Here is a 72,089-nt window from a genome sequence, read left to right on the forward strand (position 1 = left end):
AGCTAACACCTGAAACCCCAGTGAGATTTCGAGAGAAAAAGGGAATTTTATATAGAGAGACCCTGAGGAATATCTCAAAAGGGGGAGATGGGATCAGAAGTCAGCTGGTGGTACCTGAAAAGTATCGCCCCATGATCTTACAAAGGGGGCACTCTGACATGTTTGCTGCGCACTTAGGGGTGAACAAAACACAGCAGAGAATCACACAGAATTTTTACTGGCCTGAAATAGGGAAGCAGATCAAGGAGTTCTGTAAACAATGTGATGTGTGTCAGAGGCAGGGGAATAACCGTGACAGGACCAAAGCAAAGTTGTGCCCTTTGCCTGTGATTGACACTCCGTTCAAATGTATAGGGGTGGATATTGTGGGACCTTTGCCCAAGGCCACAAAGAGGGGGAACAGGTTCATTCTCACCATTGTGGACCATGCCACGAGGTACCCTGAAGCCATACCCTTGACTAACATTGAAACTAACACAGTGGCAGATGCCTTGGTGGGGTATATGTCCAGGATGGGATTCGCCTCAGAAATAATCACAGATTTGGGCTCATCGTTTACATCGAAGCTCATGAAACGGTTATGGCAAATCTGTGGAATTAAACACAAGGAAACCACTGCCTATCACCCTGAAAGTAATGGGTTAACTGAGAAGTTCAATGGGACTCTGATGCGCCTGATTAGGGCTTACTTGGCAGAGAATCCAAACAATTGGGACCAGAAGCTGCAATCCCTTTTGTTTGCTTATCGATCAGTGCCACAAGCCAGTACCGGGTTCAGTCCGTTTGAACTTTTGTTTGGGAGAAGGGTGAAAGGGCCACTTGATTTAATCAAGCAAGATTGGGAGCAGATCACCCAGGATGACCCACAAGACGTTGTGACATATATAGACTCTTTAAGGAATGACCTAAAGAGAAACCTAGAGCTAGCAGCAGAGACCCTGCAAGCTCAAAAGGTCAGAAAGAAAGCTTGGGATGACCAGGAAGGCAGGGAGAGGCACTTTAACCCAGGGGAGGAAGTGCTTTGGTCTAGGCTCTGCAAAGAGAACAAACTGCAGCTGGGTAGCCCAGAAATAAAATACTTGGGTCACATAGTAGGGGGAGGAGTGATAAAACCCCTAGAGGCCAAAATAGAAGCCGTTCGTGATTGGCCTAGACCCAACACCAAGAAAAAAGTCAAATCATTTCTTGGGTTGGTGGGCTACTACAGAAAGTTCATCCCGAGGTTTAGCGAGATAGCGGCTCCGCTGACCGATTTGACGAGGAAGAAGACTGATGACCGCATCCCGTGGTCCAGCGACTGTGAGGAGGCGTTCCAGAGGTTGAAGGAGGCCCTCATCAACTATCCAGTGCTGCGTGCTCCAGACTTCGACCGGGAGTTCATCATATACACCGATGCGTCTAACAGCGGGGTAGGAGCAGTTCTTTGCCAGGAGGATGAAAATGGTGACCAGCATCCAGTGTCCTACCTGAGTATGAAACTCCAGAAAGGTGAGAGACATTTGGCAACCGTGGAAAAGGAGTGCCTGGCCATAGTCTACGCGATCCGGAAGGCCAAGCCTTACATCTGGGGAAGACATTTCATTCTGTGCACTGACCATTCACCACTGCAATGGTTAAAGACAATGAAAACCCACAATAGTAAACTTATGAGGTGGGCTTTAAACCTGCAAGACTATGACTTTGAAGTGAAGGTGGTCAGAGGGTCAGTGAACTGTGTTGCTGACGCCTTGTCAAGAAGACCTGAAGAATGAAGACGGCGAAAGAAACATGGACTATGTATATATTTTGGTGACCAAAGGTTAAATGTATCTGTTTATTAAACATGCTCGGTTTGTATGAATAAAGGTAACTTGATGTATTGTAAATGGTAAATGTTTAAATGCCTAATTGATATGTTTATCCTAAAGTAAGTATGGTATTGTATGTTATGGTATAACTGTTTTTGTATATTTTGAATCCAGGTTGTTTTTTGGAGAAAAGCACTTTAGCTTTCCCCCTACAAAACAACTTATAAAGAGGGGAGGTGTTACATACAGCACTGATGTTACCTGTCTGTCATGGGTTTGGAGGGAAAGTTCCATCCTATGGGGAGTGGAAGGCGGGACATCAGGAGGTGGGGCTGTACTGTGTATATATATGTGGAGCCTGTGTGGTGAAGTAGGAAAGTTTGAAGCAGCTGAGAAGAAGAAGCTGGTGTGGGAGTCTGTGTGTCAGACAGGGTACTACTGTGTGTCAGTCAGTACCTACCTGATAGGTTCAGGTGTCTGTATGGGAAGCCAGAACTGATAGGTTCAGGGTCTGTGCTTTATTTAAAGGTGTTCTGTGTGAACCAAACTGGTGTATGTATGATTGAGACTAAGCCACGTTACTGTATCTTATTCACTTGATCATTTTATTTTCCCTGTGTGTTATTTAAATAAACCTTATTCCTTTATTTGTTAAAAATCCATTCCTGGTCTGTGTGACTCCTTACAGGGAATGGTTGGTGGCAGCTTAGTGAAACTGTGGCATATCCCAGTAGGTCTGGGGTTGTCACAAGTACTAATAAAATATAATGTATTATAATATATGTTATATTGTATAAGACAGCAGTATAGTTTTCTCATGTACCATATGTGAACTTTGGCACTATTGCCACATCACACATCTTAAATATTAAAGAATCAGTGCATACATTGTCATTTATATTAAATTTAAAATATCTATCATTCACATTATCTTGGCTGAATAGTTAACATATTTGCCTGTAGATATGGAATTTCAGTTGTTATTCTGCAGTTCATTCATTGCTACCTGGCCTTCTGATTAGACTCCGCTTTCCCCCGGGTGCTCATGCTTTCCATTTGAGTGCCAAGTTTCATTACCTTCACTTCATGTTGCAGCATGTTTTCATCAGTGGTACTTAGGGACGTTGTTGGAAAAGAAATTTGAATGTCCACAAGCAAGTCTTACATGAATATATATTACTTTGTGTGTCTGTACTGTACCGTGTCCATCCATACAAACTTGAAATTGTCCTCCTTGTTCTCTGAACTTTAACAATATGTGTTAGATATATCTTTATGGAAGATACATGACAGGACACCAGCATGGTCATATTAAACTCTGTAAGATTTTCCAGAATATTGGTACATACATTTTGCATAATTTTTGTTAAGTAAAACTTTTTAAATGTGCATTCTTTCTTTCAGGAAAAAACACACATCTCTCATGGTGAGGATCCAAAAAGCTGCTCTGTGGATCTTGAAGGATTTGAGTATGGACTTGCAATGTGTTTCCCTGATAAATGGCATAATGATGATGATGATAGCATTGATAATGTTGATAAGCAACAATCAAACCTGTAGCTTAAAGTAGGCCATATTCAGGTTGAAACTAAGATATGTATATGCCCAATCCGAGACCAATTTATTTGTACTAGTTACTATCATAAATAGTTATAAAGCAAAGTGTAAGTGATATATGTAGGGTCTGTCACGAATTCAAAGAGATAATTCATCATATCACAGCTGGATGTCCTAAGCTAGCATCAGTGGGCTATATGTGCAGTCATAACCAAAAAGCAAAGATTATTTTCAGCAGTTGGCAGTAATCTTATGGATTACTCATATCTTTTCCTCCATGTTATAAAGTCTAGTCATCTCCTGTTTTAAAAAATGAAATCACAATACTATACCAGGACAAGCAAGCTATCACAGAGAAAACAGTTTATTTTAATAAGTCAAATATTATGCTTCTGGATACATACTAAAGAAAAACATACCTGAGTTCTGAGGAAGCGGGGTTGTACACCAAAGCTCACATTAAAATATAGCAATTACTTTTTGAGGTGCCATAATGTTTTTGTCTTGGGGGGGATATTATTATTTTGTTTTATTTTTGCCTGGTATACTTTATATAGTATATACTCGTAGATGGAGTTCCATCAACAAGCAAATGAAAAAATAAAAAGTACAAAATTTTTGCAAAAAGTAGCAAATATTAACACAAGAATTTTTAAGAATGTGGAATCAATATCAAGTCATCCTCATCCACATACTGATTTCAGCAGTTGGAGCCGTTCTTTGCTTACCAATTCGAAACAATTGTCAATAGCTGCCAATTTGCTTCCTGAGGTCATTTTGCAAACATATCATCTCACCCACAAATTGTTGAGACTTGATTTCTAATTTTTAAGCTTCAGTTCACCCTCAAGTACCAGTAATGCTGAGAAACAAGAAGTATAATACTAAGACTTTGGAAACGTTCAAGATTTTTCCAGGTACAGAAAAGAGATGGGCACTTACTGCAGTTCAGCGCTTTCGTGCCATTTGGCCACTTGGGCCCATAGATGTTGTGCAGGCACCCTGGATTCTGTTCCCCATCTCGTCCAGCAGGTGCCCAGTCAGAAGCAGCACCATGAGCTTCCCTGCCATGTTTCCTCCTCTGAGCGGGCACTTGTGGGAGAAGACGGGGCACAGAATCCAGGGCACCTGCCCAATACATGTGAGCCCTGTCCACTTAATGGCACCAAAGTGCCAAACTGCAGTAAGTGTCCATCTCTAGTACAGAATATTCAGAAATGGTTTACCATTTCCTTTATCTGTTGGTGCTTCTGGGACTGTGCACCTTGCCCAATGTCCCATAGACTAGCTCTTCTCCCACAATGCACAGTGGGGAATCAAATTCACAACCTCTGGCTCTACTATCAGATACCCAAATTAATGAAATATCCAAACACAGGTCTTGTCAAATTGCTTTTAAAAATATCCTCCAAGCCTCTTGGGAGTTATAGTCCCAAATGAAATATTTCAACCCTCTACTGGAGCGATGCTGTTTATTATTATATTTTCATTTGTTTTGTAAAGCATGAAATAAACACATCTGTCACAGTTTGCCATTTTCTTGAGCCATCTCTTTAAGTAAAATGAATGGCTAGAATCCCTCAAATAGCAAGGATCAAGCTCTCTGTACAGAAGTCACAGGCAAAGATGTAGGGAGACACTTGCTGTTCCAATGAGACCACCGGCAAGGAATTTTCAAGCCCCACAAGATTCCACAAGATAAGTTCCTTTCGCAAGTCAAAGCAAAATTTTGCTGCTGGAGCTGGTTGTAACTCAAATTGGTCATAAGTCTGGACGTTCATAAGTCAAGGCACCACTGTAAATAAATAAATGAATAAATTAGCCCTGGACACCCATAGCTCACCTGTTCTAATTTAATGTTGTCCACACTGGCTAGTTTAGACTCTCCACACCATCCTGGGTATTCCAGGGATTCTGCCCAAGATCATCCACATGTGAAGCATATGCTTTACCACTGGGCTTCAGCATTCCTATTAGCTCCTTTAAGAGTGCCTTGTATTCATCACAGAATGTCACATGTGGAGCAATACAATCCTGTGGCATCCAGCTGCTTTCACTGGCATTTTAGTATGCAATTCCGTGCTCAGGATATCAGAGTAACTGACACTGTAGTAGCTCTTCTGCTATTAAGTCAGCTTTTCCAAACAGTGAAAATGGAAGGCAAATCTTTCTAAGGCAGAGTGAGCTTTACAACACAAGAAATCTGATAAACATGCAATTTTATGCAATTTAGAGCACATTCAGGAAGCAACACCCTACCGTTTCAGAAGAATGGATTGTGCTGTAGGAAAACAGAACAAAGAGTTCTGGGAAAGGGACATGCCACTTTTCATATGTATGTTGGAATTTCTTTTCTTTTGCTGTTGGCAGAAGCACATCCCTCCAGTTTCTTCGCCCATTGTGATATACATGGTCCAGGACAAAAGCCACACAATGAACTGAGATTGCAGGTAGTGTAGAATATAGAGTTCTTTGGCTGTATGCCGAATGGACACTGTCCCTCTTCAAATCTGTTATGTGAGTGCCTTGGTGTTGATATGAATTAACACAAATGTCTCTGACTTATCAGACCCAGTATCAGCATTCAGCCCTTCTGAGGTACTTTCCAGGGCTCCAGCATCATCATCAGCTTTCTGGCCACCCTCTGCTGCTGCCAGGAAGTTCATGTCTGGAGAAGGGAGCAGAACTCACCAATGTAGGTGAGGACCCACAGGTAGCAGTTAGCCAGAAGCCTCTTCAGCCTGAAGCTGACTCTGTCTCACCATTGCTCTGAAAAAGGACACATCCTTGAGGCCCTTCAGAGTGTCTTTACTGCACCATCCAATAAAGTATCTTAGTGAACTGAATTAGATGGTTTACTAGTTATCACAGCTGAATGGCAGGGAGTAAATTCACTTTCAAACCTATAAAAAAATCAATATCTACCACCACCTACACTACTAAAAAACACTATTAGGACTTACAATTTAACATTGGAATTGAATGAAATTCATCTAACTTCCAGTCTCATAACCGTCCAATTTTCTTTAGGGTTACTTTACAGCCAGGAAGTACAATGGTAGTAATTTAGAGCTAGATATGTTTCTTTTAAATCCCCCATATCAGGTTTTCAGCAAACACAAAGAACACAGAACTGCAGTCAAGAATTTTTAGCAAGGAAGTAGGTAAGTTGGAAGATGGATAGGTAAAAGTAGGTAGGTGGATGAATGGATGGAGTTCTTGTTTTCATGTCTAATGGCCTTATAGGTGGGTGGTAGGAGAAAGACAAAGGCCTCCCCTCATGATCTACATCAGTAGGTTATGTCCTTTGTCCCCAGGGATATGAATACAAATATGTCATCTCTAGTTGCAATCTTGTATAAATGTGCCAGGGAGTAAGTCTCATTGAGCTCTATCAAATCACTCTTGAGTAGATACAGGTGGATTTGCAGTATCGGGCCAGGATCTCTCGGCCGAAGTATATTCACTGACTGGGTGAAACAAACAACCAGCCATGATGACAGCTCTAGGCACAAACCTTGCCCCATGGGAATGAAAACAACTGTGGCTGATTAGCAGAGCCTGTGCTTCTATGTGTGCTCACTTGTGCTCCTAGGAAAAAAGAAAGAAACAGCAGTCACAAAACTGCAGGGACCTAGAACTAGGACAAGGACAAGATGACAATAATGATTATTACCGTAACCTCAGAGTGCTCGTACATGGCAGGGTAAAGTGCTCTTGAAAGAATTATACAATAGACAGCATCTTTGTTTGAAGTGCTGTTGGTCCCTAGGAATGAGCGTGATAAAAGTGGCAAAAGGTGTACTGTTGACATTTTTATTGGATCAATATTTGTTGACAGTTCCCTGTTTGCTGCACGAAGAATATCAATACCAAATTTTTTAAAAAATGAAACAGCAAAAAAGACCATTTCCTTTCAGTTAGAAGTACACCTTAATTCTAGGAGGTATTATTTTCTCCCTCCTCATTTAATAGGCCAACTTCTTTGTAATTCAGTCCCTCACTTCTGTTGTAACTAAAGCTGTTCTTCTTTGTAGAGCTAACAGTGAACTTCACAGTTGCTGTAATGTGCTGTCAAGTTAATTCCAACCTATGGCGACCCTATGAATTAATGACTTCCAGAAGGTCTTATCATTCACAGCCCTGCTGAGCTCCCACAAACTCCTGTGGGTTGTGGCTTCCTTTACTGAGCCACAACTACACACAGTTGAGAAGGAAACTGACCATTTTGCTTTTTTCTTCACACAGATTTCTAAACCTTAGTTTTTTCCCCATCTCAAATATGAATAAAATACTTTCAAAACAAACTGAAACAAAATTCTCTCCCCAACCAGCCAAATTTCCTAGGCACTTGTTCTATTGTTAATCCATTCTCCTTAACAAATAGGCTCTAGGATCAGGTGAGGGAACTTATGTCCTTCTCCCAAATATTGTCTGGTTCCAGTTCCATCAGCCCCAGCCACGATGGCCAGTACTGAGGGACAAAGACAGATATCAGTCACAGCAAACTCTCAGAGACCTGTAGTTTCCTCAGCCCTGGTCCAGCATGTAAGAAACAGGTGAAGACAAAATGCTTGCAACAAAATTCAAGAATTGGCCTTTGTCAAAAGAAATGTTCACAGAAGACAGTATCGGTGTATGAGGGACTAACTTCATTGTTTCCATGCCCAGGTTCAATAGGTAACATCAGTTTACATATCCAGGCTAAGCATTTTTAATTTTCTAAAGAATTATACCAGCCTCATGTCTCATCATTTATCCTGGTGTAAGACACATTGTCATTATTGAATATGACTATAGGGTATGCTATAAAATTCTCTTTAACCATAGAACCTGCATCATTGATCATACGCCAGAGATTTTGCATAGGTTTTTCCACCCTGCTCTGTTCAGTAAGATTTCAAACGCAGCAGGCATTCTGAAAAGGAGATACTATAGATCTTACACCTCATATACATTTCTTTGATGTGTTTTAGGAGTGCTCATGTGTGGCTGTCAACTCAGAGGTCCTTGTATTCAAGAACACAAAGCACCCTAGGATCGCCACACCAGTCTCCCTGCCAAACAAGTAATCAGTACTGTTAGCTTTTATACTGCAGGTCACTGTTGTGGGAAGTTGAACGAGGCTGCTTGGATTTTACCATTTATTTTGTCCTGAAAAGAAGAATAAATCTAGAGCTTTCAGTGTGACATCTTTCAATGCTGGGTATATGGTACTAGATCAACTTAGAGGATCCCTGAATGCCAGAACTGGAACTTTTTTTAAACATAGAACACTGTTACATGCTCAAGACCAAGCTGAAAAGTGACTTCTGTGTGTGTAATGCAGTTTGCTTGTTTTTCACCCATACATTGTTCTTTTTGAAGTAAGGAGACAGAAATGGATAGCATATCTATGTTTAGTAGCAGTTATTCATATATTTGAACACAGACATATGTTGCAACAAGCAACAGGGGAGGAGAGTTACCTATATGCCTATTTATTTATTTATTTTTGCAAGATTCTAATTGTGAGATGTATGGATGGCCACTTTGGGGAGAAAGGTTTGGAATCTGAAGGAACTTTCATCTGATCCAGCAAGAATCTGTTCATCTTCTGTTTGGAAGTGGAGGAGCTGAATCAACTAAAAAAAAAGGAAGTAGCCTTTTGCAGTGACCATGTCCACCATTTCACAGAAAAAAGCACACACCAGTTTAGAATTTACCTTCATTTCCTATCCGCAACTTGTTCCAATTTTTAAAAATCTGGCTGACTGTATCATTATATGATACCTAAAACTGCTACAACAATTTTAGCAAAAATAGATGGTAAAAATAGAAACTCATTTTATTTATTTATTTATTTATTTATTTATTTATTTATTTATTTATTTATTTATTTATTTATTTATTTATTTATTTATTTATTTATTTATTTATTTATTTATTTATTTATTTATTTAGCCTCTGGCCAATGAGGCCAGTGATATGGATTGGGTAACTCTGGAAACTGTTTCGTCCAGAGTTGGGGGTTGGAATTGTTATCTGAGAACCACAAAATTCTCAATCAGCTCCTTCCTTCCTTCCTTCCTTCCCATAGTGTGAAAGCTTCATGCCACCTGCGATTCATTCTCCAGTGAAGGGTAGAGGTCCAATAATGGAGCGAGCAAGGCAAAAACAGTCGGAAACAGTTTATTTTTACTGGTAAACAGACACCTTGTGTAAGGGCGTACAATCATATGATGCACATGCAACCATTTTATACTTGTTCAGAGAAACTAGATGTTACCAAAGTAACAAGCAGGATTAAATAGTAACCTAATAAGGAAAAAAGGAAACCATGTGTACCTTCAGTCATATACTAATAAGATCAAGACACTGGGTAATGCTTAACTGTGCATGTCATCCTTAAATGCTGAACAATAATAACTTATTGCTGAACAGACAAGATTCATAGCTAGGTAGGCATGAACTACTGAACTATTGCTGAGCAGGCATAAATTAATCAGTTACAAGGCAAACACAGATACAGCAGATTAGTAAGTATTAAGAAAGAACCTTAAAACAATATATTAAAGTATATAAAACATTCTTTTGATTTCCAACACTTTCCCCTGGCCTTCTGAGTACTCCTGCAAACTTCTGTCTCTGTTGTTGTCACATTAAAGTCAAAGCTATGTGCTCAGCATGTGTGTGAAAGAAATTTAGTACAACACTAAACATTGCAGAACAGATAGGTTTTTGCACTTAAAAGAAAAGGTATTTAGGCCAAGAAATGGTACCAGTGTGGTCCTTCCAACAGAAATGCATAGGTCATAAAATGTTTTTCAATGCAGAGAAAAGAAAATCATTTGTGAAAGCCAGTTGATTATACTCCCCTCCAAGGACGGTCCTTTCTTCTGAGTCTCTTGAGTCATGTCATTAATCCTGGTCTGCAGAAGCTAAAATGAAGCTGTCAGTCATAACTAGAATGTGCCTGTCATGTGTGGATGCATATGATTATCACAGAATTTTCCATCTGCAGGGAACTCTGCCCATGAACAAAGAAGGGAAGGAAATGGTTGAGTGATAACTGAGAGAACCCAAAACAAATATCTGTGAATTTTGAGAACTAATAATTTTATCATCTGGCCCATCCCTATCCACCATTTACACATACACACATTGTATGCCAAACTGTGGCATGTACCATAGCATTAACTATACAGATGACCAACCTTGGTCAAACTACTACTACTCACAGAATTATGCTGACATATGGGGTAGGGGAGTGGCTGTGAAATTACTTGGCTTCCTTTCTAACAACCCCCCCCCCCAATCTCCATAAAAGGTAAAGGTTCCTCTTGACATTTTTAGTCCAGTCATGTCCAACTCTAGGGGGCGGTGCTCACCCTGTTTTTCAAGCCGTAGAGCCAGCACTTGTCCAAAGACAGTTTCCGTTGTCACATGGCCAGCATGACTACAGAACGCAATTTTTACCTTCCCATCTCCATAGCACCCCTTAACTCCCTTCAGTGCCAAACTGTCTCCCATTTCCCTGAGGGCTTTCTGGCTGAATGCAGAGGTGGCACATGAGCGACACAGGGCCCAGGCACTTTTACTGACATACAATGCACTTGGACTCAGGAGAAAAGCAGTAATGTACACACCAAAATGCTATGGTGATAGCATAGCAAGCATGCTCTCTTTCAGTTATTTTAGTCAGACTTAAACTAGCTTAAATTCATCCGTATCCACCAAAGTCTATCACATATCAGGTTGTTTCTGTCTGTAATCAAAGATCTGCCATCATAGATCTGTACCCACTCTTCTCTGAGCCTGAAGCTTTGAGTGGTAGGACATGTTATCTAAAGATATATATTGTACTGCCTGAAGTTCTCTTAGAGATACTGGTTTTATTATAGTATCGCCACATGGATGGAAAGGCAGGATTTATCTCCCAAGTAAAATGGAATTGTCAAAAACAAATTCAAATCTTGCTGATGCAATGTTTATTAAGAAAATAAATGCATAAACAGTGGCTTAAGAAGACGTATACATTTCTAGTGGTAATAGGTATTTTCTCTATTTAGCAAAGGGATTTTCACTGGAACTTTAAGAGGCTTTCATCATTACTTTTTCCTCCTATCTGCCTTTCCAGCCATCATAACATATTTGATTTTTCATAGTAACCATGGAAAGCAGGAATGTTAATATTCCCACATCCCTGCTACTAAGATGGGCTACTGCAGAGTTTCATTTACAAAGAGCATAAAAATAGCAGCCTAGTAGGAAACATTATTTTCCTATCATCTCTTAAATGGTCACACTGCTGGAATAACATTAAGAAATGCATCCCCTCCCACTGAAAAAGACATTTTAAAAAAGCATGCCACAGAGAGCAGAAGTCTCAGTAATGCTTAAATCAGAAATGAAAAGTCAGTTGACCTACATCTAAATATTTATACAGTGATTAAGACTAGTGAGAGACTCGACAGTCTCCTAATGTGACTAATATAGGAATGGAGGGAAATTTAAATGATGGGCAGCTTCTCAGAATCAGCTGGTACCATAACTTAAACCCAAGGCTGGAAGAACAGGTGAGATCTCTTCCATAGCAGGGATCCACAGCTGGATATTTTGCCAGAAGCACCTTCACAATACAACTAATCATAGGATGGCCACCTATCTTCTTTGGGCAGTCCTTCATCTGAAGGGCTCTGCAGTCTATGTCTGACTTAAATATAAAGAGCCTGGGAAAGGAGATCAGGGTCTTTGACATTGCCCATCCACTGATGGTTGCACCTGGACAAGCAGACTTAGCAGGCAGGGTCAGACTAGACGTCAGCCACACTGAGGTGGTTGACTTAAGAAGCAGAGTGTTGGCAAGATGGCCAACCCTACTCTTAGGCAGAGGGAGGCTTCCACCTGGAAGTGACAGATTCTAGAGCTGAAGAAGCAGCAGAGCAATGTAGGAGGACAGTGTCAGCTCCGCCGGGGTGCTCTCCTGCTGTGGTGTCCCACTTTGCCCTCCCACTTGGAAAGCGGCATCACACAGGTGACGCTGCCTTGGGAGGGGAGGGAAGATGGAGTCGTTTAAAAGGCTGCGTTTCCCCGGCTCAGCCTCTTTTGCCAGTTGAGCCAGCAATCCCTCCCGCCACCCTTGGTATAAGAGTGAGACTAGCTGGCTGCCCCTGGAGCCAGATGGCAATTTTTGACCTGCATCCTAAGGTTGTGAGTGCGTTTTTGCCCATCCTATTCTTAACTACAGGGTGTGGCTTTATAAATATGCTTGTAAATAGAGTTTAGTTAATGTCATTTCCAGTCACAGCCTTGGGTAGTGCGGGGGGGAAAGTAGGCATGAGTAAACGTTGGCATGAGGTTGCCAAAAATTTGGACATCTCGCTGGCAGGTCGAGCCTATTGACTACCAGGTGTTTTATATGGAAGGACCCCCCTGCCAGCTGCCAATTTAGGGTCTTGAGGCTCAATGGGAAGAGCTGGTTGGAGGGTACCATTTCATAGATCAACTGAAGGCATGCTGTTCAAAGGACAGCACGATTCAGTAATAGGAGCTCACCCTGCTCTAGGAAGCCTCTAGAGATCTATGATTATCCAGACATAAAAGGAACTCACACTACGGTAGGCCCCCTTGTATTTGGGGGGAAACAAGTTCAATCAGTTAATAAAGTTGTGTCCCAAGTTTTAATCCAACAATCTGTGTCTCACCTTGTTATTTCCCAGCTGGGAGGGCAAAGCTATATGTAGTGCACAGCCTACACCGTGACTTAAAAGCAAGACTCCTGCTTTCAGGCATGGTGCTGCGATATTATTCCATTACTGTTACTGAAGTAAGTTCAATCAGCATCTATACATAGAACAATATAGCTGACTTCCGGCTTGACGTTGCGACGAGACAGCAGCAGGAGGACAGAGCTCTGTCCCCTGGGCTGAATCCTGACCTTGTTCGGGACACCGTAGGGTGTCGGAACCACCCTGGAGGGGTGGTGAACTGGGGGGGAAGCCTGTTGATCACGGGGGGGCGGTGACCACCCCGTTCGATCCAGGAAACTCCCAAATCAGCGAACGGGCAGAAACAAGCAGCTTCGGCTTGCTTGCAAGTCGCTGGCAGCCGGCCAAAGAAGCAAGAACCAGCCTTTTGACATCGCTGTTTACCATCGGGTGAGACTTTTATAACTAATTGCTTATACCCCTGAAAAATTCCTATACAGTATTTGGAAAAAGAAATGCTGTCCCTCAGAAACTAAAAAGCGGCAGAAGATCTGGTGAGAGGGATAGCTGATGGAAAGGAAATAACTTTAAAATATACTTTGAGAATATTACAGTTTGATGCTATGAAGCTTGAGAAATTTTCCTGCAACCTATATTTGACAATCTGAATTTTATTTTGACTATTTGGAATCTCTTGGTGTGGAGCCCAGGAGCTGTGACCTTGACTACTTTGCTGTTATTCCCTTTTGACTTCCTCTGAGCTTGGCTGGGAAATTAACCCTAAGGTGGACTTTTAAGGCCATCAGCCGTGGATACAATATTGCAATGGCACAACAAGGAGAATTCTGGAACGGAATAAAACTTGCACTTGAAAGAATATTGGACACCGTGAAATCTCACTATGAAGAAGCGAAATTAGCTAATCAACATCAGATGGATTGTGGTCTGCAGGCAGCAGGGAGCGGCAAGGAAGGAGATGGGAATATCTCAGATGAGGCATCCCAATTAAAACAGCAGCTTGAGGAAATTGTTCCAAGAGAGGCACCGGTTTTGGATCAGAGAGGAGTGCCAGGGAGGGACAAGGGGAAAAAGACAGCAAAATTAACCAGAAGATGCCTGGAGGACTCACTGAGGATGGACTGGGTGCATAGAGAGTTGGTGGGCATAGATCAGACCTATAAAATGGCTTCAGAGGACATGAGGGATGACAGAAAACTTGAAAACACAGTAATATTAAATGAGAAAGAAATTAGAGAGGGAATTACCTAGAAAGATGAAAAAAGGGAAAACAAGGAAGGGCCCCTTAATATTGAAAACAGGTTTATATTCACCATTTGGATTTGTAAAAGGGTATATTCTGTATATTAAAAAGGAGAATTAAATTGAAATAAGGGAGGCCTAATTAGAGTAAAGATGTAATATGGTGATTTTTTATTTTAGGTAAACTAAATTAGATATAAAGCTGTGTTATGGATCTGGAACCACCTTTAATAAAAATGTTACTAGAAGACTGTTGATAGAAGAATTATTAGAAGAATTTTATATAATATGAGAGTAATATTATGATAGTGGTCATATTGTGTACTAAAATCTGTATGTGAATGGTTTGAATGCTTGAAAGATGTTTGGAATTGGGGGGGACAACCAGGAAAACACTGAGATGTAAAAAAATAATAATTGTAAGCAAAATATGTAACACGATGTCTGATAAGCACAAAACAATGTACAGTGGTGCCTCGCATAGCGAGGTTAATCCATTCCGGATTAACCTTCGCTATGCTGAAGCATCGTTAAACGGTACAGAAAAGCCCATTAGAACGCATTAAACATGGTTTAATGCGTTCCAAATGGGCCAAATACTCACCGTTTAACGAAGCTTCGTAATGGCCGGCAGCCATTTTCGCGCCCTCGCCTCGAGGGCGCGAAAACGCTGCGGGCGGCCATTTTAGGCCATTTCCCGGCTTCCGGCGGCCATTTTGGCCGCCGAACAGCTGATCGGCGAGGGTTGTTTTGCGAAGATCGGTAAGCGAAACGCTTACCGGTCTTCGCAAAGCGAATTTTTCCCTATGGGAAAAACGTTGTGCGATCGCATTAGCGATCCGAAAAAACGGATCGCTATGCGATTTAATCGTTATACGGTGCGCTCGTTAAGCGAGGCACCACTGTAGATAGACCGGAAAACTAATAAAATGTTTAAAACATAGAACAATATAGCTCTTGTCAATTAATTGTATGTAATAAGACACAGTTATTCTTTTCATGTTCAGGACTAAAACTCTTATATGTACAGCCACTGCTGTTGTTTCTGTAGGAGAATGATCCAGCCGCGGGAGGGTCCATGACCTCGACCGGCGAGGCTGGCCTTGCCCTCCACCCGGGATAGCGCGAGAGGGGCCCACGTGACTTCCGGGTGGGAGGGGAAGGCCCGGGTATTTAAAGGGCCTTCCCCTTCCGGAACGCCCTCTTCTTTTCGGGCACCCACCCGCCCTCCCTACTCCAGTGTGAGTTATTCTGGTTGCCGTTACGGGGCCGGATAGGAATTTTGGCCCCCATCCTGATTGGCCTGTGGATGGGGGAATTTTTGCCTATCCCACACTGGACAGGGTTGCCTGGGGCATGTAGGTAGAGCTAGCTCCGGTCACACTAGGGCGGGTAGTGCGGAAAAGTAGGCATCTATGGTGGGTCCCGCAGTAATTTCAAGTAAGCCAACAGTACATCCTACCGCCTGGCGCTGCGGATCGTGCGATTACAGTGTCTGTGGTGGGAAGATGCGCTGGGCCACTCCCAGACTAACAACCCTCAAACAAAGGGGGATAAAGGTCTGGGGGTGTTTGGTTAGCGGCCGGCCAGGTTCCTGCTATCCTTTACGGTCGCGGGAGCCTGAGGGGCCGGGGACTCGCCCTTACGTTAATCCCTTTAAATGTTTCCGCACTACAGCAGGCCCCTCCTTCATAATAAAATGTTGGTATATGATTGTATGATTAATAAAGTGTGGCCCATATTTTAAACCCATATTATTGTCTCGCGCATTATTCCGGGGTTGGGGGGGCAAAGGAAATTGCTATGATTCCTCCAATGCAATATTGCAGTAATTTAGCTGACCAAGCACATATATTTTACATCAAATATTTCTCCCTTCTTTTCTCTTAAGCACTATGCTAAGCATACAGCGTTCCTTGTCTCTTTTCCTTTTCACATACAGTATATAGGGAAACTACAGCACTTGAATTGCTTTATTTCTAAAATATGATAACCAATTTGCATTATTCTATTATATTTTATATTAAATTTGACACTGTGTTATTCAGCAAGCTCTTTTAGGTCCCCTAGAGGCCTCTGATTTTTGCAAAGTTGCAATAAACCACCTGACACCACCATAAACAGAATGATGCTTTGAAAACTATTGACAGTGAAGCTAACTGCATGAACAAGGTGGTTATTAGTAGCAGAAGATACTGGATTTTCAGGATGATTATCCAAGATGAATCGTTCAAGAACAAGCTTGGTATAGTGGTTAGGGCATTGGTTCCCAATCTTGGGTCCCCAGATGTTCTTGGACTACAACTGCCATAAATCCTGGCCAGCACAGCTAGTGGTGAACACATCTGGAAGATTTAGTCCAAGAACATCTGGATTTAGTCCAAGAACATCTGGGAACCCAAGATGGGGAACTGCTGGGTTAGGATATTTGAATGAAGAGACTTGGGTTCAAATCCTCACTCAGCCATGAAACTCACTAGGTCACCTTGGGGCTGACCTACCTCTCAGACTGACCTATATCACAGGGTTGTTATAGTGAGAATAAAGGGGGGGGGGAGAAGGCCCATGTACATTGCACTGAGCTCCTAGGAGGTAAGGCAAAACAAAAATGTAGTAAATGATACAAGTAAAAGATAAGTAAGATATCTTGTGATGACCGCATGGATATCACTGGTAATGGTGCTGAAAGGGTTACTTCCCTCTCATTTCCACCACAGTTGCAATGCATAATTACAAGATCTGGCAAAGAGAATGATTCTTTTTTGCACTCTTAAATTAATATGCAAAATGAGATTTGGCTATCCATTAAAACTCTCACATCTCAAGATTTTGATAATGAAATGTTCAATTTTTTAAATGTGTACAAAATGTATATACTTGAGGGAAGTGCAAGCAAACTTGCATGTATTAAAATCAGATTTTAAAAGCATGTATTAAAATAATATTTTTAAATGTGTTTATTAAATCAGGCTACAGACCACTTGCTTCATCCTAAAATCGGTGCATAAATTGAACATTTTTCTCAATTCTGCCACATCACGAATACCACCAAGAACTCTCCCTGCATGAGCAAGACTTCTGAGTTTCCCATGAACATGAGATCCGGGTCTTGTCCCCACCTCTCTTTTTCCTGCCATTGTTCATCCATTGTTCTGCCCAGAAAGCTGCCAAATTCTGCACAACACAATGCTGCTTTTGGTTAATCATGTGCAGGAAAGTTGTCCTTTCTGCCCAGAAATTCTAATAATACTGTGCAGCCTGGCATTTCTTCTGCTCTTTCTATGTTAATACTCCATGCACAAAAATGCCATTCTGCATGGGAATTGTAATAATCCTGCACAGAATGCCACTTTTTCCAGGGGGAAAAATGACCATGAAATGTCCGGGAAAGTTCACAAGGTTTCCTGAGAGATTTCTCAGGGAACAGGGGTGTCCAGTGCAGAGAAGCCTTTTTGCCAAGTGAAAAAAGTGTGGCTTTGTTCCTCTCAAGGTATGTTCACACTGGCAGAATAGCTCATTAATTGGTTTGCTTTTGGTGCTATTTGATTTACAGTATCCACATATATTTTACCTTAAGCATCTTCACACTTGCATATAGTTATGGTATATGGTCCCCTGATAGCATTATCTGGCATGAGAAAAAAAGACCTTATCTGCTAGTGTTTTGCCTTAAAACAATCTATCCTCCCTCTTTAAGGACCGGCCCATATCTTTCTGGCACAGTGCTAGGGCATGCAATCTTTTGGGGATAATTTGTTAAGATGCAGATCAGCTCTTTGTACTCCCCTTGCATATAGGTTCCAAGAGTTAAAATAGATTTTACTGAAGATAAGGACCACACCAAATTTCACAGCATGGACAGGCCCTTAGAACAATCCACCCCATTCATCCTTTTTAGAGATGTCCCACCCCTTTTTGGCACAGCAGTCGGGCTACAGGGTTTTTTTGGTGCACTTCGGAGCACTCCTAATTAGCTTGTGCTGTAGCCTGTGCAGATGGTTAGTCCACACCAAAACAGAACTATGGGCAGTGGTATCTGAGGTGACAATCCTGTGATGTTTTGGGTGGGTTGTGGCATTGAAAGGGACAATGGCAAACTGCCCCCCCCCCTATATTTTCAGAAGACGTAGTCATGTTAAGGAGTCGTGTTGTGTTTCTACTTAAAACAACCCACCCTTTCCCTTTAAGAGCATTCCTGCACTGAGCAGGGGGTTAGACCTGCTCAGTACAGGCCCCTTCCAACTTCACTATTCTATGACTCTCTGATAGGCAAAATATAGCTGTCAGTCTTTAAGCTGCTACAACATTTTTATCTTCTTTATTTATTTTTTGTTCTCTACTTTCATCTACCCTACAGTTTTAAATTATACTTTCCTATTGGTGCAGTGCTATTCTAGATAAACAATATACATTGGTGGTATTATGTGTACCATGCTAGGCATGTGCACCATGTCACTCACTTCAATTTTTTTTAAAAAGGCAAGTTATCACAATCTGCTACATGACAGCTGCAGGAAAGGGGCAGAAAGGGGAGTATAATAAATTGAAAAGGGGGAAATTGGCATGATCCAAAGACCTGTCTGGACCCTTCTCATGGGAGAAAAAAACATCAACCAGTGTGAAAAGAAAAAAAACTGCTCAAGTAAGGGACAAAATATATTGCATTTAAGATAAGAACCATTTAAGTGCAAACCAAACCACTCCAACTTCCCCTATCTGGACATGCCCACAGCTTCTGTCTCAGAGCAAGAGGCTACAAGATTAAATCCCTTTAGGAATGGTTGTTACTCATGTCCACTACATACTACTGAATTCCCAGCAGCTGTGTGAGAATAATTAGCTTCCTGTTCTGCTTTTGGGCTTAGGAGGGGCATCTAGCTAGCATGACAACTACTGGAAACAGGATGTTCATCTAGAAGGAACATTCTTTTGGATCAACATGGTTCTTCATACCATTGTCATGTCAGCTAGAAAAAGTTATCAGATATAAACTCTTGGCAACCTGGCACCAGAACACTCAATACTATTTTGTTTCAGTGGGGTAAGGTAAAGTTAAAGGTTCCCCTTGACATTTAGTCCAGTTGTGTCCAACTCTAGGGCATGGTGCTCATCCCCGTTTCCAAGCTGTAGAGCCAGCGTTTGTCTGTAGACAGTTTCCATGGTCACGTGGCCAGTGCAACTAGACACGGAACGCCGTTAACTTCATACCATGGTGGGACCTATTTATCTACTCACATTTACATGCTTTCAAACTGCTAGGTCGGCAGGAGCTGGGACAAGTGACAGAAGCTCACTCTGTCACATGGATTCGATCTTACGACTGCTTGGTCTTCTGACTTTGCAGCACAGAGGCTTCTGCAGTTTAACCCGCAACACCACCATGTCCCTCTTTGGAGTGGTGTAAAGTCCATCAGACCTTGGAAAAGTTAATTTTCTGGACAACAGGTCACAAAATACCCTAGTCAGTGTGGGTAGGGGATCTTTTGATTAGTAGCATGGGCGTTGGCTAGGCTGGCTGGGGGGTTCTGGAAATTATAGACTAAAGTATCTGAAGATTTCTTATTTCTGCCCCACTATGCAATGTATTTTCCCGCCAACCTAGCGGTTCGAAAGCATGCAAATGCAAGTAGATAAATTGGGACCACCTCGGTGGGAAGGTAACAGCATTCCGTGTCTAAGTTGCACTGGCCATGTGACCATGGAAGACTGTCTTCGGACAAACGCTGGCTCTATGGCCTGGAAACGGGGATGAGCACTGCCCCCTAGAGTCGAACACGACTGGACAAAAATGGTCAAGGGGAACCTTTACCTTATGCAATGTATTTGCATTGAGCTGCATGCCAATCTAAAACACACCAAAAACAAAATGCCTCTAGTCAGTCAGGTGGAATGTCACTCCGTTTACTTTTCGACACCTTACTAGGTTTTCTGTATTTAACAAAAATTGTACCTTTGACATTTCAACCTAAAATTAAAATCCACAGTAGTGAGGAAAACCCTTGAAAAACAAGCTGCCCTATGGACACATGCTTAACTCTTGCACAAATCTCAGGAGCAGATAATAAGCACTTCCTCTCTACTTTCTCACATCAGGAACATAGAAGAACTCCTTCCTCCCCCTTCAATTGCCAAGAGATTAGGGAAGCCTTCATTAAGTGCTGGATTTCAGCTCCTCCAGGTACAGAAGGTGTCATCAGTTCAGCAGTGGTTATGCTGACTCCTCAGAAAGGAGGGGGGAAAGCACAGAACTAAAAGCATTAATTTCCTTTTTAAAATGTACTTGAAAGCAATGCTGTTTCAGGCAGAGGTGCTAACTCAGCTGAAAAACTGAAGCCAGACTCTATTTTAAAGGGAAATAAGGAATCAATTTCTTATAAATTGTTGTTATTTATAGTCATTTAAAGCCTCGTGCCACAGTCCTGCTGCCATTTTCCTTGGAGAACGAATGGGCCAATCTAGTTTAGACTGCAGTGTTAGACCATGCTCAACCTAGTTAACCCTGCAGTATTAAGATTTTACTATCCCCTGAGGCAATAAGGCTGCATCAGCTAAACTCAAATACTTGGATAAAATTGGCAATGGATTGGTTTGGGTTTTTAAAGAAATACCTGCCTTAACCTTCAGTACCTTTCATATGGACATATTGGGTAGCCAACTGTGCTTTTCTGCCAAAACCTTTCAAGTTTCATCTCTTCTCTTCTGGTGATTGAGTGATGTAGCACATAACTTCAACCTGAAGCTGCCTTGCAAATACCCAGGGAGGAAAAATGAACAGTAAGTGAACTGGAAGCATTTATTGCTCTATCTCAAAAAGTTCCAGCAAGGTGCTCTACTGGTATGTTTTTACAAGGTAAGGTGACTTTAATGATATACAATGTGCTCTGGAAGCAACGTCATGTAGTTTTAAAAAACTTTTTTAATGCTTACAAAATGATGTGAATGCAAGAGAAATTTTGCACACTCAGCTTTTTGTCTTTTAACTCAAACTATGTGCAGATCACTGCTTTGCACTCTTTGCTATCAATAATTTAAATGCAAAGTCTGGAAAGGAACACATTTCAGAATATGAACAAAATGCAAGTCAACTGATGCCTTAATCTGAGGTTCTTTCCGCCTCTGGGAATAGCTTCTTTCCTCACCTCAGTCATTGTTTTCCTCAGAAACCCCACTCCTTATTCTGTATATACCCAGATCTATACTCTGCCCTGCAGTGCTAGGGACTGGCTTCACATCCCATTAATCACAGTGTTGGGACACGCTGTTGTGAACATTCCCACACAAAATGCAGCCTGAATGATATCTAGGACATTAGTCTACTGTTCTTGTTTTTCTTTCTTTTTTCACATTTCTAAATTTTAAAAAGTTGTGAAATGTGTACAGCTGCAAAATATGGTAAAGGACACATGGGGTCAAGTGAGGGAGCTAGCTTAACTTAAAGTAAGATAAAGGTAGCTAGTGGTCCTATCTGAGCAAATGATTGACAGCTTGCTCAGCCAAACAGAACATGTTTATTTTCCCTTCCGTGCCCTAACAAAAGTGTTCCATAGCAAACCCGTCAATTCACATGAGAGACTGGCAAATGATTTGATTTAAATATCCATCTTTTGTCTTTTAAATTCACATTGTTGCTGTTTTATTTCTGAATGGGGAAACCGGTTCTAAGTTCTGAAATGCATACCGTTTTGCCTTTTGTTTTCAGCAAATTTCTCTTAACTTCTTTTCTTCCCCTCCGAAAAAGTGGGTCCACAGATTTAACAACAACCATGTGTGTTGTAAATGATGAAGCAATAAGGCAATGGAAGGGGCACTGTAATTAACTTGCACTTTGTGTGTTTGTTTCAATTGTTCTGCCTCACACCAACACCACACACAAGTATGAATCCTATATTGCTGGGACTGTAAATTAAAAGGAACTTCTTTAATGAAGTAACATATTTTTAAAGCATTCAAATGCATGCTTCCAATCCAAAGAAACACTCTTAAGCATGCAAAAGTATTCTTAAATTTTGATTTCCATCCTATCAGTAATTGTTATTCTTTACAAAATAAGTGTTCCAAGCTGAACATGTCTGAAATGAGGATGGAAATACCCATTACTTTGCTTTATCCTGAACATATTTTTTAAAAGCTCAAGTTTTTTTCCTCTTTTCTAAATATGAAGACGTCTGTAAACTTTTGTAAGTGCTTACCAAAAACAAAATGAAATGACCTCTACACTAACTTTAATTGAGGAGGTACCTCTAGTACAGAGAGGGCCATGTTGTATCCGTCCACACTATAGGTACTGAAAATAAAAAGCCTACCAAAAAGAAAAGAAAGAGGTAGACATCCTAATTCAGCAAGAAGAAGTCCAAACACAGATTTCTAAAGTTGGAGCAATTTGACATCTGTCCTGCTCATAATTTTTAGAGGCATAAAAAACTATGCAGACCATCAACCAAATGTTGCAACCCAGATTGTATATAGAGACATGTACCACATGTACCAGAGCTCTCCCACATTGAATGATGTTTCCATCTAGACATGGGCACTTTGTCTTCATTTCCCAGGAGAAATTGTCAGTTGCACAGGGAGGTGGGGAAGAGCCATTAGCATGACAACAACACTGACAGAGCCAAGTGCCACGTGGAGCCTGGTAAGTGGCCTGACCAATTATGGAGGTTGGGATTGGGTGGGATTGGGCCACTGCAGCATCTGTGGTGCCATGGTTCATATTAGATTCTCAGCTGTTCCGGTTCCGGTTTGGTGAGACAACATTGTTTGTTTGTGCTGCGTCCTCTGGTCTAATCTTTTAAAGTTTTCTTCAAACAATTATCCTGTTCAAGACAGCCTGTACTTATTAGTATTCTTGCTGTGCTTGACACCGAACTAAGAGACGGAAATAGATTTGAAAACAAACAACTTGTAAGCTAGACTTTGCGGTTTGTTGTGCATACCTTCGGTGATAGGACAAGTGTAATCAACCAAAATATAACTGCTGCTTTGGGAAGTTGACATCAACAACATCTGGGGACCGAAGCTGGCAACATTGTCTAAGTTCTCTGTTTAAAGAGCTTGTGTACACTCCTGCTACTCTAAGGACGGGCCGTCGCCAAGGCCTTGAAGTTTGGAAGAGAAGGTTCACCTGAGGCAGGGAACAAATGCTTTGTTGGATGGCAGTCCCTTTGTTCCCACTTCCTCTACACTGCTCAGCTGTTGATTAATCGGTGAGAACCTCCAAACCCACAGAAAGCCAGCTGAAGCTCCCACTTTCTATAACTTTGATTGAAAAGCTTTGCAACTTCTGTTTCAAGCAGGCACTCATTATCAAGTACTCACTATCAAGTAGAGATTCACGGAGTAAGAACGGCAGGTGCGGTAAGCCATTTGAGATTACTTCTCTGCCTTGAGAATGAAACTCCCTACAAACTTTGATATTTGTTGCCGCAAAGTCTAAAGATATTAGATTCTCAATGGAAATGAATATGAAGGGTCCAAGTCTTTTCCCATCTTTTCATTCGTAGCACCCAATTTGCATAGGTGGTAAAATATGTTGCCAGATTAGTTGCCTCCACTAAATCAGGATACCCATGCAGTCAGTAATTGAATGCAAATTATTGGGGTGCCCATGCTGATGTGTGCATCTGATATTGCATTGCTATTCAGATTGGGGCATATTTCCTTAAGAATCATTCATGTTTCTCTCATAAAGCTTCTCATAACCACTCAAACTGCTAAAGTTTTATTTAGTTTTAAATAAATAGTGCCTTTTCAACGATAACTCACTTCCCCACTAAAGTTATGTTTAGCAGCTGTGCATAGGATTTATGCCCCGTTTGCAACAATATTTTTGAAAGATCGCATCACTGCAGGACACTCAGATGAATCATAGATGTTTACACACTTCTGATAGTCTGTGAAAATTGCTGAAGAATACAGTAGGAAAAAGAAGTTATTGACAAAATTGTCAAGTCTAAATCTTTACACATTCTCTGGGAATATATGTTGTCTCCTGCAGCGATTCACCAATTATCCATCTCCAGCCATTCTGTTATTTCTTCATTAACTCTTCGTATTTTCAATCTCACCTAATAACTATTAATTTTTATAGGTCACTGGATTCATGAGTTAGTGAAATCTGAGACACATCAGAAAAACGTATGTTGAGCTCTCTTTCTCTACTTCTACAGCTGACTCATGTAGACCTCAGACTGTATCTTATGCACGTAGTATTTCTAGTCTGTTTCTCACTGATTTGGGACATAATTTCCCAGGCTAATGTGTAGCTGTCTCCCTGTTTTTCTCATTTCAATTTCATTATATCATCATTTCTCCATCTACTATCATTTTCTTTTTGTTGACAGTCATTTTTCTAGCCCTCATCCCCCCAGAGCTTGGCAATATGTGTTCATTTCCTATTTCAAATGGGGTGGGGGCTCAATTTCATGCGTCTTCCCATCAGGTCAGCCAATGTTCCTGTGTCCCTCTCCCTTTACCCAATGGAGGGACATCAATCCTCATTTGTGTTATGCATTCCACACAAGGGTGAAGGACGGTTAAGTTATTAATTTTTCCCACATAAGAGGAAGCATTTTGTGGTATTATCAATCCAAGAATGTGAACAAGGCCTTCTCTCTTTCTTCCCATAAATGAATCAACCATATGGAATATGTACAAAATGACGGTGGCGGCTGTTTTAAATGCTGCATGTACATTATAGAATTAGATCCATTGGAGGGGGTTACCTGTATATTGTTTTTCTGAGCAGGTAGTCACTCTGTGTTTGCAGAGTGTTTTATTTTTGCAGATGTTTGTTTGTTTGTGTGTTCAGGCTTCCCCTTTGCCATGTCTGGATGCAAAATGGCTGAATAGCCAGGTGGATGGGAATATATAGAATTTGGTGAGATGGGTCTGAGATTTTCTCTGAGGATTAGAGATTGGAGTGTTCACTGGAGCTTTTGGCTTTCATTGGGGCTTCAGCTGCCAATCTATTCTGACACTTCCTTCTTTTGCTACAGCAACTGGTGCCACATTTTTGGTGTGGGTGCATGTGTGCATTCCAGAGCAAATGTTAGTTATTTGTACGGGTGCACAAACTGACCTGGAGACCACTGGGAGCTTCTTGAAAAGGGTGTTGTAGCTCATGCAGGAATGCACAATTATCTCCGTAGCATCCCTTATATCCATAGCTGGTGCATATCTCTAGTTCAAACATTGTTTACTATTTCACAAACAAAGTACAATGGAGCTCAGAGTGTTCAATAGCAGACTTCTGTTACTTCAGCATTTTCTGTCAGGCCAGACTAGTGGGAAGCTGTACTGAAGAGATTGATTAACTTAAACAAATCTCTACCATGCTTGAAGCAACCATTTGTCACTTCACTTGGTGTCAGTCATTCATTTACTATATAACAAGGAACACTGAAATATAAATGAAGAAAATTATAGAAAACTGATCAGTGGCCAAACAACAAGCTAAAACAAATTGTATCAAGAAAGACAGGAAAAGGAATCACTTTTGTATATCAACGTATCTCGATGATAGGTACAAAAGATCATGATTAATACCCTCTTTTCTTTCTTTTTCCTTCTTCTCATGTTCAGAAAGACAGACACTATATACCAGGCTGGATGTCCAAACCTCACAGAAACCATTGCAGGCCTGCACTGCTATACAGGGACTGATTAGCAACTTATTTAAAGCTCAGAAAAGCTCCAGAGTTATTAGACGAAGTTGAAACTAAAGGCAATTTGCGTTAATTAAAAGGCGAGGATATAAACCATTGGCCAGCTGGCAAACACCCTCATTATCTGCAAATACCCGCAAAATATACATCCTTTGGGAAGGCATGATTCTGAGTTCCCATAATGGGTAAGAGAACTTTTCTTTTTTTAGATTACCAGGTCAATTCTAGCTCATGTTGCTAATGAGCAACTTTATACAGATTTAGATAGAGACAGAGGCACAGATACAGAGAGAGATGTGTGTTTGTTCTGAGGCAGAACAGGATTGTCAGCCTGTAAATAGGAATCTCAGACTCCAAGATTCTCCTCCTAACCCTGAAAAGGGCTTACCTCAGATACTGTTCCGGCTTCTGCAATCTTTGCTTCCTGCTCTTAATTTTAAAAGAAAAAAAAATACCACAGTGCTTCCTAGGAGCTATAGTAAGTGAGACTACACATAGTATCATCATCTGGGCCCAGAGGATGCTGGGAGTCATAGTCTTGCAGCCCATTAAGCTCTACAGAGGCAATGCCTAAAGAATGGCATGATTTGAGATTGCTGAGGTTTGTGTTTGCGAGCAAAAAATCTCAGACTTCTGCCTGTTGTTGGAGAATTTTGGCAGTAGGAATCCAAAAAAAGAGCACACGCCCAGTGAAAGTACATATGCAAATACCATTGTCTTCCACTTTTATGTGTATTTTTGATGGCCCATTGCTTCCCCAGTCTCCTCATTTCATTTTTTTAAAACTTGAAATGGTCTCTCCACTGAATCTTCTAAGACAAACGGAGATCACATATCTAGCATCATGGCACTAGAATACTAGGCAATCAATCGACTTAGCTTCTCATTGACTTCATTCTGAAATTATGCTATGCTATAACATCATCCTAGAGATGTAAGCAATGTACAGCACAATTTCTACTCCAAACCAGCTTTAGTCATATGTAGTTACACACAACTAATTGTCAAGGGAAATCGCACTTGAAAGTAAGGCATGGATAACATCTGCATTTGAATCGATATCCATATGGTACTAGATCAAATTTAGCTCTGCCTGAAGCAAGTATTTGCATTCAACATGTTGCTGACTTCCTAGAATTCTGTAAGTCATTCTGTATTATTTCTGGTTCCTGAGAAGAGGTGTACATGTGTTGAGTTCAATGTGCATTCGGCATCTATGTAAAACACTTGAAGATTTTCAGGATACCTAGACAAGGTAGGGTGGGAAAATATGGGTAGGGCTTACTGTCTTCTCCATGTCACCATCATCCTTTAAGCCCTTCATACATTCAAACTGAATGCCTGAATAGGGCTGGAGTCATTCAGCTGTATTCTGGATAAAACAGGGTAAATATACTCAAAATAACACTAATGAACATCACCTAAAATTGTCACGATTTGGGGAAGAAGAGGACTTGCTCCTTCCCCCCTTCCCCTTTCTTTATATTGCTGCCCCATGAATCAGCTGACCAGAACTGCAAACCCTGATAAAAAGTTGGATTATAAACAACAGCTTGCAAAGCCTCCATTAATCCATATCTATTAGTTTAAGCATACCCCCATTTTTTATTTACAAAATAGCTAATTGCTTACCATGATCTACTACAGTTTCTTCTACATATCTCTAGGCAGCTACTTCTGTGGTTGTGTGTTGTGGGATTGTATTGTTTGGGATAAATTATTGTTTATGTTTGTGAAAATCTTTGCTCAATAAAAATGGGCATTAGACCTGTGATTTAATTCAAATTTAATCCTCCTTTCCCTTTCAGAAATAAACCCTCTTGTTGTTTAGTTGCTTGTTCAGTGTTAGTTTTATGTATCACTTAAGTCACAAGTACAATACTATGGTTAATTAACTTAATTAAAGTAAATTAGAAAGAGGATCTCTTTGAATATCTGCAAGACAGATGTGTTCATTAAGTCTTTCTTTTTGTCCTGAGAATACTTCACTTTCATATCATAGCTTGTCAGCTTTAATTTAGCCTGCTCCCCTCTGTTAATGCACTGTTTTTATAGACATAATGCATCTCTCTTCTTTTGTTTGCAGTTTTAAGCCAAAAAGGAAGATAGCATTTATCCAAAGGTTGATGACAAATCTCACCAGAGTTTGGGCTGTGGGGAGAACTATCAATTACAGGTAGCATAGTGTTAGAGGCTGAAATCCATTAGTGATCCAGAGCCATTATTCTGCAGACCTTCATAATTTAGCATACTTATAAATGAAATTCATCCTTATTTCCAGTTCCAAACTAATTTGCAAAGTACAAGAGATGTGAAAAGCTCCTACCATTGACTATCAGAAATATTCTGTACTTAAAGAGTCTCATGGTCGAGTAGTTAAACTGCAATACTGTAATCAAAACCTTGTTGACAAGCCGGGTTCAATCTCAGGTAGCTGGCTCAAGCTTCACTCAGCCTTCCATCCTTCCAAGGTCAGTGAATTGAGTATGTAGTTTGGTGGGGATGGGGTGGCAATATGTAGCTTGCATAATTAAATTGTAAACTGCCCAGAGAGTGCTTTAAACACTACAGGGTGGTATATAAGCAGCACACTTCATTTTTTTGCTTTTTGTTTTTTTTTATATAGTGAGTTCTTTCTTCTGTGACCTCACCCAAGGCAGTTGGACAATCCATGGAAAACCAAGCAAGGTAATATGGAGAGCCCAACCACTTGCACCTTTCTCACCTTGGTTGCTTTCATAATAGTTTTACTCCATGACCCATGGACGTAACGTCTGGTTCAATATTTGGACTCTATGCTGGAACTCCAAGTTTTACATAATGTTTACCTGATGCAGACTGGTGGAGGTCTCAAAACCTCATCTTATTTTTTAAAAATAGTAGTGTTCCAATAAAATTATTGCCTAACCCCAAACTTTGCCTTTTCTAACAATGTCCTACCTATGATGTATGCAGGACTATATATATCCCAGTGAAAGATTATTAGACACCTGTGCTGAGACGGCTACTGGGATTACAGGAGGCTGCTGTGGACATAGGAACCAAGTGGCACCTGCAGGTTGCATGATCGCTATAGCCTGTTGCAGGAAAGATGTACAAAAAAGACTTAAGTGGAACAGAAAACTTGTAAGAGGACATAATGATGGGACTCATGAGGGGCTAGCAGGTGAACGAGAGGACAGGGTATCTTTGATAGTTATATAGCAGAAATTTCAGCTGGTATACGTTAGCATACCAGCTACACTTGATGAAATATTGCCTTCAAGCAACTATTGAAGCTAGAAGTACCCTCTCCTCCTCTTTTGTATCTAGCCTTCCTTGACTCAGGGCAGAGAGATGATAGAAAAACTGATCATTCTAGTTCAGCCAAAAGAATAGACAGAACCTTGTGTCTAATACATAATCTGAAAAATGGAGGTAATGGAGGTGTGGTGGTCATGTCTTACGGATTTTTTTTCTTTTAAAATGAGTCAGAGTATTTCACAATGAAAATACACAAACATTATAAGCAATCAAAACAATATCTACATAAAGTAAGCCAACATGCCCCCTCTTTCCAAGTTACAGGTATAATCAGTTGGACTATGATCTATTTTAAAAACTAGCTTATTACATGACTTCTCTGAGAAGAGAAATAAGAGTGGGTTGTCTTTTCCTGACAGCAAGCTTTGCTTCTTTCCACCACCACCTAGCCACAACATTCTTTCTTTCAGTGGTTCCTCCCTCCAGAGTGACAGTGTACATTCACCCTAATCTAGTGGTGGCTGGTGATTCCAATCCCAGGAATGTCACAAATTCCCTCTGGGTTTTTGCCTATATTTTACATGATTTATCCAAGATCCTGAACTTATTTGGGAGATAGGCTTCAGCTCCCAGCTATAAAGTGGGAGCTAAAACGTGGGGTGGATTCATAGCATCCCTGAAACTGGAGTTACCATCCACCACTGCCCTGATTTACCCTACATTCCTGAAATAAAAATAGGTAAGCTTTTTTCATCTGTCTACATCAATAAAACAGTGTAGTAGCTGGTATGTAAAAGGAAGCCAATGGAAATGTTGGCAATGTTCAGACAGATTTGACACAAAAGTGGTGACAATATAGCTCCTCTACCTAATAAATAAGTACAGTGAGACAGAATTAGGTAGACAATTCACATGTTCTTTTTTTTGCTGAGCTCAGTACACGTTCATCATGCCCACTAGAAGGGACTGCAAACAAATGACATCTATAACATGACATAAATTGTGAAACCGGTGGGTTTGTTTTAAATTAGGCTTTGTCTGTTTCAGCACATTTCTTTTAAGTCGTCTGATGACATGCTTTGAGAAAGTGAAAGTAAGTGGCTCAGATCAGATTAGATTTGGTGCCATCCATCATCTGACATTCTAGGATGCTAGTCTGATATCAGAGCTGCCACTCTAACATCTGGCCAGAAAATTTGAAATAACAGCTGAATTACACTTGTGTGTATTACACTGCCCATCAAAAATGACATCCTGGTTTTTCTCGAGCTCTCCTTTCATCTGAGGTAGGGAGATGACCCCTCATCAAAGGCATGTTCACCAGCCCACCTGCCTACCCTTGCTGTTGACCCAATCACCACAGGTGCACACCCTCTGACTTACTCTGCCCATCACAGAGCCTGCCAGCTGTATATGACAGGATTTGACTAGTCCTTCTTTAGACCCAAGGACAGTGTGTGAGGTACCCAGGGAAGTCATATTTTCACCAACAGCAATTTTCGGCTTCTGGCACTCTATAGCCCAAGGTAGCTGCTTTACTTTGCCTAATAGATGGGCTGGCTCTACTTATGCCAAATCACCTTCCTCTCTGCAGTAACAGGAATGCTATTACAGTGGTATTATCACCATATTGTAGCTTTCTTTATTCCTCTTCTAAGTCACTTGTTCCTTCTGGCAAGGCAGGAAAAATTTGCAGCATGGCAGCACGTGAACCTAAAAGGAGTGAAATGCTATTGTTTCCTGGCAATCCTTTCTGCTTTTGTCCATTGGAAAAAAATGATGAAATTGGGTTATATTGTTCCTATGGTTACCAAGTGTCATGGACACGATGGGGTCAGTATCCAGAGCCATAGGTCACATTACTGCTATTCCCAAAGCATTTTCCACCCTCTTTTTAGAAAAGAGGGAATTTGCAGCAAATCCTGTGACTAAAATGGATTGGCTTGAAGCTGATGGGATGTGAATCCAATCCAACATGAATCTGGGGATCAGGCATGTGAAAGTCTGTATTTCCAATGGCCAGCTCCATCCCATTCCTGCTTTTAATGCCTTGCAATAATTGGGAACGGAACTGCAGTAAAATGGGTTATTTGAGGACTATGGCACCTTGTCTACTTTCAGTCCAGTTTTTGAGATTTTACAATCTGCATCTCAAAAGGCTACTGTACCATGTATTTGCCTTCCTTTTGCATGGCTGCACTGGAAAACAGGTGTACAGAATGTGTTCAGCTGCTGCTTGTCATATCTGGATCTATGCAAGCCCAAGTATTGAAATTTTTTTTCTTCCATCACACAACCCATGTTTGTCAGAAAACCTCATTTTGTATGTATATAATGGAAATGTCCACAGTTTTATTTCCTAATTCACTTAGAAACTAGGGCACTGCCTCTATTATTTTTGCCTCTCATCATTTTTTCTCTCTTATGCATGCTGTTTTGCATCTAATCCATCTTACTGCAGCTCCATCAGTGATCTATGAGCCAAATGATTCTGGCTGTCAGTTTGCAGAGTTTCAGACCCACTAAAAATGAACTCATCCAAGGCTGTTCTCAAATGGCTCTCACACCTGATTGGTTCATTTTATGCACTGCACTACTTCTCTATTCTCATGATCTGTAATTTTGTCATGTGATCCAATAAAACACAATTCCATGTATAAATTTACTGTTGCTGCGTATATTGCACTGCTGCAAATAAGAAGCATAAAAGCAAAATCTCTTGTACATATTTTATGTTTATGGCATGGGTATTGTGCTACAGAAAGCTAAAACTTAGAAGCCCATGCTTCACAGACTTAACCAGATCTTGAGAAAGGTACTTGTTCAGAGTGCACACAGCTTCCAAAATGCCTTATTCAGAATAGCCTCTGGTCAAGATGACTGTGGGATTCTGAGAGCTATAGTCCTAAAGAGTAACTTTCTAAAGTTTGGATTTAATCATAATGCAGCAGACAGAGGCTGGAATACAGATTATGTAGGTAGATTGTCCCCCTGTTGTCCAGCATGATCAGAAAGTCACACTTCTAGAACAGAATTCATTTTTTCTATTCATTTTCCAGCCTTGTGCAAGGAACTATGCAGTATCTGATCTCTGGCTTGTGCAACAGCATACTGGAAATCATGTAGAACTCCATGGATGGTATATTACATTCTCCCAAATCTCAGAAGAATTTTGGCCATATTCTATATCAGTGCTGGCTGTACCCTTAGGTATAGTGAGGCAATGGCCTCAGTGGATAGATGCTAGAGCTTCAAGTCCTAAATGTGTGACTTTAATCACACATTTTGTTCCCCAGGAAAAGAGGTTTTCAAGGTTGGCAGCTCAGCATGATCCCATTCCCTGCCTTCAGCACCAAAATCTGAGTCCAAGGAATGGATGTTGTGGTACCAATCAAGAAACAGTTGTGAGTTGTTTTTCTGTCAGTTAATCACCAAAAATGGGCTCAAGGGAAATTTAGGTATATGGGCCCAGATATCTGTGTAAAACCACATTAGACAGATAATACTGTATGATAATAGAACCAGATAATATATGGTGGCCAGGCAGGCAACAAAATGTGATCAGCAGCTTCAGCAGTCACTGCCATTCAAACTACAGTGGGGTCTTGACTTAAGAACGGCTTGAGTTAAGAACATTTTGACTTAAGAACCACTCTCATAGGAAAATATTGACTTGACTTAAGTACTTAGATTTGAGTTCAGAACTGAAAAAAAAACCACGTGGGAGGCAGGGAAAGCGCAAAATGTGAACTTTCAGTTAACTGTTGGCCAGTGAAAAGAGTGCCTGTCTGCTTCCTCACTCCTCCCAGCGTTTAGAGAGTGGATTGGGAGACAGTCTTCAGACTGCCTGGTACTGCCTGGACTGTATTTTCCCTGCCTTCCCTGAACCTTTCTTGACCTAAGAAAAAAAGAAACAAAATATCCCCCTCTAGTGGTCGAAGGCGGAATAGCAGCTTCCCATTAGTTTCTATGGACGGAAAAGAGCAAATACGGATCAAATGGTTTTCAATGCATTCCTATGGGAAATGCAGATTTGACCTGAGAACTTTTTGACTTGAGAACCGCCTTCCAATACGGATTAAGTTCTCAAGTCAAGACCCCACTGTAGAGCTCCCACCCTGCAAAACCTTACCTATATGCATGAATGCATGGAGAGCTCTTCCAGGCCCTATCCAGCTGCTGGGGAGTTTGGAAGCTCACCACCAGCCCACAAAGAGGTCTCCCTCCAAGACTATGCACCACTCTCGCCAGGAGTCGTACAAAAAAAAGGCTTGTGAATCACAGCACACCACTCTCTGCTTTGCTCCAGGTAGAGCACTGGGCCCAAATGCTGGGGCTCACCAATTCTCTCCCCTCCCCTCCTGGATAATTTTTTTAATTGTATGATTATTGTGCATGCACAATACACATGCAGGAAAGCCTGGTAGTTCCCTGAAACTTCAGACACATGTTTTTTGTATAGCTTAGAAAAATATCACTCCAATAAAACATAGGGGCTTAAAACCTCTTGGGGAAACTACACATGAGATTTTAAATAATGTCATTAACCAGAATGTTTGCAGACCGTGTTTTCAATGTTGTAATCTATTCAGAATCGTTGCATTTGAGGCCCTGTCCCGCTCACCCTTGCACTGGCTGCCTCCCGCAGCCACTTAGTGCTACTGTTGTGCAGTTGTTTTTAATTTTTTTTAAAAAAATTATTTCCAAGTGGAATAGCAATAGTCTGACATGAAATTTAGGAGCCAGCAGAGAAAGACAGGGGTAAAGCACTTTCTCTTTCACAAAGTGAAACTGACCAGAAAAAGTTACAATATTTTATTTGTTTGTTTGTTTGTTTCTTTGTTTGTTTATAGTTTCTAGGCTTGTGAAGGTGAAGGGAGTGCTTTTCTCTCTTTCTCTCTTTGCTGCCTTGTAAATTTCCACTGTCATGTCAGACTATTGTTATCTCACTTGATACCTGCACCTTGTACAGTACCTGCACAAAATGGCTAGTGGAACATTTGCAAGGAGATACACAGCATGCAGATGCCTCCATCCGAGTTCTCCGTAGTACTACAGCAATTGGAAGGCCTTGCATTTTGTGGGGAGTTTCAGCTGTCGTTCACCTTCTCACTTTGGAGCCAACAGCTCAGTCTTTTCAAATTCCATTTCTTCAGTTCAGATTGCTCGACATCTTTGAGTAAAAAATTGATTAATCCTGTGAACACCAAAAGGAACATAAAGGATCTGTTCTGGTTGCTCCACCCTGTGGGTGACCCATATTTGCTCTGCATTATTTTTACCCTGGAATTGCATTTTGTTTTGGTAGGTCTTGTTTTTATTTTTTGTTTGTTTCTTTGTGTCATTGTTTGTTCTGTTCTGGTTTGGTTTTTGCACATTTATCTGAAGACACTGCACATCTTATTTAGAAGGGAATGCATTTGGAGAAGAAGCCTTGCTGAGAATTATATTTCCAATCGTGTAATGATAACTCAACTAGTTTATTCAGCTGGATAATAAACTCAGTGAAAATGCATGATATATTATGGAGCAGCATCAGCTAAATGTCAGCATAAATCTGTCTTTAAGAATGAGGTGTATTCATCTAACCCAAGCGAAGCACAAAAAAGGAAGTGAAATAATGTTCTAATATACAATACGGTGAGGAATTATTTTCAAAGCGAAGTTATCACATTTGCTTTTCCCAAACCTAAATATGGACTAGAAGACATTTTGCCTATGCATAGATATCTTTCCAAAGTTTTAGATGCAATACAGATAAAGTTAATACATATAGAAAATGCACATGTTTGAAGAAGCGCAACAAAAACCTGAACATTTGATAAAAACATGCATATTTTTCTCAATGCACCTAAAAGCACTTTACTTAACTGGATGGAAAAATGCATACATTTGGAAAAGTTAACACAAAAATACACACTTTTAAAATACTGTATGTACAAGTCACATATATTTATAAATGTGCACAAAAACACATTTTAAAAAATGTATATGCGGAGGAAAAATGTGCAGTCTGACAGAGACTAGAATGGAATTAGCTTAGTGGGCGGTGGGGAAGAACCTAGGTGAACTGAGCTTGACAGATTCTCCCATCTCTAATTCCATCAAATTATTTATTGCATTCATATCTCTCCATTCTTCCAAAGAGCTCTGTGCAGAATATTTTGTCCTCACAATTTCTCATGGCAACCCTGCGAGGTAGGCTGAGCTGAGGCCTAGTGGCTAGCTGAAGATCACTCACTACTTATCATGGATGAGTATGGGTCTGAACCTAGTCATAGTCAAATACTCTACTCATTACACCACCCTGAATATCCAGCTCCAGACAATATGTATGCCTTACATATTCTATTCATCAAGTGGCTTAACCAATTTATTTTACAGTCCTCATCCGCTTCAACAAGCAACTAAGCAGCCAGAACTAGCAGTTACTCAGAATTGTATTTTTAAATGACTAGGAAAATCATGACATATGTATATAAAAATCCTGAACTAATAAATCAAGTGAACATGCTGATGAGTTGTTTACAAATGCTAATAGCAGAATGATACCAATATCTTCTCTCATTTTAACTGATGAGCAGTGTCTAGCATCTTGGTCGAGATAATGACCATCAGAAAGTAGAATTATATACTAGGAACCAGATAACAAATACCAATTGCTGCATTGTACCTAAAAGAATAATAATCATCACATGCCTTCAAGTTAATTCTGATTTATGGTTATCTTTTTTCAGGGTTTTCCAGGTACAGAGAACTCAGAAGTGGTTTACCACTCCTGTCTTCTGGGGGCATACTGGAACTGTGCAGTTTTCTGAAGGGCACACAAGCTTCCTCTATTTACAGGAAGCACAATCAGGAACTGAACTCCCAACATCTGGCTCTGCAGCCAGACACCTAAACCACTGAGCAATCCAGCTGTAAATTACACAACTGAATAATAACTGATTTTCTTGGGCCTGTAGAGAACCATTGACCAGTATCTTGTTAACTTGTGACATTACCAATTTAATTTTCAGTGCTAGGTTGAGACAAATTAAGAAGTTAGTATAGACATTTCTTGTTACATACCAGTTAGGTGACTCAGTGTGTGAGATGAAATGTCACTATTAACATCTTGTGGCAATTTGGAACTCAAGGTTATTCCGATGGAGTTATATTGTCAAAAATGTACAATAGGATTCAAAGCCAAGAACTACCCTGTTTTACATTGGTCAGAATCCTTTTGTCAATTTATGCTTGCATAAGAGAAGTTCTGGTGGCAAATTGTGACTCATTAATGAGGTGCTGGCTGTTTCCCTGACCATGTGTTCAATTTATCGAATTTTCCTTATGTAAGTGAAAACCGCAAATAGGATTCTGGCTGTTACATAAAGCAACTAATACAGCCTGATGTTTGCACTGAGGTGATATCCTGGCAAAGCAGTAAAGCAACTGCTTTTCAGGACTATATGACAGCAACCACATTTAAGAAATAATTCATTTTGTTGTTGGCCGGACCCAGATCCCAAAATTTATGAGATTTCCTCAGAGAAGAAAATTTTGAATCCCACTACTTGGTGTCTGTCTAAATCGTCATCATGGGGGAATCCAAAGTAAAATTTAAAAGTCTGCTAGGCCTTGATAGTTGCCAGCACGACACTTCCTCAAGGACAGTGCCTCAGCCAAGCTCCTTGTTCAATTCTGCAGCTCTCTTCCTGACCCAAATTTACTTTCTTCCTCCCAGTGCTGCTCATGTTGTACCCATCTTTCTGGACAGTTACCTCTTGAGCCTTACCTGTATGACAGAAACCTAAACCAAACTGCTCTGGAGTAGCAGAAATGGGACAGTCGTTGCTCGTTAATTAATTTTATTAATTATTATTTCATTGGGTTTGAATAAAAATCTTGGTGGATCTAAACATGCCAGTCTGGAAGTGGGGTTAAGAAAGCAAAACTGTTCATTGAAGCTGTAGTCATGCCAATCAGCAACAAGAGGGAACAGGGGATAGTGAAGCCTGATCCCTGCTTCCCTTAACTCAAAATCTGAAAAGTTTTTATATTTATCTGCAACTTTTTCATCAGTGAGCTCAATACAACATATTCAACTATCCCGTCTTTATGTTTATCTTTACATTTCATGGAAAGCCTGAATGGGATTCAAGTCCCAGTCGAATATTCTAACCACTACATCATACCAGTTCCTGCTCCTCCTCCTCCTCCTCCATCCCTTCCTTTCTGGGTTACATCCATGTAATTCCAGAGATGTGGAAGCAGATGTAGAACATCCATTAAAATGGGTAATTACCCATAAAACAAAGGATATTTGCACAAACCCGCTTCTAATCACAGATAGCCTCTAACCACGTCAGGATATTTCTAAACTAGAAGTCATAAAAACATATTTTAATAATTCTTACATTCTTGTCAGTCTGTAACTTGAGTCTTCATACATTTACTGGTAGCAATCTAATTAACTTTTGGATAAAACCCCTTAAGGAACAATTACTATGGTGATTCTTGTATGGATAATCTAATGTACTGTGAATGCCCCTTAATGGGAAGTATCTTAATAGACAGGATATGCATGCTTTAATCATCTTCACGCCAGTGATATTTTCTAGACAGGCACCAAATGAATTCTTTGGGGGCTCCACACATTTGCAGGAATTATAACACATTCACACATTGCCAACAACCATTCCAGCTGAGGCCAAAGTCCTGCAGACACACGAACAGATTAATAGATCTGCTTGTAAAGATGACTGAAGAGTTGGTTTGATTAAGAACCTAGAAAACATTTTTAATGCTTTAAAAAATATACACTGATTATATTTCTATCAACTCTGCCTACAGTTTATGAAGATTGTTGGGGAGGGATTTTTAGATTTCATGCCTCACTTGAAATAGGGTATGAGACATTGTACTGAATTAGATTTCTGCAAACTTGTGGCAGTCATAGCACGCTGGGAATTCAGTCTTAGTAAGTCTGTAAATTTATTCAGCAGCTAATTGCTATGAAATCGCCTGTGTATTTCTTTCTAATAAAACATTAATTTTAGAAGAGGTCCATGTTGAAATACATAGACTTAACTGTGTGTGTATTTAAGGAAGAGCTATAAACCAATTTTACCATGGGGGGGGGGTTGGTACAGGAAAGCTTCTTCAATAGATGCCAGTCATCAGCATCTAAATTTGACAATAAAATCAACGTATGGCTCACCAGATTCACTTTGGAAGCATCTCAGTCACGGCTAACATGAGTGTAAGAGATTTATCTCTGAAATAACACTTGTGCTCTGCATCCTATCTAGACAAGCCAAAAAAAAAATCAGATACGTGTTTGAAAATGTCATGTCTCTGTTAAAATGGGCAAGATTTCCTAGTAAAAAAATCCTTCTACATTCCACTTGCCAAGATTGATAAATCTGTCAAATGAATTAATTTAATCCACAGGATAGGCGGAGGGTGGGGGGGAATGAAGAGACATAAGAATGTATTACTTTGGAGAACAGTTACTGAGGACTAAAGCTAAAAATTGTTAACCTATTACAATCATGGAATAAAGTTGTCTGTAATTAGGGTATGGGTGAGAATATGAGTTTCATTCATCTTTTCTAATTATCAAAATGTGAAAAAAATCATAGTTTGGATGGAAAGAACTTGCTATTTCACAGGGAAGGGAAGGGAAGGAAGAGGGAGAAATTAAAAATAGTTGATTCCTTTCTGAAAACCCTGAATTTTGATTACTTTAATGTTTTCATGTTTTCTGAGACACTCATTATATGGTAGAATGATACTACAGAATTTTATTTGCAACCTTGCATGCTGCCTTTGGTTTATGTGATTGGGAGCATTAATCAATTGTTCCTTCCAGCTTTTGAATTCAAAGAGAGTCTTGCCTCTCTCCTGAGTATTTTCCCCCCTCTTTCTATTGTTGCTGGCAGTTGTTTGTTTGCTGTTGATCTGTTTGTTTGGTTCCTAAGTATATGAGCAATAAAAAAAGCAGTACACACAAGTCTTAAGTTCAAGCAACTGTAAGTAAAGAAATGTCTTTTATTCTTTCTCCTACCAATGTCTCAGAGTGAGTGATTGAGACATTAAATGCCAATTAATGAAAAAGGGTGGATTCTGGGAAACTTGTAGCTCTTCTCCTCTGTGAATCTGTATTCTACTGCATAGCTTGGAGGGGGTAGAAATTTTTCAATTACCAAAAAGTACAACGTGGGTTATTGCTGTCCTAGGAATAGCTGTAGTTGTTAATTTGCCTTGTACAAACAGGGAAAAAATTAATGGAAATCATTTTTGAAGAATTTATCAAAACATACTCAAATATAAAATGCAAAGAATCTCAGGTTGAAAAAAAAATCCAAGAAAAAGCTGAGAATTTCCTCAGAAATTTCCTACAGAAGAATCACAAAGAAATTCCTTTTTTGGAGCCATAGCCAGTAGGGTCAACAGCCCTTCTGCTGAGGTTTCTGGAATTTGCAGTCCAAAATGATGACTTTCCTTAACACTTGACAGAGGTGCTGCGTTACCAGACTACGCCAGGGGGCGTAATGGTGAAGTGAACTGCTCAGAGATGAAACCAAACAGACACTTATTGTAGTGTTGATAGTATTATTTACATTAAAGTCCATATATACAGGGGTAAATACAACTTCTCTTGGTCTTTATACAGTCCTGGTCATTCACAATAGTTCTTCAGTTAGCAATAGTAAATTACAGTTTTCAGTAACCAAAGATTGTTACCAATATAAATAGTCCAGCATCCACGAAGTCTTCTCCTCTCACCACGGAGATAGTCTTCCTCCAGGACCTTCTTCTTGCAATATGGCAAGTCTTCATCTAGCGATGCAGTATATACAACTCTCAACAACACAACCACCAGCAACACAACAATACAACCATCCCAACTACCCAACAGTTTGTGTCTGTAAGCTTGGCTAGTTTTATCCTTGGTTTCTCCAATCAAATTGGTTGTCCCACAGCTGCCTCAATTAACTCAGCTGTGTTCCTTTGTTACATGTTGCTTGGCTAAATTCTGATTCTGTAACAACTTATACACTGAATTGCAATGAACAATTCCTTAGGTTGACTTTGAGACCTGTCAACACTCAACTATAGTAAGAAAATGCTGCCAATCATTCCACTTGGTACATGACCTTCCCATTCTGCTGGGCTAACAGCCATTAGTATCAGAACCAGAATTCCAAATACCAGGGATGACAAAGATAATGATCCTTAGAGACTTTTCTGTGGACTGTTGAAACAGCTTATGTAATTTAAGATAATTCATAAGGTTTTCAAGAAAAGTTTGGACAGCTATCTGTCCGGGATGGTATGAGGTCCAGGATAGTCTGAGGTCTCCCGCCTTGGGCAGGTGGTTGAACTAGAAGACCTCCAAGGTTCCTTCCAACCCTATGATGATTCTATGATTCTTGGGTTGCTGTTTTCTTTCTTTGATAGCAATAGGTCTAAATAAACATTAATGCTTGTACAAGCACAACAACAGTCTCTGAGCAGCAGGAAAAATGTTTTGATCGACCTACTTGTTCACACATTTTTCGGCAGGGATTGAAAAAGGTTACATTTATTTTCTTGATGATAACTAAAGTATGGAGAAAGCATTTGATTATTTTCAACAGGAAATCACTCAGTAATAATGGAGGTTTTTCTGGTCTGTGCATATTGGGATATATCTGCCCAGGAGACAGCAATCTTTCTGAAAAGCTGTTTCTTATGTTCTTTTATGTGCTTTGATCTACACCATTTTGTGCTGCATAGAGAATGGCAATTTGCCCTTTAGCTATGCCTGCCTTTTTGAGCTTTCACAATTTGTTTTCACACCTAGGCACAGTTTGTTGTGTATATGTCAAAATTGAAGATATTTATGAAAATCTCAGCTTTGGAGATTTCATTGTTCTTGAAGCAGTTCAAGTGACTGACATTTTCAAACCCTTAAGAGCCAATTTGTATACTGTATCTGATTTTGCCCACTCTGATCCAAACAATAGCCTTGAAGCCAGTGAGTCAGGCCAGGAAGACAGGACTGTTTTAATTGGACAGAAGCATTTCGCCAACATTTGTATCTAAACATTAATGAATAGAATTATTGGCTCCTATCATGTTGCATCCTAAATCAAAAAAGAGATTTAATTAGAGGCAATCTGCTGCTGACTGTGATTTCCCTCCCATTATTAAGGAGATGCTACGCAACAGGAAAACAGCCACCAAGGGGTTGCAAGTAAGATGTAGTGCTTTGTTTTATTGTAAAATATAAAGACGAGTTAATAAAAAGGTGTTTCAGTGATGCAGAGCACAGCTCGGTGAAAGGTGCATGTACTGTAGTCTTAAAGGGCTCCCAGATTCACATACCAGGGCTCCCCTGATACCCTCCATAAAAAAAATAGCATAGGCATCCTTCAGTCTCGAGAGACTATGGTAACATGCTCTGAATTGAGGAGTGTCCTCTCCAGAGCATGAAGCCCGGGTAAGATAGTATGGAGGATAGGCTGTTACCCAAGCAGCAGATCCCCCCTCTCCACATTGCTGAAATGGTCCAATGGAAAGGCAAGAGCCAATACAACTGGTTCCAGCAACGTCGCAGGAGTTGGCAGAACGACACATGCTGCCTTCGGGACTCCAGCTCCGGATTTTGCCTCGAGGTTAACTCCTGAAGCCTTTTCCATGAGTGGATATAGCCACAAGGCAGTGGAGGTTTGAAATCGGAGCTTTCCTTCTCCTAGATGGGCTGCCTTCCATGGCTGACGAGCCCCACCTACCTGGCAGGAAAAAAATAAATCAATATAAAAAGCCAACTGCACCTCCAGATAATTGTGTGTAGATTTTTTTAAAAAGCTATTTCATGCCAATAACTGGGCTGGGGGCAGGAGCAAAACTGACTTTGTTTCTATTGCCTGCTTAGAGAAGCAACTGCTTCCTTTAAGTGGGCAGTCACAATTTCCAAATGTTTCAGGGTACAATTGGCCACCACCCTTTTTTCCTGAGAAAAATAGTGAGGTACAGCCAAGGTCCAAGGAAGGGTGAAATCAGCCCGGACCTGCAAATCTGACTATTCACATTTCCATCCCCAGAGTTGGGGGCGGAAAGGAGAATGAGGGCACTGCTTCCTTAGATCTGTGCTTTATCTCCCCACTTTTTTCTTTAAAATTACAGTTTTTATCTGTGACATGTCAAACATTGACAATTTACCTTTAAAGAATGGCAGCATTTTTAAAGACAAAAAGCACTTTACAAGTAGGCCCTTCTGAAAAAAGGTCTGGCAATGTTTCTGGGTAAGTACACAATCTGGGAAAGCGCCATTTCCTTACTGAGAGTGGATTTTTCATGATTGCCATTGTCCTAGCTGCATAAATGAACCAACGGTGGGATGGGGGTGGGGGACACACATAATAATAGGATGCCTGGACAGTCAAATATTGGACCTGTGTATTATCTTCTAGAGTTAGACTCTGCACTGTGGTCTTTCTTTGCTCAACTTTTCCATTTCATTCGTGTTTTCTGCCCAGCCAGAAATAATGTTTGCTTGCTTACAGTGGGAAGAGGTTATTCAATCTGCAGCTATTATGATGAGGACTGCAGGGCTGAATGTGCATTGTTAAAAGACAGGATAAAGAGATGAGTTTAAATGATGGAAGGCAGGAATTTCCGCAGTGTTAAACTTTTCTCATTCAAAGCCCACACTCTATTCTCAATTATAGCCCCTGACTATCATGTACTGTATGTATATAATTGTAGCCTGATTATTACCATCTATGGGTCTGGGAAAGTGGGTTGTAATCCATGAAATTTCGCATTGAAATATAATGTATCAGTTAGTCCATGAGGTATTGCAACATTTTTGTTATTATTGTTTTGTTTTTGCTATACATTAGAAAGAAAAATGGGGGACGCCAAACATGTTTCAGGAAATTTACCAAAAGAGTGCACATATCACAGGTGCATTTGGCAGGGTCAGGAGAGAGGGCCTTCTCTGTTGCTGCTCCCAGACTCTGGAACTCCCTCCCACAGGAAGCTCAGCTGGGCCCCATCTTTACCGCCCTTCCGCAAGCAGCCAAAGACCTTTTTCTTCAGTCAGGCTTTCCCAACTGGTGTTTCTAAATGAATTTGATATGCCTTACTTCACTGAGAGTGTTTTGTTGTTCCTTATGTTTTCTAGTCTTGTATTCATTTTATCCTTTTAGTATTGTATACTCACCGTTGTTAGCTTAAATACTGTCTCTTAACTGCTGTAAGCCACCTTGGGTCCTTTTTAAGGAAAAAGGTCAGAACCCTTTATTTCTCCCATGTTCATGTTTTGTTTTGTTTTCCCCCACTCTTTGGACAAGTATAAATGCTTCCAGTATTAATGCATTGAAATGTTTACTTAGCATTTGAATACATTTAAAGAAGGAAGCCTATTTTGTGGTAAATATTTTACAGAGGTAAGTATTCAAAGACAACGAGAAATATAAGAATATTGTTCTTAGCACCACTCTCACTAAATGCTCAAGTATGTTTGCACTGTAACATGATATTTGAGTCTAAACCTGTCCAATTTTTGTTGAATTACTGTTTTGAAATATTAAAAGTGATAATTTTCTTAGAAAACAAGCTGCACATGAGTTTTTAGCTTCTTATTCATCACATTAACTATTTTGTTTGATTTACACCTTCCAATACAACATTATTCACTATATTCTTAATATCATTTTTCTTATGAATAAAATAAAACAGTCATTTAATTCCTACTGTTTATATTGAATTGTCTATAAATTGGCCCATTACACAGTCAATTATAAAATTAACATTGATAAAAGAACAAGGAGAAGATCGCTGTTTTTCCTCTTCCTTGGCTTGGATTCTTACACCCTGTCCACTCATAGGGGGAATTGACTCTGCATCCCTCATGAAGTGGGGCTGCCCCAACTAAAAAATGGGAACTGGCTATAAAGCTGCCTGTTCCACAGTCTGAAAAAGTTGGTATTAATTTACACATATATGAGATTCCGAAATTTTTTGCATGACTAAAAGAACACATTGCAAAGTGCAATACCTTTAAAATGCAGTAGAATTTGTAACTTTGGTATGACTTTGAATCAGGTAACTTGGAAGACTGCATTCTCTCATGTAACCCTGGCAAAGTTGGAAGAACTTATTGGCAGATACCTATTCTGTCCCACCAACAGTTTGAAGAAACTCAAAACGGGCCCTCTCAATGTTTCCTCCTAGGATCTGGGAAATCATTACCAAAGGAGGCCCATCTGTCTACTTCCTTCTATCTTGGCCCAGCAGGCCAAGATATTTTTAATTTTGAAAAGTCTACCTATACACAAAGATTTTCCTCAAAAGTCCTTCAGAAGCCTTCCTCTGGGTGATCCTACTGTATGAGGTTTGGTGGGAAGTAACAAAAGAGGAGATTTTTAAACTTGTGGTTCCTCATTTGTCAATTTTTTTTCTCACAATGGGCAAGTAACTTTTTTCTAGATAAATTCTCCAGGCTTTTTTTGTCTGTGTGTATCAAATGTACGCCTTGACTCTGTTTGAGTCTTTTACTGTTATCCACAATTTTATTTAATACAGTTTATATACATTGCTCAATAATAGTTCACAAAATCATAAGTATCTCCTTTTGGAGAGATTTTCTATTCTGCAAGCTGGCTGGACACCACAAGAGTTTGATTGCCTGTATGCTTCCCAGCAGAAGAGCCATCTTGTGTGGCCTTGAGCAAGCTGTACAGTTCCAGAGCATCACCAGAAGGAGGGAACAATAAAGCTCTTTTGAGAAGTTTAATCGTAGAAAATCCTGGGAAGGGTCATCACAACTCAGAATCATCTTGATGGCATATACCTTTAACTAATAATCCATTCAAGAAGTATTTTCCAGTGAGAGGGAAGAAGGAATGTTGAAAGAAACTTCTAGCTGAAAGGATCAGTGGGGTTCATTTCTACAGGACTGAAGTCAAGTTATCTTGCACAATGGAAAAAGATGTTAAGCAGCAGGCATCAAAGATGGAGCTCCGTGTACTGGGGATGCTAGGTGGGAAATTTTAATTTCTGTTTAAAGGGCTATGACTACAGATGTATTGATGGCTCAATTGTCCAGGTACGACTCAGCCTTGGGCCCAGGGGAAACAAATTAAAATTAAATCAGATTTTCAAGCCAAATGTTCATCTGAGTAAATTTTGTTTGTCCAAGCTAGTCCAACATGTATTTATAGACAGCAAGCAAACATATTTTTATATAACCTGTAATGGTGTTTCAAATATTGTCATGTGCACCTCATCTATTTTTAAGAAGTCAGAAAATGCTAGATTATTCTTTGGGTTTTCTGGACTATAAAACGGGAAGTAAAATTAAAGTTATTTTGGCAGTTCTCTAGCAGCCCCCTTGTGTGTGGGCTTTTTCATTCCAAGTGTGTTTTTATGCATTTGTGTTGTATGTGTGCAAACAAAATGGAGAATTACTGTCCTGAACAGAATATACATAGTTGAGAAATGAGACTATTTTACAGACAGAATTTGAAGATATTTGAGAGGAAGGGCTTTGGATTTAATCATATTATGTTATGACCTGTTAAGTATATGTCAAGATTATCTTAAAAACAAGTTTGGTCCATGCAGAATTAAAGTTTTTGAAACTCACCAGCAAATCCTTTGCTGGAACTTTTACAGCCATTAATTCATTCCATTAAAATATAAAAAATAAACATATTTTAATGTATTCATCCTTTTAACCCAAGATATTATGTGCCTATCTTATGTGCATTCAAATAGCTAGCCTCTCCAGCACTCAGCCCTCCTTTTAATCAGAAAGTATTTAAATGTTACAAAAATATTTCAAAGAAAACGTCTGGGAGCAGCTTATCATTTCTCATCCTATACTCTGGGTGAACAATTTAGGAAGATGGTGCTGTTGTGAAGAATTTGGATTTTGGGATCATGGGCTATGCTTCCTGGAAGATGGACTGCCAGCAAGTGATGGTTTGGTCCTCCCAAGGACTGGGAAGACTGTGTGTTGACCACAGCATGAAGAACTTCATCAAGAGGGCTTTAAACTGAATTTGAACAGAGAAGGATACAAAGGAAAGCAGCCACATATCACTCTCCGGTGTCTATATTTTGTCAAACTGGGAGGAGGTAACAAGTGGGTTACCACAAGGCTCAGTCTTGGGCCCAGTGCTCTTAAACATTTCTATTAATGACTTGGATGAGGGTGTGCAGGAAATGCTTATCAAATTTGTGGATGACACACATTAGGTGGAATAGCTAATACCCTGGAAGATGGAAACAAAATTCAAAAAGAGTTTGATAGGCTCAAGCACTGGACTGAAAACAAAATTAAATTTAACAGGATAACTGCTATAGTTCTACACCTAGAAGGGGGGAAAAAACCAAACACACAGTTATAAGATGGACGATACTTAGCTTAGTAATACTACAAGAGAAAAGGCTCTTGGGATTGTTTTACACCACTAGTAGAATATGAGCCAAAAGTGCAATGTGGCTGCAAAAAAGACAAATGCTATTTAAGCTGTATTAACAGAAGTATAAGTGTGCTGCTCAGAAGGTGGTGAGTGCTACTGGAGGCATTCAATAGAAAATCAGATCGCCATCTATCAGATACACTTTGATTTGGATTCCTGCATTGAGTAGGGGGTTAGACTTGATGGCCTTAAAGGCCTCTTCCAACTCCATTATTTTATGCTTCTGTGATCTTAATTAAATGGAACACCCAGATTAAGCTACTGGCCTGCACCAGTGAGCTGATGAAATAATAGACTAGTTCAAAGCACAAGCTAAAATAGACACTCTGAGCTGAAATACAGTATGAACTCACTGAGCAGCATAAGGTAAAGCCGCTGTCTGTCAGACTCCCTACCCCCCATCTCACAGTGTTTGCAATATGGGAATGACAGCAGTCACATATTTCAGTTTCAAAAGCACTGAGTAACAGAGGTGGAGCAAGATTTCCCTCTGTCTTAAAGAGAAGTGCCACTGCTCATGGAGAAGGCTGCAACTACAGTAATGACCACCCACACCCACAAGAGAGAGGGAGGGAGGGAGGGAGGGAGAGACTTATACAGATGGAGGAAGGGAAGATGAAGATGAGCAAAATGCAGCAAGATGGCAGCTGACAGACCCCTACAGACACATCAAAAGACAAAAAACAAAAAAGTAGCAGGGGGCATTACAGGACCTCCATGTCATTTCCCTAGTCTAACTGTCTCTCTCTCTCTCTCTCTCTCTCTCTCTCTCTCTCTCTCTCTCTCTCTCTCTCTCTCTCTCAATTACTACTTTGGGCCACCCTGCCACAGTGTTTGAGCCCTGAGAGCCCTTTTAGAACCAGCTATAAATAGTCCTTTGTTAATGGTGTCATGCTGTTATTTGCTGGGTTCCCCAGGGTGGAATTTTGAAAATTGTGGCCTAATGCAGGTATGACAAAGCCCTAGATCAAGTAATGACCCACATTTGGAGAGCAGGGGAGCTGTCACTGATTGTTAAGATAGGCTTACCAGTTGTGGCGGGGGAGGGGGCATAATTCAACTCACCTACTCTTTTAGCAATCATCGGATAAATCCTGAGGGAAACGTCTGCTTATACGAAGCTTTCAGTTTTTATAAGAACATTTGAATTCAGGTTCCCAAGGTGTCATGTTAAACCATTTGAAAGGAAAGATGAAAAAGATCACAAAACTAGAAAGGCCCAGCGATGCCTTTTAATGTTGCTCAGTTATGGTCTTTAGCACTTGAATGGATTTCTCCCAAAGAGTCCATGCAAGAACACAGACGAGTGTAAGGAAACCATTAGAGGTAAGCATTAGGGAAGAACAAACAGAATTAGTAATGATTTCCATTTTTTTCAGGAAAAGACCAACAGTAAGCTTTTGCAAGATGTCAAATAAAACTATGGAGAAAGGCAGTGAGAAGTATTTTAAAGATGGTGTGAGAGATAGCTTCAATCTCTCTCCCCTCTTTGGCTCTTTAGCTCAGCCAGTTGTGGTCCTTGGAGGTTGTGGGGACTGGAAAGTGAAGAAGTGAAACAGTATTAAAGTTCAGAAGTGTGTGTCTAAATACAAATGTCACCACATAGAATGTTATAACTGACAGTTCAATTCCACATGGTTTATGTTCCTATTACAGCCTTACGATAAACTGCTATGTGTTGGTGTTAACAGCAGACTCTTTGTGAACAGATTTAGGAACTGAGGATTCCTGCTACTCTAAATGCCTCTAGATATAGGCAGAGGGGCATCTCCTGAAATTTTCAGGAGAGGCTTCCCCCCATTCCCATCAACAAGCTGATGCTGCCTCCTACACTACCATATAAACCCTTAATGATGCAATCCATATCTCTGGTGATAATCCTTTATTCTTTTTCTGATATCTTGTGGTGAATTTTAGGCAGAGAAATAAAGGGGCATAGGAGTCCAAGCGAATAAGAAGGTGGCCATACCAAAGAATTAAGCTCAGCTGTGTTTGCCTGTGCCAAAGATAGTTTTCCCCCCAGTGCACATGTATTTCCCGGACAATAAATCCATCCAATTTCACTAGCTATAGCATGCATTCCGAAGCCAAACTGTATCTGTTGAAAGAGGCATGGTTTTCTAGTGGAAACACAGCAGTTCATTCAATTAACACATTTTTCAAACACCAATATTCATATTCTGACTTGAGCTTCCTGTGACATAAATAAACACATTAGCTTGTGGAACAGAAAAGATAATAATACTGTATTCGATAATTTCTCAGAAATAACCTATCTCAGTTACTGTTTAATCTGCCTGACTAGCAAAAGAACCATCCAACAGATGTGTGGTTTGGACTATAATGAAATCTAAATACCTTCTGGGAGAAATGTTGATCTCTCTGATTGATAAGTTTCCATAAATTTCGAGTAGCCCAGTATTATATACACAACTGTGTAAGAGATGGGCATTCAATAGTATATATGCAAGTATTAATCCTCCAGTACTGAAATAGTAACAGATGGGGGTGAGGGGGCTCATGGGCAAAGAAAGAGGAAAATGTCTCATCCTACTCTGGTCACAAACCTATTGCCATAACCTATAATAATAGAAAACGGTTAAAAGACAAAAGTTAAAAGAAAAAGGTTTTAAGTAACATTATGACTATATACTATATTCTAAGAGTTTAAAAAAAAAACACCTCTCTGTTCCTGCATTCATTCCAGTTCAACTACTGGGCCATAACATCCACAAGCCTTTCCTTCAGATTTCACGCTGAAGTTCAAGAGATTTACTCTGTGTGGTGTTATTCCCCTCCAAACTTCTTGAACTGTATCATATTAGAAGGTTAAAAGAAATTAGGTCTGACTTCTCATCCTTCTCATTAGAAATATTCTACATTGTTTTCCTCTGGATTTTAACTCAAATTAAATCAACCCTACCATGGACCCTATAACATCTTATCCATGTTACAGTATATGGAGAGAAAGACCCCACTTCCAAAAGAAACTCTCTAAAACACCCAGTGTTTGTTTAATGTCCAATTAATATACTTACCTTGGAAATTTACCTTTTGTTTACATAATTTGGGTTTTGGTTATAATTCAGAATAATTACATTAGTGGAATACTATAAACAATACTGTAGTGTCTTTAAAAGAGGTAGTAAAATGTGTCTTTTCCTTGCTTTTGCCCTGGGCAAATTGTCCATCCTTGTTTAATATTCTAAGAAGTCACTGGGACACCAGCTGTTCTGACAAAGTGAGGTCTCTGCTTCAGAAGACAACAGAATGGAAAAATACTCTGAAGCTACGAAAATACAGCAGCAGACATCATGATTGGATTCCTTGAAAGAAATTCTGCTTCATAAAAGGTATTGAGGTGTAAGAAGCATTGGCTGCTAGAAAATTGTTCCCAATGGCAAACTCTGTTGGCCCCTGAAATGGCAGTAAGGGGATTGTGGATAGTTAGATGAGGAAGGCTTCCAGATTTCCACCAAGGACATTGTTCTGATGCTCCATGTCTCCGACAGCAGGACAAACACTACTGCCACAGAGTCAATTGTTTGGGCTCTTTCCATCTCTATCTGCTTTTCTAATACAGTGGTGCTTTGCTAGACGATTGCCTCACAGGACAGAAAACCCGCAAGACAATTGGTTTTGGGGATCACTGTGGTGCCTTGCAAGACATTTTTTTCTATGACCATGCTTCGCATGACTTTTCTTTTAGACCAATGCTTCGCAAGACTTTTTTTTAGATGTAGTAGCTGTGCTCAGGAGAGTGGACAGATAAAACAGACATTAAATTGCTGAATAGTATACCCCTTGCTTTCAGAGTCAACCCAAGCATTAACCCTTACACTGCTATCATCATACAGAAAGGCTAGAAATGTCTTGGTGTTTATGTAAGGTTTGCATCAAGGTTAACTCATGAAGTACCAGCATGCACCTGTAGCACAATTTGGTGTGTGACCAGACATCCGACTAGACACACCACAGCAGCTCATCAATTAGCCAAAATTAGGCAAACTTTTGAACTTCAAGAAGATTCTGACAAATTAAATAAATCCTATGCCTATGTGCTAATAACAACTAAAAACAGACTGCTGTGTAAGGGCAGCATAGATTTCTGAATAGGTTTTCTTCTAGTTTTCCTTGAGATCCAATGCACTCAGTACAGTACTACACAGAAGGAAGTTTAAGTTGACGCAGGATAAAGTAGTTCCTGAACTCAGGGCACTGTAATAGGAACTGACAAGGTCATCTTATTTCTTTACATGTAATGTCACTTACTTCACATGTAACTCATAAGTAATAGCCTCTTGTAATGAATCTTAGTTATTGTAAGAGTTTCAGCTGGCAAGGATCTTTGATAGGTGTAATTGCTTTAGTATTTCAGGTATAGATGTGTTTTTGAGCAACATGACACAACTTAAACTTGCCCAGCAAAGCCTTTTTACTAGTTCATCATCCTGCAGAGTCACAGTCATAGCAATTTACAATACCTAATTAAAATAGGCCTTACATCTCATTGACTAACGAAAACACTGGCAGTTACCCAGCAAAATTACATTGCCTGTTGTTCTCCAACTAGTTCCAACATAAAGCTTGTGAGGTGGGGAATGTAAACTGTATAGCACAATTTACTCCAGTTTCCATGGAACTGTTAGGGGAATGTAGCAAGTTGTTGCTGAAATGCAAATACATTACATGAAATGTTTTTCACATTCAATCTATGCTGTGTGTAACGGGGTTGTCCATTCACATCTGCATAATGGAGACTTCAGGAAGCAGCCTTAAAGTCAAACCATTTGTTCACACCTTCCAGTGTTATCTATATTCTGGTTTATGAATGAGAGATATTGTGCTTTCCTATCCATGATTCAAAATGCTAAGAAATGACTCAGCATGGCTGTGCAGTATCATGCCCACAACGCTATCAGAAAAAATACCAAGCTTTACATAGCAAAGAGCAGACTGGACAATACCAGTGGCAGCAGTCAAGATGGTCTATAGTAATGGTTCCCAACCTTGGGTAATTCAGTTGTTCTTAGACTGCAATTCCCAGAAGCCTTCACCACCAGGTGCTGGCCAGGGTTTCTGGGAGTTACAATTCAAGAACACTGGAATTACACGATCTTGGAAACCATCAGTCTGTGTGTGCTCACTACTATTCACAAGAATAGTAGTGAAAATCCCAGAACCTGACTCTTGTTGGGGTGGGGTGGGGGCTATCAACAATGGCATGGTATTGTGCAGCAATATTGGGGTATTTGGGTGAAAAAAAAAACTAAATTTGGCACATGTAAAAATAGGGTGAAACAAGAAGCGAAACAGACTGTGGGCATTATTATTCAGTATAGCATTAAATAAGACTCCTTATTTAATAAATTACATACCCTGACACAATATACCTTGAGGTATGTTTCTCACAGAAATTGTTTATACAGTAAAGCCATATAACACCAAAAAATGCTTCTAATTTCTGAAGATTAACCAAAGGAATGTTTTTCAGTCTTGATACATCTTAGAATACACCAGGGAACAGAAAATGTGCAAAATAAACAGTCAAAGCCGTAGTGTACAAAAGACTTTCCAAGGATATTTTGAACATAGTGATATCTCCACATAAGTTAAATAAATAAATAAATAAATAAATAAATAAATAAATAAATAAATAAATAAATAAATAAATAAATAAATAAATAAATAAATATGAATATGAATATGAATATGAATATGAATATGAATATGAGAATGCCACTTTAAATTCAGCAAGAAATGCACCAAGGAATATGTGTTTTCTCCCAGAGGTATTCTGGAAAATACAACAGTCTTTTGATGCTTGGAGTCTTCTGTTTCAGAGCCCAGCAATCAGTTTATGTTTTTAATTTGTTCTGTTTGACAGAAATGTAAATGTAATTTAATGCAATGCAATTTCATGTAAAGATAATTTAATTCAATGGACAGAAAAAAAAACCCGCTCTCCTTTTCTGAAAGAAATTGAGTCCCTCATTAAAAACAAACTTATTAATTTCATTTTCAATTTACACTTTCTCAGTTTAGAGAACTTCTTTTGCAAATTATTTATCAGCCATTATTATTTTCTGGAAGGACTCTTAATATAAAACAAGACAGAACCTGTATAATGTTTATTTACAGAAGTGAGAAATAAATCATATGGTAAAGTACAAGAAAAAAAATATTCTTCTCACAAGCATCAGATTAGATGACAAACTTCTGCCTCAGCTGTCAAAAGATATATGATGGCAAGTGTTGCTATGGCTAACACTTGGTCACATGTGTAATTCACTTGTAAATAAGGTGTTCAGGGCCCTGGACAGCAACAGGTTTTGCTAATTCAAGCACGAAAAGCTCTCCAACCCTACCCTTTCCTCATGCCTGTAATAGCCATAAAGAAGACACAGAGAAAGAAAAGATAAAAGCATACAGATAGAACCTTCATTTGTTGTTGCTGTTCCTGTGTACATGTTCTATGTTTCATGCATGCGCACAGAAAGAGGGAGGGAGGCTGAGAAGAAAGGATTCTCTTGTTCTGAGCATCCACTCTGTTCTGCTCTGCACTCATCCTCAAACAGAAAATAGGACTCCTAGTCAGGCATCCATTGCCATGGAAAGTAAAGACCTGTGCTAACAAGAACTATTGAGAAATCTTGTTAATTCTCTCTGTTTCATCAAAACGGAACAACTTAATGCATTCACATTAGCCTGCTAAATATTTGCTAATCTTCCCAACATTTCTTGCTTCTAGTATATGAATGAGACAACACACTCGTTTATTTTCCCCCATTTTGCCCAAAAGGCCTCTGCACAAAACCAGTGCATTTTCCCTTATTGAAATCAAACACACATTCACAAATGAAAGTACATGCCTCTAATCATTTTTATAATGATGGGAAGATCAGGGGCATAAAGGGTGGGCACAAAGCACACACCCTCGTTACTGTTTATATTTTACAAATTCTCAACACCTGTATGGGGCTCTTGTTTTCAAGAAACCCCTCTGTATTGCACAATAACATTCTGATTTATAGTGTTCCCTGACATAGTAAAACATAATAGCCTAACACAACATATGAATGCCTGTAGCATATTTAATGTAGGATTTACAATCCTGGGGAAGATAAGCCATTTCATTACCATCAATTGATTCCTATAGCTGGGGAGTGATTTGTTCTTCAGTTTGACTTGTAGTACATTTACAAGATTCAGAACATAATTCCAACAGGATTTTTTCTTACACTTTGCTTTATTAAAAGGAGTATTGATTATATCTTTCTTTTATCTCTTTTTTATTCTCTAAATCTTTCAAACAAGTGAATTATATTGGAACAATGCTTCCTGGGGCTATTTAGAACTTGTGATTTCAGAGAAATTCAGATTTGTGTTTTTACCACTCTCTTCAAGTTTTATTACTTTGTTAATCATGAGAAACAGTTATAACTTTGCAAGCTGACTGAGCATGGTAACTCTACAGTAGATTTACACAAACAGCAAGGGATGATAATCCACCAACCTAGCAAAATCTATGCACAGAAAGCCTGGTATGAGCTCAACATTTTCTGCATAAGAACAGGCTTTCCTCTTCCTTTTCATGATGGAGATATTCCCATGTGACCATGACACAGAAACCTTTCACCAGCATGATGAATATGCACCACTGGCATTAGCTCCTGTTCAGTAAACTAGAAGACAAGAGAGGAGGACTGTTGGATGGATGCCATGGATCAGGAGACATGCGAGCCCAGGAGGTGCAAGTCGAAGGTTGCAAGTAAAGGCTGGATGGGAGACGGTCTGCAGACATGATCCTGCGACTGACCTGCTCGTACCACTGGAGGGAGCTGCCTGGGATGGTCGGGACCAGGCAAGGAGCTGAGAGGCCCAGAGGCTCAAGAATCAACAGCAGGCTTGCCACCAGCAGAAGAAACACCAAGGCAAGCAACCTCACCAGAGAAGCCTTCGTTCCTGGTCCCGGGAAGGTCAGCCTACCACTTCTCTGCCCTCCGCCATGCTATGCAGGGGAAACCAGCCAGGTCCATGTGACATTTGGCCAAGCCTCTTGAGAGGATTACTGTACATACAGGCTGCCACCTGCCGGAGTGAACTGCAGAGGGGTGGCTGAGGAGGGAGCCTTTGCCACCCACCTCCCTGTACTTAATGGGATGTATCCAACACCCTTGTTGTTGACACTCATGCCTGGCCCACCTGCGAGGGGTCCTCAACCTGATAGAGAAGGTGGGGCTCTGCTCCTCACAGTAAGAGTCTGTACAGGAGCAATGCCTCAAAGACTGAGGGAGTGAAGTCAACTCCCTGGCCCCTTGAGTTATTGGTTTTACATGAATGGGCCTCTTGGACCTTTAAAAGTTCTTTCGCTCTATAAAGGAGCCTGTCTATTTCAACAACTATTCTTGGTGTCATCATGGAAGGTGGTGCAGGGGCTGCATACATATGTCACATATGCTTTGTCCTGAAGGAAGGTTAATATGTGATATAGGTGAGGCATTTGGTTGGATGTGTAAATTATATAGCCTTAAGGAAGTCCCCAACCAATTGCTAGTCTCAATTAGATTAAACCTACTGAATGAATGAAGTTTATATGTGTAGATTTATCACGCAGTACAGTAATTTGTTCAGTTTGGCTGCTCTTACTGAGGCTGGCAGCTGCATTTAAGCTTTTGCTTTAAATGATTTTTAGAAGCTTCTACCACCATCTTTCTCTCATGAAAATTCAGTATAATCTCAGCCCTGCTTAGCTTCTTTTCTCTTTTCCATTTTCACTCACTATCTCCACTGTATCTTCTTTCACCTTCACTTCACAAGATCTAGTACAGTTAGGAAAAGGAGGGGAAATTGGTAGATTTAAATCTGAGAGCCTATCCTGTCGAAAAGCACAGATAGCAGATGGGTGACTAGGCAATGTTAGCAAAGCATTATACTTTTTGATAAATATAAGTAATTGTATATAAATATAAGTGCCACACTGACAATTTATCTCTTGTGAATGTTGACCATTCTCATTCTATTCCATAGAAAGTTATTTCCATTTGAAAACAATTTCAAAGAACAATTATCTTAAGCAAAGTACAAGATTCTTTTTTTAACCTTACTTATGAGATGGACAAGGTATGCATTTGAAGGTCCTGTCTTTTGTTGCAGAGTCATCTCTGTAGCAGCCAGCACCTCCTGAGTTTCCCAGATTTCAATTAAACCAGTGAAGATGTCATAAAATTCCTCTACGGAGTCTTTTTTAGTTCAGGAAGTGTGGCTAGCCAGGAAGGAAAGAAGGAAGGAAAGAAGGAAAGAAGAGTGTTACTGCAAACTCAAAATTTTCATGAAAAGAAATTCTAAAGGCCCCTGAGAATGAGGCAGACAAATGGAAGTCTATTTTACAGGGAAATAAAACCTTGGGGAAATTGAGAGATGAATTGTGAGGCAAAACTAGTTTTTCCTGGAGCAAACAAACATTGCCTTCTCTTATACCTGTTGTTAGGCTTACAGGGCAGAAGCTGTATTGTAAATGTCTGTGGCAGAGATCACATGTATCTGCCTTGACTTCTTGAAAATAAAACATCTGAGAGGTTCTGTGGAAACTGAGCCCTGAGGAAAGACAAAAGATACTGAACCAAATTTTCTCAGATATCTCTTAAAAATATTTTGAGGTGTTCCCCCCCTTTTTTTTTTACTTTTCTTTTCTGTTTTCCCTTAGAAATCGAATGACACTTCACAGGAGCAGTTTTTCCCTATTTCTCCACCATTTGGGGGTCACTGTTGCCCTGCAATTAATCCATAATACCCTAGAATGACATGAGGTAAATACTGTAGAGTGTCATGGAGGAAACAAAATGGTGGCCAGACTGCCAACACAGTTACTTTGTTGCCAAATTCTAGTAGAGTACAGTAAGCAAAAATTCAGCAGAGATAAAGAGCAAAGTTGTGCTACGACCACTGCTAATGATTAATTCCAATTCTGAGAAACTATTGGAGGGATTCAATGAAAGAACACAACAATTTATCTGCTCATTCCTCTGCCTTTGAATGGGATGAAGAATTACAAAATACCATCTGCATACAATATAAGTACAAAACAGAATATGAATTAAAAACAGAGGTGCAGTGATGCTGTGGCACAAAATACTGATGTAAACATCAAGCCCTAGGTTTCAAAAGCTGGGATGGTCTATGCTAAGCACAATATGAACTGAGTTGGAATTTTTTGCTCTTTTGTCCTGTGAACCACACTTCAAGAAGAATTACAAGAAACTGCATTAACTAAAATGAGTTGAATATATCATGAAGGGGGAGGAGGGTATTTGGCACTTGGCTGTGGTCTCAGATTCACTAAGTCCAATCAACTTCTGTGGATCTGAGTATCTGCCATGGGCACCTTTTATGGTCCCAATGAAGTCACTTTTAGTACTTCTAAGTCTCACAGGTTCTGGTGGGAAAGCTCAATCTCTTCCACTGAAATCAATGGGATCACCAAGCCCTTACCTTTAGCTTGAACATGCCCTCTCTCTCTTTGGCACTAGATCATAGCAATCAGCTCCAATTCCTACCTCACAGGGGTTCATGTGAGTTAATTAGTTAAATGTTTGTACAGCACTTTGAAAATGTGAAGGTCTAGATTAGTGCCAAGTTTTATTATTATGAAACCCATTAAAACACAATGCATTGATCAATTAGCTCAAATCAAAGAACATGTAGCTGCAAAGGATCTAATTAAAATTTGAAAAATAGAATTATTGAAAGCTGCTGAAATCCTACACCACCTCCCATTTCAAATTAGCAGAGATCTATTACTAGCTGCCTTGCCCTATATTTCTCATGTCACAGACCGAGCAGCTCGAGGTTTGTGGAAAGCCAATATTTTCCTTTATTTGTTTAAGAGCTCATTAAGCTGACTGAAAGGCCCTGTTCTGAAAAACCAAATGGCTTTTATATAAAGTGCCATGTGATTGTGGCCCAACGTAAAATGGATGAGTGGGCATGATATACTTTTGCCATTCATTAAAAGAGATTGTAATTGATATTTTAACTCACCAGAAGTTTATATTGTTTCAGCTAAGCATGAAACAACTTAGATGCAATAGCATGCACACTGAAGACAATGTTGTTCAACAAAAAGAAAAGGAAGAAAATGTCAGATTCACGGTAACAAATGGGGGACTGATCTATTGCTTACATTTGTGGCAGTTGTTAGCTGCCTTGAAAGATCGGGCATATATTTATCTGGAATACTAATTCTTTTGCACTTCAGGCAATTTGAAGCAGGCTAGTCCATTTATACAAACTTCCCTATATTAAGGGAGGCCTTTCCCAGTCCCCCTACTTCACAGGCACAACTAATAAGACAGAGGGTTTTTAGTGACTTTTTCCATGCTTCCCATTAGCCAGGCCAACCCATTCTCTGTTCTATTTATTCTTTTATTTATTAATATTACTTGTACGTGGTCTATCTTGATGGGGGGCCTCACTACTCTTGTCCATGCACTCATAATCTCAAGATTAGACCATTGTAACACACTCTACGTGGGGCTGCCTTTGGGATTGATGTGGAAACTTCAAATGGTGCAAAGTGTGGCAGCCAGGCTCCTTAGTGGGGTGAGGATATATTAGCATATCTCCCCCACCCTGGCTGTTTTGCACTGGTTGCCCATTCGTGGATCACAAGAACCAGGCTGACTGGACTAGAGTCTATGAAGCCATTAAATAATGAAAACTGGAATTGGTCTTCGCTCACCTCTTGGCTCCCTGATTTTTCTACTTTCAAATATATCTGTATTGGTATTATACTTTTGATTGTTATTGGTTTACTTGTTTGTATCCTTGCTAAATTTTCCATGGGTTAAAGTCTTCCCTTCTCAGAAAAGAGAGGCTTCTTTCTCCCCCAAAGGGCCTGTTTCTCATACATACACATACACACTGATTTTAATATCCTGCTCTGAAAGGTCAAAGAGGAAATTATTTAACAATGGTACTAAAACACATATAAGGTGACCCATGAACCGCCAGAAAACACTTTGCGACACCGTTGGGAGCCATGACCTCCAGGTTGGGAAACACTGATTTAGAAAAACAATGTAGGTTGTGGACAACCTGTATCTGCTTTAGAAATGAAGAGGGGGGGATCACCAGAATTGACCTTCCTTTTTCCATTACTGGTTGCTCTCCATCAAAAGAAGGGCACTAGCTAGATACTACCCCCTAAGATCTTCTTTTCAGGAATTTACAAGAAAGAAACCTAGTATTATTTTGCCTCCTGTCACATCTTTATACTTCATGTATTATTCTGAGCTGTACTTTTACATAATGCTAGACATAAGTTACAAGCAGCAGAGTATTAATTTCTGCTTTGATTTATCCACTATTTCTCTTCTAATAAAACTTGGCATCATGTTTACCTTCTTTTCTACAGCTGCATATTACATGGAAAGCATTGTGTATTTTTCAACAATAACCCCTAATCCCTTTTCTGGTGAGCATATTGAAGCCTGTTTCTATTCAAAAAGTACTTTTTCACATTGCCTTTCCAGTCTAAGATGTACTATTGTACTTATATCTTATTGATACTACATTTATCATTTGTTTGCCTTGGAATTTAAGCTGTTTAAATGTGCTGTGTACAATCGTTTCTATTTATGTCTTTCTCAAGCAAAAGCCTTTGCATTTCTTACCAACAAAGAGATGAATGGATCATCTTCATTTTATTCATCAAGTGCAGTGACATTCTTTTTATTTACATTTCTTACTGCCTTATATGTCACTGTTCAAGTGAAGACAGTGGTCTCACACATAGAGAGAGAGAGAAAGGGCTAGAAGTCCCACCCACCTGTGTTGGAGAGAACTGGATATGTAATGACTGAACAGAGCTCTCGTGATTGCAGGACAAAATATTTGGGTGCACGCTGTGACCACATAGGGTTTTTTGTTTTTGTTTCAAGTAAGTCACTCTCCTTTTGAAACCCCATCAATCACGCCATTTCTTAATAATAACAGGTAGGCATTCCCATATAAGCAAACACTAGCCTGCATCTTGGAGAGAAGGAAACAAAAACCTTATCAAACACTTGAGGAATTGTGCTAAACTCCTGCATGCTGAAGTCTAATTGGATTAATTCAAGCAACCGGATTAATTCTGCAATTATTGTGTAATTAAGCAAATATTTTTCAGCACCTAAGAAGCTCTGCAGCTTTCCTTTCCTGATCCCAATTTGGTTCTGTTTCTTGCTCTCCATTTCCCCTCTCTTTTCTTCATGTGAATTTTCATCCACAAGAATTGCTGCCAATTATGAAAATCACCGACCTGATGCCAGATTTTGGGGACTATTCCAGGAAGGACTTCATACAGTATGTGCTGTAGGTGAAGCAAAATTGCACAAAATCCTAATTATTTTTGGATTCGGACTGAGGGTGCTTTTTGAAGCACTGGGCAAAGGGAAGCTGTAGTGCCAAATGTCTACCAAACATGATAAGCAATAATAAAGAGAAGGCATTAATACAATTATCAGCTTTCCCCCAGATGAAAGGAAAAAAACAGCTGGATTTTTACTTAGAGGCCAGTGTTTATTATCTTTTTCTGCAATAATTTGGTCCTTCCCCCATTTGATATTATACACAACAAGTCAAGGCTTTTAAAAGAAAGAATATGATCCAAAAATCCCTTATGACTGCATATTATAAACTTGTTTCTGCATGCCTTTACTATAAAAGTGTAGCTTTATGGGATCTCTACTTTAGCTAAACAATTGTCACCACTGATAACAAAAATGCTCTTGAAATTCACAGTTCAATACAAACTAGCAGACTGTATGATTTTTTTCCTTAGTGGTCTATAAGGGTATTGCCTACCCTTGCATAGTTTGATACATTATTTAGCTTATTATTCTGAATAGTGAACTTCCCATTAGCAAGCAGTTATACTGTTGGGAAGAGTAATTATGGGTTGCATTTACAAAAAAAGAAATAACATTAATATTTTGGGTTTATATTAGCTTAATTTGGTGGAGGGGACTGGCAAGCACTAGCTTTTTAAACATGATAATCCTCTTGATCCTTGCCAATTATGTTAGAATGAATGAGGCCCGTTTCTGTGAAACACTGTTCAATAACAAATACCTATTATCACGAAGTCCTTTAAGAATGTAAGAATTGTCAAATTACTGTAGTTTGAAAAATTTGCATTGTTCTGTTCTTTTTTGCGTCTTATCTTGCCCAGTGCTTACTAATTTTAAACCTACCTTACTGGAGAAATATACTGAAGTGGGAGATCTTCAGTTGTTGTGATAGTACTTTATTCAATGAAAACACAACAATACCTTACTGTAAAAGACGTGAAGTTAAATCCAATTATTGCTTCCACCTGGAGGAGAGCCATGGAATGAAAGAGGCTTGTTTAAATCAACATTTATGTGACACCTATACATTCAATAGAGCAATTGGATTTAACCCATTACTGACACATAGTGGGATTTCTTTTTCTTTTTTGCTGTAGAATAAGTACAGGGGACCTTATATGCATTGTGATCTCAGCCGTGGAGGCACATTAATCTTTTGCCCCATGTCTGGTCTGAATCCAGAGTGTGGCTCCTGTGTCCTCAAAGTATACAAATAATATTTTTTATAATAAATTAAAACAATGAATCACTTTGTTGATTATGTACATTGAGAGTGTAGATGCCACATCTGGTTTTGGATCACAAGGTACAAAGGTGTACTGTGACCTCATTTCCCATGCTAGTGTTTTAATTTTGTCCTCTGAAATGTTTCTAGAACAGGGTTGTGCAACTTAATTAGGTCTGTGGGTGGATCCCTTGCCCTCAAGATTCTACATGTACCATATGTGTAGTCCAAAAAAATGAAGCAACAATTGTCGATATTTATTTATTTATTTACAATATTTTTTAGCCGCACCATTGCCATGATATTGCTCTTCTAGTTTGAAAAAATATTATTTGGGAATATTGGACAGTAAACTAGATAAGTGGTTAACCACTGATCCTGGATGGTTCCAGGAGTGGCAATGAACAAAGCCCATTTGGGTCTAAGGGCCTCAAATACAGCCTTGGTGGGTGACATATGGTCTCAAGACTACACATAGCCATACTTTTTCTAAAAGAAGGGGTAGATGTAGCTGAATTCTTTTGGATAATTCAATCACAGAACTCATAACTGCTGCAAGCTAGCACATTTTTCAGGCTTGAACAAGGAGCCTTTTGGTGCAGTGGTTAAACTGCAGTACTGTAGTCAGAAACTCTGTTCATAGCCTGTGTTCAAGCCCAGGGGATTCAGGTATCCTGCTCAAGGTTGACTCAGCCATCTACCCTTCTGAGGTTGGTAAACTGACTGACATTGGCCCAAATTCCTGCTGTTTTAAAATAGTAAATTGCATTGGAGTAGGCTTACTGAATCAATGTGATTTGGCGAGTGAGATTCATCAAAATGGGACTACTCCAGTGTAATTTAAAACTGTAAGCAACAGGATTTTGGCTATCAGGTGGGACATTGAGTGAGACATTGGGTATGTCTAGCCTAGTTTTTTCAGTACTGACTGACATCAAGTCTCCAGAGTTTCTAGATGTTTGCAAAGCATACAAAATGCCACTGAGTCACACAGCTCCTAGGGGAGCCCAGATGCAATCACACAGATGTGTTCTAGCCTTTGGGAGGTTAAGCATATGTCTTGTCATTTGTTCACTGCCTTTGTATGGAAAATATAACTTGTAAAGCCATCCTGTTCAATGACAGCTACAAAATTCTCTTTTCCCCCCTGTTAGGTTGACAATATTATATGGGTCAACCCGTGAACAGCAACACTGATTGTTGGATAAGAATCAGTCCATCTGTACAGAACCCAAAGCCATTGCGTTTCTGAAATACATTGTGCCTTTATTTGTAATATTAGAGTTTAAGTGCAATAAAACACTTCATTGTTGTTTCTCAAGGTCATACACTGTGAAGTAATACTTCATTTCATAGCAAATGTTTATCTCTATAAAATATTTGGAAACACTGTAACCTATACAGGAGATAAATTATATCCTCCATTTGATATCAATCTTGAATATTAATAATGCAGTTTATAGAGCATTTTATTGAATATATTAACAGTTGCATGAGCAAAATTGGCAGATGTATTTACAAATCAAACATAATGCTGTTACAAATTAGATATAATTACAGGATTACATCCTCTGCTATAAATCCATTGGTCAGAAAGGGAATTAGATTCTTCCTTAATCACATTTTTTCTCTATAGGTTCCAAAACTCCACAACCATAATCATGCTTACTAGTCAGAAAGGCACTAAACCAAGTTAATCAGTAAGTAAGACTAAGGTGTAAACTGTATTTCTGATACTCATTAAATAGCAGGAAGGCCCTTCTTGAGACGGCATGCTTTTTAATCAAATTAAATTAATTTCATGAGTTAATTTGCAAATCCATTTACAAGTTCTTACTCATGCACAGATACATTCACAGACTTTGCTCGGGAGATGAGATTAGTGTGATTTACAGCCTTGTTATCTCATTAACATTTTGTTCTAAAAATCTGTAACTTGTGGTAGTTTACTTCCTGCAGGAATAGACAGATAGGGATGGAACTACAGTGGTGCCCCGCATAGCGACGATAATCCGTTCCGGAAAAATTGTCGCTATCCTGATTCGTCACTATGCGAAAAGAAAAAGCCCATAGGAATGCATTAAACCCCATTTAATGTGTTCCTATGGGCTTAAAACTCACCATTCTGCGAAAATCCTCCATACGGCCACCATTTTTGCTGCCTGGTATGCCAGGAAACGGCACAAAAACACTGCGGGTTGCCATTTTTTCCCGGTGGCCATTTTGGAAACACCGATCAGCTGTTCTTAAAACATCGCTATGTGAAAATCGGTAAGCGAAACAGCTTACCGATCATCGCAAAGCGATTTTTTACCATTAAAAATATCGTTATGCAATCACAAAAACGATTGCAAAAAACCCATCGCTATGCAGATTCGTCGTTAAATGAGGCGTTCATTAAGCGAGGCACCACTGTACATGGAAATAGTAAGGACTTTCAGGAAAAAATATAACATAGACTCATAAAGCCTAGAGCATCACAACAGAGGCAATAATCCTATTGGTGTTTTATGGTTGTGTAAATTAAACTGCATAGTTCACCATGGCACGTTGCTTCTACAGAATGCCAGTGCATTCTTGATTGCACAGCAGACACTAATTAATAACACAACTGCCACCTTGTTAGTTAGCAGCACTTCCCTGCAGTGAGTTACACAATTTCATTTATACATGTGTAAATCTCCAAAAGGACTCTGGCCATAGAGGTGGCAGTGATAATTTGACTTATCAGCCCTTTGTCATATAAACTGACAGTCTTTATTAAAATGTACAGTTAAAATGACAAATGGAAAATATCTAGAGTAACAGAGAACAGTTATCAGTAAAATTTACATAGGTCAATGGAAATAAACAGTAAAACCAGATTTGCTTATTCCCTGAAAGCTCATACTATCAAATATATTTTAAAATTAAAGCCTGAAAGACATTGGGAACAACAAAAGCAATGGGATTTTCAGTGGAAATAAATTCCATGGCTAGGGTGCTATCCCCCAAAAGGCCCTGCCCCATGGGCCAAATTCAATCTGGAATGCCAGAAGAAAAGTTCCCTGGCCAATCTGTCCTTTGGAAGCATGGTTTCATGAAGTACTAATTAGATTGCACCCTACATATATTTTCCAGTGGGAAAGTCACCTTTCTTGTAGCAGCAACTGTTTGGAGATTCTCCTGGAAATGTAGTCCCAGAGATGGATGTGAAGAACATTTGAAACATTTTTCATTCTTGCCAATATTCTCAATTGACATCTTTGCCAAGACATCTTACTGAAACTTCTCCCTGCACCAGTGAGATTTCTCAGGATCCTGAACATAGAAGAGTCTGGTCTTGTTTGTTCCTATCCTCCTCACAAAACACTGCCAAATCCCTTGCAGCTCCATGATCTTACCTCAGAAATCTTGTGAGATTTCTTTCCTGCAGTCATGTTCAGGAAAGGTGCTCTGTTGCACAGGAATTGTAATAATTCTGTGGAGACTGGTGTTTCTTCCAGGGTGGGGGGAGAGATCATGAAACATGCAAGAAATCTCACAAGATTTCTGAGAGAGGAATCTTGTACAGAAAGATCTCACTGCAAAGAGAAAAAAGGAATTCCCCCTCCCACCAGGTCCTTGCTAAAAGTGAGAGACCATGAGATTCACACCCTTAGTCCCATAATCTACTTTAGGTAGGAGTAATATTAGAACGAGCACACTGGGTTTTGCTTAATTGGGATGTAACCAGTCTAGTGTCACTTTCAGGAGGATAACCTATTTAGGAGTCTTATTTCATTTGCAAACCATTTCTTTTGTTTCCTCCTTTAATTTCCCACAGGACCCACAGCAATTTTGATTTCTTACATCATTTATTCTAGCCTCTCTCTTTCGTCTCTGTTCTCAGAAACTAAAATAGCTGCAGCTTTGCCAAATAGTTTAGCAAGCTACAACCAACTAAGGAAGCAACCACACAGATTTTTTGGGGGGAAAAACTGTAGCAAATACTGTGGGGTTGATTTACATATTTTCCCATTAATCGCACAATGCAAAGGGATAAGCAAACCAGGTCAGATTTCCACCTCACAAAATCTATAGTTTTTCCCCTCTGTCACTGAGGCATTTACTTTTTAAAAAATGTTTAAAAGGTTCAGGCAGGTGAGAGAGAGAGAGAGAGAGAGAGAGAGAGAGAGAGAGAGAGAGAGAGAGAGAGAAACAGTGCCAGCACACACACTCTCCAACAAAGCCTATCTCACAAGACTCTTTAAAAAACACAAAAAATACTTCTCTGTGGGCGAGTCTCCTATTTCAGTTTTTTAAAAACTTTTTATAGCTTAAGAATGGAACTTTCTCTGTTGCTGTAATTTTTTTTAAAAAAGATAACTAGAGGAAATGGAGGAAATATTGTTCATGCTGAGGGATAGCTTTTTTTAGCCATCTTGAGTCCTCTAAAGGAGTAAGGTGGAGTAAAGATATTTTATATTAAATAAATAAGAAAAGAAATTTGTAAAAGTTGTCTCATTTACCCTGGAAAGACAAATCAGGTCAGGAGGATTCATCTACCCAATGAGACTGAATCCTAAGGGAATGTACGTGGAATTGCCCATAAGACCTGTGGGGGAGGGAGAGAAGGAGGTAGCTGCTTCCACAGCTTTGGTATCCACTCAAGAATATGTCCTTCTCTGCATTTTATCTAACATAGTATAGTATAGGCATCCTTCAGTCTCGAAAGACTGTGGTAATGTGCTCTGCATGGAGAACTTGGAACAGCGTCTAGTGTGGCTGAGAAGGCCAATTCGAGAGTGACAATCCTTTCCACACTGAGGACAAATCCAATCTGTCCCCTGTCCGGCTCCCTGCTTTTGCTGCTTTTGTGACTTCCTCTTTGCCTTGGCCTGCTGGACAAGGGTCTCTTCAAATTGGGAGAGGCCGTGATGCAGTGCCTGCCTCCAGGCTGAACGCTCAGATGTCAGGGTTTCTCATCTGTTGAGGTCCATTCCTAAGGCCTTCAGATCCCGCTTGCAGATGTCCTTGTATCGCAGTTGTGATCTCCCTCTGGGGCGATTTCCCTGCACTAATTCTCCATACAGGAGATCCTTTGGAATCCGACCATCAGCCATTCTCACGACGTGCCCAAGCCAACGTAGACGTCGCTGCTTCAGTAATGTATTCATGCTGAAAATTCCAGCTCGTTCTAGGACTACACTGTTTGGAACTTTGTCCTGCCAGGTGATACCAAAAATCCGTCGGAGGCAACGCATATGGAAGGTGTTCAGCTTCCTCTCCTGCCGTGCACAAAGGGTCCAGGACTCACTGCAGTACAGGAGTTGATGGATAATAAAAGAGCTCTGGGAAAAGTTACACTACCAGAATACACCTCCCAGGAACCTCCAGCCTACATAGCCAGGGGTCATATTGGGTAAGGGTTTCTTGGAAATGTAGTCTGTAAAACATAAATTTTCCACGTTTTGGACAAAACATAGAATAACATTTCACTCCAAGAAATGCAGATAGCCCAATTTCTGGATACCTTTTGCTGGTTAACAAGGACATTTCTATTCCACAAGGTACTTCTCTGCTCTGTTTTATTTAGGGGTTTGTTTCATCTGTGTTCTCTGTCTCTGTCTTTTTACCACTTCTGTATTTTTACTACAGTATATTGCTTAACCTAAGGGATAGTGGTTTTTGGCTTTAAATATTTGTGAGCCTTCTAAGTGATGGATAGACATGAGAAGGACAGGATGTAAATTTATCTACATCTGGCTACCTATCTATGTAACTAGTTTATAACCATTAATAAATTACCCCAACAAATAATGCTCTCACTTTAGGTTTTAAAAATCTGGTTTATCTGTTTGCTTTACTCTTTTTATTGTTGTGTTGTTTTATTTTTTATTGTGTTATATTGGTTGCCTCTGGTTTTTCTGTCCTTGTGTACCACCACAGTGCCTTAGAATGACACACAAATCAAAGTACTAAATCATTGTCACTGTCACCACTATCATATCTATGATGAAGAGCATCACCGTCATCGCTGCCACCATCATCATTATCTTCACTTCTTATTTGGGTATATTAATAAAAATAAAACTTTTCGCAAGACTTCAAGTTATACAAAATACTGAAGATATATATTTGGCAACCTGCCATGGTTGGTAATTCCCAGGCATATTCTCGACACTTACATTATTTCCTCTAAATCATATTATTTGTCACAGAATATAAGTTTTATGTTTTACTTGTGTTTGTACTATTTTTTTAAGTATTACTTTCATTTTCCTGATGGTAGTGACTCTACTCCAGGTATTAGTCCACATTTTATACAGTATGCATTTTATACATTTGGTATTAGTCCAAAATGCAGAACCCAGTGTGCAAAGTAAGTTCAGCAGCTTGGATTCCTGTTTTTAAAGTTTGGACTGAAGTCTGGAACACCCCCACAACATTGGAGACACCAGCCTTGGCTGTTTCCAGTGCCTCTGTCAACATTTTATATTGGCAGAATAGATTTAAACTGATTTTTACAAATAATAATGAACAATTCTGTATTAGCTGCTTCTGGTAGCTTCAAAAACTATTTTCCCCTGGGACAGAGAAACATATAATTGGAAAGATCTGGCTCCACTCATTTGTGTCACTCAATATATGTACATGCTTTCCAAATATTTCACAATGTGACAGATGAATGCTCTGTGTTCCAGGGCCCAGCACTTTAATGGATTACAGCTATGGACATGAGCCTTCTCATCAGATCACAGACTTGGGTCAAAATTGATCATGCTGTTCTATCATAAAATTGTACACAGTTGATGGATCTCTGCAGAGAATCAATTTGTCAGGAATGTTTGCAGTAAAATAGAAGGATGGCTACATTTTTAGTACAGGCTTTCAGAAATATTTCTATTGTCTTGGTTTTCTGTATTGTTCTGGCAAGCTCTGAACTCCATTTTCTAAAATTATTTAGAAATGATTTGCTGAATGACATGAAAGCTAAAACGCATGCCATGCCCATCCACATGGCAATTTTATGTTATATAAAAAATATCAATTAGGGGTGGAATTCCATTACCTCAGCCTCACTCTCATATACACAGAGACATAAACACACCAGAGATGTACAGTATATCCAATAAACAACTATTTTGAATTATCTGCGGTTTTGAATTTTGGCATTGCTATAAAATTAAATTATGAAACTGGCTCCAAGGCATGGTTCTGCTGTTTTACAGGCTAAAATAAATTGAAAAACCAACAGCTCTTACCTTTAACAGGAAGTGACATTTCTATCAAAATAATTCAATCAAGAATCAAAATAAAACTATGCACAACTGAACAATATGTCTAACAGCTTTTCCAACTAACAATTATTATTTTTCTCCCTCCACTGATTTTTCTAACTCATTCATTCCTGATGTAATGCTTGGAAAACTATGTAGGCTCTGAACACTGAAAGTGATCTTCACTCTTGAAGGCTAGTATTTAAAAGTGAAAGCTTGAAATAGTTCAATTAATAGGTTAATCAGCAGAAGCCTTTATTGATTCATGTGAAGGGTTCTTTTTAAAATAAATACTCCTATATTCAGTGGGTTTCTGGGAAACAGCCTCCATTCAGATACTCTCACATGGAATATTTCATTTTCTTCTACAAATGGGTGATGGTTTTTGTGTGTTGAGCTATCAGTTATCTTACACTTTTATTTAGCATCTTAGAAAAACATAAATACCAAGACTATACAGATTCCTTTATTCGATCTGTTATCTTGAGATTACAATTCTATATACACTAACTTGGAACTAAGTCCTGTAGAACTCGACAGGATATATACTTCTAGCTAGACATTATTTCATCACAGTGAGATGCTTCAATCCTATGCACACTTACATGAAAGCAAATCCCATTGAACACAGTGGGACTTGCAGCCCATTTTTTTTAAAAAAAGGATTCTGATATACTATCCTGATTTTTCTACCTTAGAAATGTAGGGCAGTATACTATATACTGTATAAAAGTATCTAGTAGTCTTACATTCTCATATTGACGAAACCCATGCATGCTCAGCTTCAACAAAGTTACTGTATTGGGCACTTTCAGATGATATTGAGTTTAAGAATTTTTAATTTATTAAGCAGTCTTATTTATTTGCTTATCAGCATATATCCTAACTTTCTGCTTGCATGCTTTCAAGGTATTAATGAATTAAAACAATTTAAAATGTTATTGTTTGCTTGCTTGCAAGTTATCCATGCCAATAATGAAAGGTCTATGTGCAAAATACAAGTAACAAAAGTGAAGAACAATGTTTCAACCATGGCATCTAACACAGAATTCAACTAAACTAGGAATGAGAACAAAAATTAATGTGACAAATCAAAATTCAAAGCAGCATCAAAATAATCTATAAATCACTGATATCACAATACAATGCACATTCAGAAGCAAGTCCAAATGTATTTAATTAGACTTAGTGGCTAAAATCATGTCGAGTATGTTATGTTTGCAGAAGGCTAATGTCATCATTGGCAAGGGTGATTTTCAGTAATTTAATACTTTCTCCTTCTTTCTCACAGCCTCTCAATCATGAGTAATCTATTTCATTACATGGAAGCCATGGATTATTTGGAACATAAGAGATCTTTAATTACCAAAAATCTCTTCCTGGTAATAAAACCATCCAGTAGCAGAGATGTTTGGTAGTTAAGAAATTCCTTCTTTCATCCTGAGGCTCTCATGGCATCCATGAGATGAAAGGGATTACTTATTAGATAGGCAAACTATGGGAAAGAAGGAAGACGTATTTAATTAATGAAAATATTCAGTGATGTTTTACCATTTTGTATATATAATTTATGTGACAGAATTTCATTCACTAGCTGAAATCGTATTGCACTTGGCATAGCATAAGCTTATGCCTTTAGAGGTTCACAGGTAGTTACTTCCAGGCAATCCACATTGCATGTCCGACTGTACAACTGATTATGCCATTGATTCTGCATCTAGTTGTACAACATACGTGCAGAACTGTTTGTTGAATATGACATTCACCTTGCCGTAAATTTCGCAACCATTTGTGCAACTTCAACTTATGGAGGTGTAGTTACATACCAGGATTCTGACCACTGTCTAGAAAATAAAAAATAACCAGGATTCTTGTGTCGTGGTAAATAGTACTAACTTCTGTTGGCTTATCCCAATTAACTATTTTTCTATATATTGATGGCTGGAACCTGCAAATGCTTCTGCTAATTAAACCCGTTATTCTATAAGGTAGTATGAGACTGATGTCTTGGCTGGAAAATAACAAGATCAGTTTGGCTGGTGTCCAATAAATCTCTGGAATATGTATTCAGGATTACAACCAAAGTAATTTTAAGATTTAAAAGGCTATAAAAATAAGGTTTTCACTTGACCCTGAAAGGACTGCAGTGTAGTATTGCCCAAATATCTCTGGAGAAGGCACTCCATCATGGAGGTGCTACTGCTTAAAACAGATTTTGCTTTGCAGCTACTTCTTCACCCCAGAAAAGGTCTCAGAAAAGGTGCAGGTTGGCCCATATGAAAAGAGATGATCCTTCAAGTAACCACTGTCATGCTTGTCAGTAAGCCCCATCATATAATTTTGTTTAATAGCATTCAGCTCTCAAACTGAGGTGGTTAGTCTTTTCCTTCCTTTAACAAATTAATGAAGACACATCAAATTATAACTGTGAGCGAGTGTGGATGATAAAATGGCAGAAGCCCCAATTTATATGCACATTTAACTATGCATAAATATAACGTTACCATAGGCTTAATAGCGTGTAAAAATTCATCAGGCTACAGTTTACAACCTTTGCCTAGCAATTTGGTTCCTGTTTTGAAACCTGTCTTCTTTGTTGCTCCTTCATTGGCCATGCAGTAACTTTTCCTAAATCTGTTAGGAAAGGTAAATACTACATCATCTAGACAGCAATCTGCATGATTATACCTAGTGAAGCAGCACACTGTCTGGAGGATAATTAAGCTATAAACATGTCTACATAATTTTAGTCACTGCAGTCCCAGAACAAATGGATGGTTTTCAGATGAGCAAAGAAAATACTGAAACCAACACCTACCTTGCATCTGTTCATAAGAGCAGAGGGATGTGTAGAGCAGAGCCATCATCAAACATCCACTGACCTCTACAATCTATTTTATGTCATTATGCAATATTAACCCTGACATTCCATTAAATAAAGGTCTATGATAGTTCGTTCATTCATTCATTCATTTATTTAAAATAGTTTTAGCCCACCTTTCTCCTTAACAAGGGCTCAAGGCAGCTTACATATTTTAAAAAACATATTTAAAATCTAAAAACAGTAAATATATACAGATTTAAAAGAATTAAACAAATATTATATTTAAAAAGTCAATAAAACCAGTATTAAAAACGCATTTAAAAGCAACAAGGCACAACAATCCAATTTTTTTTTAGAAAAACCTTTTTCAGAGAGTCTGTTACTAAGGGAAAACCTGCCTGAAGAGAAAGGTCTTTGCCTGCTTTCAGGAGGACAGCAAATATGGGGTCAGCCTGGCCTCCTGTGGGAGGGAGTTGCATAGTCTGGGAGCAGCAACAGAGAAGCGGGAGGCCTTTCTCCCCTGTCCCCACTAAACACACTTGTGAGGCTGGTGGGTGTTGAAAATTTTTGTTAATGTATTCTCTTTGGAGAAATGTAGAGAACAATAACAGCCACTCTTTGTGGCCTTCATAGATCTCACAAAGGTCTTTGATTTGGTTAGCATAGATGGCCTTTTTAAAATACTTCCCAAGATTGGATGTCCACCTCGACTCCTTAACGTCATCAGGTCCTTTC

General features: G+C 39.5%; 3 long non-coding RNA genes across 3 annotated transcripts; 1 reads left to right on the forward strand and 2 right to left on the reverse strand.

The window, feature by feature from the left end:
- Positions 1 to 14,025: 14,025 nt before the first annotated feature.
- Positions 14,026 to 14,751, reverse strand: LOC144589264 (uncharacterized). Its single transcript, XR_013545296.1, has 2 exons — positions 14,243 to 14,751; positions 14,026 to 14,208 (listed from the first exon to the last, which is right to left on the reverse strand). It is a non-coding gene; the product is annotated as an uncharacterized LOC144589264 (long non-coding RNA).
- Positions 14,752 to 20,190: 5,439 nt separating this feature from the next.
- LOC140706967 (uncharacterized) lies at positions 20,191 to 30,158 on the forward strand. Its single transcript, XR_012086944.2, has 3 exons — positions 20,191 to 23,650; positions 24,384 to 24,430; positions 25,877 to 30,158. It is a non-coding gene; the product is annotated as an uncharacterized LOC140706967 (long non-coding RNA).
- Positions 30,159 to 43,042: 12,884 nt separating this feature from the next.
- Positions 43,043 to 59,419, reverse strand: LOC144589265 (uncharacterized). The gene is made up of 2 exons (XR_013545297.1): positions 55,778 to 59,419; positions 43,043 to 48,205 (listed from the first exon to the last, which is right to left on the reverse strand). It is a non-coding gene; the product is annotated as an uncharacterized LOC144589265 (long non-coding RNA).
- Positions 59,420 to 72,089: the final 12,670 nt, after the last annotated feature.

This window comes from Pogona vitticeps, chromosome 4 (genome assembly GCF_051106095.1).
Source record: "Pogona vitticeps strain Pit_001003342236 chromosome 4, PviZW2.1, whole genome shotgun sequence".
NCBI lineage: Eukaryota > Metazoa > Chordata > Lepidosauria > Squamata > Agamidae > Pogona > Pogona vitticeps.